Source organism: Nicotiana tabacum, chromosome 17 (genome assembly GCF_000715075.1).
Source record: "Nicotiana tabacum cultivar K326 chromosome 17, ASM71507v2, whole genome shotgun sequence".
Lineage (NCBI taxonomy): Eukaryota > Viridiplantae > Streptophyta > Magnoliopsida > Solanales > Solanaceae > Nicotiana > Nicotiana tabacum.
In genome coordinates, this window is record NC_134096.1 from 101,812,048 (window position 1) to 101,879,439 (window position 67,392).

Sequence of the window (67,392 nt, forward strand, 5' to 3'; positions counted from 1 at the left end):
TATATATTTCTACTAGTGTGACTTGCCGGGATGATTGGTTTTGTGTTTCGGAGAGTTTTGGGACACTTAGTCCCTAAATGAGAGCTTAAGCCTTAGGATTTGGGCCGTAGTCAGAACTGTGTAAAGACGACTCCGAAATAGAATTCCGTCGGTTCCGTTAGCTCTGTTAGGTGATTTTGGGTTTAGGGGCGTGTCCGGATTGTATTTTGGAGGTCCGTAGCTCATTTTAGGCTTGAAATGGCGAAAGTCAAATTTTTGGAGTTTTGGGCCGATAGTGGAATTTTTAATATCGGGGTCGAAATCCGATTCCGGAAGTTGGAGTAGGACTGTAGTATTGAACGTGGTTTGGTTGGTTTCGGCATTGGTTGTCGAATTTGGAAGTTTCAAGTTCTTTAAGTTTGAATCGAAGGATGATTTGTGATTTTAGCATTTTTTTTTATGTGGTTTGATTTGACTAAGTTTGTATGGTGTTTTATGACTTGTTGGTATGTTTGGTTGAGGTCCCGGGGGTCTCGGGTGTGTTTCGGATGCTCAACGAGTCATTTTTGGACTTAGAGAAGTAGCAGATTTTTCTGGTTTTTGTTGCAGAAGTTTGCTCTTCGCGTTCGCTAAGCACAGCTCGCGTTCGCGAAAGTATGGTCAGTGGAAGAATCGCGAACGCAAGGAGTAGGACACGTTCGCAAAGAGTGTTTTCTGAGTGCGAGTTTTTGTTCTTCGCGTTCGCGAAGGGGAGGACACGAACGCGAAAGTATGGTCTGTGTGTGCATCGCGAACGGGTGAGTGGTGTCACATTCGCGAAGAGGAGTGAGGCTATTGGGGACCCCGGGTCCTTGTTCTACGCGTTCACGAGGTGGTGGTCACATTCGCGAAGGTCTGAGCTGGTAAAGCTTCATGTTCGCGAAGCCGTGGTCGCGTTCGCGAAGGGTTAAATTTGTGGGCAGACGAGTTGTGCTTCGCGAACGCGAGAGACCTGTCACGTTCGCGAAGAAAAGAGGTCTGGACAGAAAGTTTAAGTTCAGAAAATGGGACATTTTCAACGATTTGGAGCTGGGATTGAGGCGTTTGTTGGGAGATTTTCAGAGTAAACAACGGGGTAAGTGTTCTTAACTCAATATTGATTAAATTACCCGAATCCATGGTTGTTTTTATCATTAATTGGTGAATTAAGTTGGAAAAGTTTGAAAACCCTCTTGGATAAATTTGATGATTTGAGGGCCGAATTGTTATCGGAATTTAGTAATTTTGGTATGGTTAGACTCGTGGTGGAATGGGCGTTCATATTTTGTAACTTTTACCTGATTTCGAGATGTAGGTCCCACGAGCAATTCTTTTTTGTTAATTTTGGAATTTTTGTTAAAATCTTGATTTCATTAATTAGATGAGTCTATTATGGTTGTATTTATGTTATGTAATTGCTTTTGGCTAGATTTTTTCCATTCGGAGCCGAATATTCGTGGGAAAGGCATTGTGACCGATTGATTGAGCTTGGTTCGAGGTAAGTGGCTTGCCTAACTTTGTGTGGGGAAAATCCCTTTAAGATTTGAAACTATTGTGCTACGTGAGCGCCGTGTACGCGAGGTGACGAGTACGTACACTGGCTAGTTGTGGAAAACCCGATTTTCTTACTGAGCAGCAACATGTTTTCCTGTTATTTTGAGTTATACCATTTTAATAAGTACTAATCTATTTTCAGCTCTTAATTGAGTTATTCCAATATGTGTAGCTATCATGTTTAGTCTAATACAACATGCCTACGTGTTTTAATTGTTTATGTGAATTATGTGCATCATGCTTAATAAATTTCCTGCTTCTTCCCTGACTAGTACTTAGTCTAAATTGCAAGAATTTCGTGATGTAGTTGTATTTCTATCATTCGCGCTGCATATTTATTTTGGGACTACGGAACGGTATTCCGGGAGATCCCCCTATACTGCATATCTACTTTGGGACTACGGAACTGTATTCCGGGAGATCCCCCTGCACATTTACTTTGGGACTACGGAACCGTATTCCGGGAGATCCCCTTCCATATTTATTTTGGGACTACGGAACGGTATTCCGGGAGATCCCCCTGCACATTTACGTTTGGGACTACGGGACGGTATCTCGAGAGATCCCCTGTTGTGTTTTTGTATACTAAGTTGTTACCTTCTATGATTTCATTGTTGTTAAATTTCAGTTTTTATTTTATTGCGGTATTACACTCTATATTATTTTATTATATATTTGCCAAAGGGACCTTGACCTGACCTCGTCACTACTCGACCGAGGTTAGGCTTGGCACTTACTGGATACCGATTGTGGTGTACTCATGCTACTCTCTACACATATTTCTTTCGTGTGCAGATCCAGGTGTACTTTATCAGCCACACTATCAGTGAGCCAGGACAGCTTTGGAGACTTCAAGGTATATCTGCCCCGTCCGTAGACCTCGGAGTCCCCTTCTACTCTTTCTCATTTCTATTATCTTCAGTATTTCTTTTTCTTTGTTAGATTCTGATGTATAGAGACACTAGATTTTTCCTTCTATAGTTTGTGATTCACGATGTTCCAGGTTTTGGGATTTGTTGTGTATTTTTGAATAGTTGGTTAAATTTTTATTTTTATTTCATTATTGTGCAAATGTTAGGCTTACCTAGTTGTAGAGACTAGGTGCCGTCACGACGTCACACGGAGGGAAAATTGGGTCGTGACAATGCCCAAACTAGTGGGAAGTTGAAGTGGCTAACCGTGAACTTAAATGAATTCTTGAAAAGACGAGTAGTGCTTCTCGTAAGGATTGGTCTATAAAGTTGGATGAAGCTCTATGGGCATACAAAACTGCATTCAAAACAACCATAGGGACTTCATTGTTCAAATTACTGTATAGAAAATCGTGTCATCTACCTGTTGAGATAGAACATAAAGCTTATTGGGCAATTAAGATGCTTAATCTTGATCTTAGTCTTGTAGGTGAACACATGTTGGCGCAGATGGACGAATTGGAGGAATTTAGACTGGACGCATATGAAAATGCATGAATCTTTAAGGAGAATACAAAGATATAGCATGATCATCTGATTAAGCCAAAGGAGTTTCATGAAGGGGACAAAGTCTTACTGTACAATAGTAGACTTAGGTTGTTCCCCGGAAAATTCAAGTCAAGATGGACAGGTCTGTATGTGGTGAAACACGTCTCACAGTATGGCGCCATTGAAATATAGGATGAAAAAAGGAATAAAAGCTTTAAGGTGAATGGGCACAGGTTGAAACTGTACCTTGTTGGAGGATTTGACAAGCAATCCTCTAGCATCATGATCAAATGAGCGTAAGTGATGGAGTCAAGCGGACGACTATAACTCAGAACTATTTCTAACCCTTTTTCTTGATTTTGTAGAATAGTTTAGATAATTGTAGTTTAGGATTATTAGAGTTTAAGAGTTGTGGTACTTGTTTGAACAGGTATAAGCATGAATTGAACACAAAATAAGTACATAATAAAGTCGGGGTGCAACCCGTGGACTAAAAAGCAAAAATCGCCGGAACTCTGAGAAAATTGTGCTAGTGCACCGCATGGGGAGCTGTGCTAGGCCATTGGATTGTTTATGACAGAAAGTGTAGCTCTTTGAACTTCCCCACTGCCGCGCCACACCCCGTGACGCGGCTGTATAATTTTCTCTACCAGATTTTAAAAATAAAATCTGAAAAATTTAATAAAAAAAAATGCCTAGACCCCCCCCCCCTAAAAAGACCTGTTTTCTCCCCTTCTTCTATATCTCTCACTCTCTCTCACAAATCTTCTCTCCCAAATCCCCCATTGTTCTTCTTCTTCAAATTTCCTCCACTCATATTCTCCCCATTCATCACTCATCAAGGTAATTTCTCTCTCATCTTATTCTCCCTTTCTTTTAGTATTTATTTGTAATATGTAGCTAGTTTTTAGATTAATTTAACCTAACCCTAGATAGTTAAAGTTTTGACCATTTTTCTAGTAATTTCATCTAGTCGGGCCGAAATTGTGCTTGAAGTTGTTGGGATTTTTGTTATTATTATCATTGTGGATGATTTTAGGTTTTTTCTGATGGTGTTGGAATAATTTTATGATGAAGTATGTTGGAGGTGCCTATGGGGCCGAAAATAGGAGGAAAGTTTGTGCAAATTTGGAGCACTTTGTGCCATTGTTACATTGTGGTTGTGGTTGGGTGATTGGTTGGTATGTTTGTGTAATGATTTTAGACAATTGAAGTTGAAATTATGAATTGAACATCGTGATTACAATGTGTTTGATAAAATGCCTCAATGACATAGAAGGTGTAGTTGTTGTTTAATTGGAAGATAATTATTAAGAGATAATGTGATGCTTGATGATAAGTGTGGGGTGGAAGGTCATGTTCGTATATTTTGAAACTTTAACGTGTTAGCCCCGAGTGCTAATCGATTGACCACCCCATGCTAATGTGTTGCTAGGTGCTAATTAGGGTGTCCGATTCATGCTAAGTACTTGTTAGTGTTGTATGGTAACTTCTTAATTTTGTTAGTAGTGAATGAGTATAGCTTCTTATTTTTCCTTTCTTAGCTACTAGTTTAGCTTCTTAGTTTTGTACTTTACATGAGTATAGTCTGTGGTTGTGTTGTTGTAATATCGTGTTGGTGGTTGGGTGGTTTGTTGAATGCTTATGGCATGCTTTAAATGGGGTAGTCTAAGCCTTTGATATACATTGTACTTGTGAACATGCCAATAACATAAGTGTGGGGTTGTTAACCCGTTTGGTTTTGTTTTTGTTGTAAGTGTTGTGGCTAATGTTATTTGTCTCGTGCAGGTACAATGTCTCGCCATATTAGCAAATGTTCTAACACAAGTTCCTCCGAGGTTGCCTCTAGTAGCCGTCAAGGAGGTAGACGGGCACCTCTACCGCTCCAGTGGAGGAGGAAGAGGAGTGCATTGATCTAGATGAGGATGTAGTACCGCGCTGCAAATATGGCATTCGGGCTGTGCCAACTCATGCTAGGATATGGTACCGGAACTTTGTGCCGGCGGTGAGTCCCGAACCGGAAGTTGGTATTGATGATGGTAAACTAGTCAGGAAGTACTCGGGGATTTACAACACTATCAGATACCTGGGTTTTGAAAGCTTGTTCCGTCCCGGTGAGTCGGTGAACATGAACATGGTCAAGGAAATCTATGCTAACTGGCAACCTGAGGCCAGTTTAGATGCGGTGTATGAAGTAGAGGTGAGAGGCAAGATGATTCTTTTTTCTTCCCGGGTAATAAATCAAATCATGGGGTTCACGGAACACTCGAATAAGTTATTCCTGAGGTTGCTGCGTCGGCCCCCCTATCCTGATATTAGATGCCGACTGTGTGGCACAGGGTCTCTTGACACACGGACGCGAGATGCTAATGAGTTCCACAAAGACATGAAGAAGTGAAATTTCCAGTGTCCCGCCAAAGTCATTCTCCGATTGATTAATGCAAAGATCATGCCTATCTAGAACGACATTGACGTCTCCTGGTTGAAGGTGTGTCTCATTTATGCTATCTTAACTCGAATGGAGTTTGATCTAGGTAAGATTATGCTTGAACACATGGCTCGAGTACGACCACTTGGGGCCCGCCGCCTGTATTTCCTGAGCATGATCATGCGGTTTCTGAGGACACACCATGTGGAGGAGGAGTTCCATTATGATCGAACGATTCCGGTTCTGCGGCCTCTTAAGCTTTTGATGTCACAGTTGTGACAGACCCCTCTGCTGATGTTGTTCCTGTAGATCAGAGATTTATTGTGTTGAGGAGACACTGCAACTACTATTTGCTGATATGCGCATTCGTGGTCACTCAGCAATGGTTGGGCTTGGCCGATGGAGCACCGATGCCACCGGATGAGGATGTAAACTCTATTCCCTCCGATGATGAGGAGAACCTGTGCACCTTTGAGGGTGTTGATGAGGAGTAGGCCACGGGCCTCAGGGAGTTACCTTTTCACTCTTGTTTTACTATTTTTCATTGGGGTCAAAGCAATTTCTTAAGTGTGGGGTGAGGTACTAAGTCACGACCCCGATTCACCCTCGGTAGGATGTCGTGATAGCACCTAGTCTCTAAGACTAGGTAAGCCTAAAAATTTACGGAATATCATAATATAAAACTAGAAATCAATAATTACAACTCCCAAAACCTGGTGGAAATAAGTCACAAAGCTTCGAAGAGCAAATACTAAGTGTCTCTATACATCAGTGTCTAAAGAGAATAAGGAATGCAATATAGTAAGGATAGAGGGAGACTCCAAGGTCTGCGGACGCTGGCAGATATACCTTGAAGTCTCCATGTGCGGTCCAACTCACTAGTATCTGGTCTGGTGGGAAGAACCTGGATCTGCATAAAAGGATATGCATAAGTGTAGTATGAGTACACCACAATGGTGCCAAGTATGTTCCAAGCCTAACCTCGGTAGAATAGTGACGATGTCAGGTTAGGGCCCTACTTGTTTAAAAGAAAAGTAAGGCAGAAGATATAATAATATTTGAAATGACTGAGAATTTAAACAACGAGAAGTTTCAGAAAATAACAGCACAGCAAATAGAGGTAAACAATAGGGGCACTCCCGAGGTACCGCCTCGTAGTCCCAAATGTAAATATGCAAGACAGGGGGGTCTCCTGAGGTACCGCCTCATAGTCCCAAAGTAAATATGCAATACAGGGGGATCTCTAGAGTAAACGCCTCGTAGTCCCAAAGTAAATATGCAGTATATGGGGATCTCCCGAATAAATGCCTCGTAGTCCCAAAGTAAATATGCAGTACATAGGGATCTCCCGAAGAACTGCCTCGTAGTCCCAAAGTAAATATGCAGTACAGGGGGATCTCCCGAGGAACTGCCTCGTAGTCCCAAAGTAAATATGCAGTAGATACCGAAGGAAAAATGAATTTACAGCAAGAAATCTTACAGTTAAGATTTAATTCAAATCAAGGGAAGCAGGTAATTCAACTAAGCATGTTGCACAAATTGTAATTAAGAGTTAAGGCATGTAGACATGCGATACTAGGCTAAACATGATCATTACATATGCTAAGGCAACTCAGCTAAGGAATTTAAAAGAAGACAACTAAGCAAGAACTGAACATTTCCGCAATTAGCCCGGGTACGCACTCGTCACCTCGCGTACACGGCGCTCACGCATCACATATTGTTACAACAGTACCAAATCCTAAGGGGATTTCCCCCACACAAGGTTAGACAAGTCACTTACCTCAAATCTCGCTCAATCAATTGGTAAGAATGCCTTTCCCTCGACTTTCCAACTCTGAATGGCCCAAATCTAGCCAAAAGCAATTATATATCATGAATACAACTATAAGAAACTAATTTAAATCATAAATCTACGACTTTAGCAAAGAATCAAAAAATCGCCCCAAAAACTTGAACCGGGCCCATGTCACGGAATCGGGTAAAATTCACAAAATACGAACACCCATTCGATATCGAGTTCACCCATACCAAAATTATCAAAATCCGACACCAAGTCGTCACGCAAATCCCCAAATTAAACTCTCCAAATCCCTAGCCCCAAACTCCCAAATTCCACCTTAAACATACATAATCTAGGTGGAAAAATCAATGGGGAAAAAAGATTATTGATAAAAAATAAATACAAGAGACTTACCTCAAGAAATCCCTCAAAAATGCTCTCAAAAATCGCCAAACCCGAGCTCAAAAAGTCCAATAATGATAAAAATATCGGAACTCTCTGTTTTTGTACACTGCCTAGAGGTTCCACACCTGCGAAAATTTTAGCCGCTTTTACGCAACCGCTTCGACGGTTTTTCTTCTGCTTCTGCGCCCTTTTCGCTTCTCCGGACAAGAGTCCACTTTTGCGGACTCGCTTCTGCGAAGAAGTTGTCAGCTTCTGCGGTTTTGCCCAGCTTCCCCTTCCTCCGCACCTGCGACCTTGGTGTCACTTTTGTGGACTCACTTCTGCGAGGTTCTGTTCGCTTCTGCAAGCCAATTTTCGCATGTGCGATTGCATCAGAAGGCAAGAAATTTCCAGCTTTGTTCTAAGTCCAAATTTGATCTGTTAACCATCTGAAACTCAACCGAGGCCCCCGGGACCTCAACCAAACTTACGAACAAGTCCTAATACACCATACGTACTTAGTCGAGCCTTTAGATCACATCAAAGAATGCTAAAAACACGAATTGCACATCGATTGAGGCCTAATGAACTTTAAAACTTCAAACTTCTACATCCGAAGCTGAAACCTATCAAATCAAGTCCGCTTGACCTCAAATTTTGCACACAAGTCAAAATAGACATTATGGACCTACTCCAACTTTCGGAATCGGAATCCGACCCTGATATCAAAAAGTCCACTCCTGGTCAAATTTTCCAACTTTCGCCAATTGATGCTAAAATGACCTACGTACCTCCAATTTAACATCCGAACATGCTCCTAAGACCAACATCACCCTACGGAGCTATTAAAACCGACAAAACTCCATTCTGGAGCCGTCTTCACACAATTCAAACTAAGGTCAATTCCTACGACTTAAACTTCAATATTTTTAGGGATTATGTATCCCATTTCACTCCGAAGCCAAAAACAAATTCTCCCGGCAAGTTATGTAACTACAACATGAAATAGAGGGAGCAATAATTAGGGGTTTGAGACTAATACTATCAAAATGACCGGTCGGGTCGTTACAATATAGTTAGTTTTTTGTTTTATAGGAATAAAAGTTCTTGAGTCATAGTGCTAATTTGAAGAATTTTTTCTTGACTCCATATGCCTTGAGATTGGTGAGTGCCTTAGTTGTGACGCCTATGCTCAGTTTTTGACTCTTAGATAAGTGCCTTAACTTAGTTGATTGTGACTTTGCATAACTGCTTTGACTAAAGAGTCGGAATAGATCCGATCCTGAGTGAGTTATGTGCCAAGGTATGTGTGAGGTTGTTGTTGTTATTCTGTGCATGTCAGTTAATGTCTAGAACTTGCCATGTGTATTTGCAAAGCGAAATAGTGGTCTTGTTCAGTCTAGGAAGTGATATAGTCATTTTCTTGTTGAGTCAATTATATGTTTATGACCCGCCTAATTGTTGTGTATCCTATTTAGCCCCTTTAAGCCTGTAATCCTATTTTTTTGGCAACCACACTACAAGCCTGATCCCTTTGTTTTGAATTGACTATCTATTTGAACCTTTTACCTCTTTATGAGCACTTGATATCTTTATGAGCTCTTTAAAAGCTAAGTAGAGGTATGGTTGGGTTTTTGAGTGGAACTATAGAAAAGGAGAAAGGTTCACTGTTTGGAAAAAAATTGTGAGAGCCACTTGTAGGGAATTGAAAAAAAAAGGGAAGAGAAAATCAGAATCTAGAAAAATAAAAAAATATTGGTATGTGTATATATTAAAAATAAATTTATTCCTTGCTAGTGATAAATCTTGTTGTGTCTGTGTTTAAAGAAATTGGGAGCTTGGTGTTAGTATGATGTGAAGGTTGTGGGGTTTAATTGTTAATGTATATATGTATTAAAGTGCTCAGGGAGGTGTAGCCACTAATATTTATATGTATCCTACCCGTCCCGCAGCCTACATTACAACCAAATTAAATTCCTACTTGATCTTTGACTGAATGAGCTCAATTAGTAGAGTATTATACTACGGAAAAGCCTATGGTACGTCTTCTGTGGCACATGAATTTTAATTCTGAGAGTGAGTGAATTCATTCAATCTTGATTTCCTATTTGTTCTTGAATTTTATTGTGTGTGGAACTACTCTCTATCTGTGGTGTGAGGGCACATGATTTGCAAAGTAGAAGTCACATCTTTGACCTCTATATTAGAGTAAGTGAGCAGTTTGTGAAAAATGTGTGGTGCTTTTGAGTTGAGTCTTGAGGTTAGGATGTTATGATATTGTGCTTAGTCTATTTTAAATATTCTTGGCATAATGTGTTAGGGAAGTTGTTTAATGAATAGGTCGTCCCTATGTGAATTGTAGTTTGATTGTTCGAGGACGAGCAATGGTCTAAGTGTAAGGTGTTGATGGTAGGCTAGAAACCCATGTTTTAGCCGTAGTATTACACTCTAATTACTGCATTTTACGTGTATTTGAGTTTAAATGATAGTGAATTATAGTTATTACGTGTTTTTTTGTCTTGTAGGAAATGATTTCGAGCTATAAAGGTAAATTTGTTACAACCCATATTCACATACTTTAGATCATGCCGTAAGTTAGTTGACGTAAATCCGAGAAGAGATTATCTTTGAAATGATAAGAAGTTAATCCTATTGGTCTTAAACGATGCAAGGGTGTATAAAAGTGGTTAACAAGTATTAGAAGTTAAACGAATCAAGGATGTTGTAACCCGTATTTTCGGGTAAAACTAGAGGTGCTTATTATTCCCAAGAGGTCGTGTTTTAAGGTATTTGAATCATATAATATCCGCATCATAATTCTTGAAGTCAAAAGAGTTATGAAACAAAAGTCGACAAAAGTTGTCGCAACTTACATTCATAATTTTACTTAAACTTTAGGTCAAATGTTACTAAGCTTTTCTCCCAATTTACTTGGAATTATGGTGTGCTATACTCACCAAATTGAATATCTATGAGTCTAGTTTCCAATGCATTAAACCGTGCATCGATACAATCTCAGAGTAGAGAGATATTTGCGTTTTCGCGAGACTACGACAAGCAGCTCTCTATGGGGGCCACAAAGGCGGTTGAGACATATGGATATATATAACACGCCTCAACCCCGTTTAAAGTCATTATTTTTCAGTATATTCAGACCTTAGAACCCTAAAAACACTATCTCAAGTTTCTCTCATGATCCAACACCAAAACAAAAGGCAAACAACACAAATCAAGTGTCGGGAATCCCGTGGCGCTAGTAAGTTTCTTATTTTTCTTATTGTTGCTGATTTTTGTGTTGTTCTAGCTCGTGTGGGAGTTTGTTTTAAGTGGTTTATGTTCTGTAAAATACTCCCTCAAGTTTTTAATATCAACCCTAGGTGATTTCAAGTCTTCTAAAGTAATTCTAGTGCCGAAAAACCCTAATTGATTGCTAGTTTCGCTTCCTTGTACTTGTGGTAGCATTGGAGGGATATTTCGTGGCCAATTAAGGTCAAATTGGAGTTGTTCTTTCTGTTTAAATGTAAGTAACCTTTACCCTACATGTATTTAATATTATCCAAGTTACGGCTAAGTCGTTGAAGCTAGAACTTGTGAGATATATATATCGAAAGGCTTGTTAGTAATGTTGTTGGTTGGTGGACTATTTTGGGAGGCTCAATATGATTATTATTGATGTTGTTTGGGCTGTTTGGTGATTGTTTTAACTTGTGGGAAGTCATATAAATAGGGGAGGTGCTGTCCGTTTCATCGTAAAATAGGTTGCGGTCGATACATAATAGTTACGACGCTTAAACGATAACGATAGTGTCATTTCTCTTATTGTAGACTAAGGAGTCGTGACATTTGCATAGCTTGAGGTTGGGCAGTATATACAAGGTATGTGAGGCTATCCCTTTCCTTCTTTTGCACGACTCCGATTGTACATAATGTAATGAACGATCTTCCAAAGATACTCCACTCTTAGAAGCTAGCAGTACTTACATTGTTTCCCTTCTTATGAAATGATTGATGTTGATGTTACTTCTCTTATTCTTATGTTATCAATGTTTTTGGTACTTCCTGATTCTTATAAGATTCTTGATGAAGAGTTAATCCTAATAATGTTTGTGGAGGATACCGACCTTACGTCACTCTGAAAGGTTCAAAATGTGATTCCAATGAGTCCAGCACGCATCATATATATGTATCTATTTTACTTTACCGAGCCGCGCTATAGTTGGCCGGGTACAACACCTATTATGCAACCATTGATTAGTTGGGTTTTACCGAGCTCCACGTGGCTGGGTACGATTCTACCGAGCCTTATGATGGCCGGGTACGTTTTTACCGAGCCTATTATGGCTGGGTACGATATGATGATGATGATGCCCACAGAGGCGTATGTTTTAAAAGTTTATGTATACATACATATGTATCATGCATTTCATGTCAGTAGCCCTCAGATGTTCCAGGTTGTATATTCTCTATCCCTACTTATATTACTGTTCATATTTATGGTTCCCTGCCTTACATACTCAGTACTTTATTCATACTGACGTCCTTTTGTTTGTTATGCTTTCTGCCATACATACTCAGTACTTTATTCGTACTGACGTTCTTTTTATTTGTGGACGCTACATGTCGTTCTGCAGGTCCTAATAGACAGGTAGGTGAAGCTCTCCCACCATAGTAGGCTGCCCAGTTCAGCGGTTATTGGCGAGATCCCTTCTCCGGACTTGCCGTGGTCTTGGTATGCATTTTTGTTATAGACATTATGGGTATGTCAGGGCCCTGTTCCGGCAATGTTGCAGCATTTATGTTCCTTTAGAGGCTCATAGACAGGTGTCGACTCATGTATAGTTTGGATTGCCTTGTTGACTGATTTGTTGTATAGTTTCTCATGGCAGCTTGTCAGCTCGTACCATATACATAGCTTCATGACAATCTTGTCGACCTATGTTATATATGTTCATGCCATTATATGTCATTGTTGGTTGTTTAGGATTCATGTCTACCATTTATATTGATCTCATCGGCCCTTATAGATAATAAGAAAAGTTAGATAAAATGTGCGTTGGTGCTCGGTAGGTATGGCCCGGATGCCAGTCATGGCCCTTCAGTTTGGGTCGTGACAAATTTGGTATCAGAGCAAGTCTTTCCTAGGGGTTGTCTATGCGCCGTGTCTAGTAGAGTCTTGATTATGGATGTGTAGCGCGCCACATTTATAATCAGGAGGCTACATGACATTTATGGTTGTTACCTTCTTTCTGAATCTAGATCGTGCGTACAGTTGAGTCATAAGTGTTCGTCTCTAATATTCACCTTGTTTTCTTTCAGCGATGCCTTTGACTAGGAATCAAGCGATTAGTAGACGGCTTGATATAGCTGTGGGAGAGGGTACCAGTCAGGTGCCTCCAGCCAGAGCAGGCCAAAGTGAGGCTCAGAGTGAGATGTCGTCTCATACCTCATCTACTCCATCTCCTCATCTACCCAGCACCTCCAGTTCCTCCGTATGGCAATACAGACCAGGATATGCGGAGTGCGGTGCAGTTGTTGACTAGCTTGGTAGTTGCTTAGGCTCAGAGGCAGAATACCGATTCTTCTGATAAACCGGTTAGTGCGAGAGTTCATGATTTTATTAATCTAGACCCCCCAGTGTTTACTGGATCAGACCCCAAGGAGGACCCACAGACTTTTATTGATTAGGTTCATCGTACACTGCGGGTTATGCATGCTAGTGATACGGAGGCAGTAGAATTGGCTTCTTATCGGTTACGTGATTTAATGATTTTCTGGTATGATAGTTAGGAGAGATCCAGGGATCCGAGCACTACTCCAACTGTGTGGAAGGAATTTTCTAAGGCTTTTCTTCGTCACTACTTGCCAGCTGAGATACGACAAGCTAGAGCTGATAAGTTCTTGAACCTTCAACAAGGTAATATGAGTGTGCAAGAGTATAGTATGCAGTTTGATTCTTCAGCAAGGTATGCTCCCCATATGGTGGCCGAGATGAGCGATAGGGTACACCTGTTCGTGAACGGGTTGGTACCATATTTGATAAATGAGTGCACGACAACCTCCTTGGTAGAGGGCATGGATATTTCCCTTATTCAGGCTTATGCCCAGACACTAGAGGATCATAAGCGCCAGCAAAGGGAAGATAGGGAGCAGGATAGGGGCCAGCATAAGAGGGCGAGGTTTGAAGGGTATCCTGATGACTTCAGAGGTAGTATCAGGCCCCAGTCTTCGAGGAGTTCGGCGCCACCTGTAGCTAGTGCTCTTCCATAGTTTTAGAGGCCTCGGTATGATCGATTTACCTATTTTGGTTCAGGTCAGAGTTCGCGGGCATCAGGCTCACAATATCATAGGGATACTAGTCAAACGAGATCCCCAACTCCTCGTTGTGATTAGTGCGGCAAGGCCCACTTTAAACTGTGTCGTCGAGGTTCCGATGCATGCTATTCTTGCGGACAGCCTGGCCATATGATGCAGGATTGTCCTAAAAGAGGAGGTGGTGGAATGGCTCAGCCGACTGGATCTGTGTCTGGTTCTTCCTCATCAGTTCGACCTCCAACACGAGGTTTTCAGCAGTCGACAGGTCGTGGTAGAGGTAGAGGTGCAGTGCTGAGTTCGAGTGGTACTCAAAATCTAACCTATGCTCTAGTTGGTCGACAAGATCTCGAGTCATCTCTGGATGTTGTTACAGGTATATTGTCTGCATTTTCTTATGATGTATATGTGTTAATTGATCCGGGATCTACATTATCATATGTTACACCCTTTGTGGCTAATAAGTTTGGCGTTGAACCTGAATTGACAAGTAAACCACTTGCAGTATCTACTCCGATAAGAGATTCTGTGATTGCTATAAGGGTATATAGAGGTTGCACAATGATGATTTGTAGTCATCAAACCTAGGAAAATTTATTTGAGTTAGAAATGGTTGATTTAGATGTGATAATAAGAATAGACTGGTTGGCCTCATTCTATGCAAATGTTGATTGTCGTACGAAGATGGTTAGGTTTTAGTTTCCTGGTGAACCCGTCATCGAATGGAAGGGGAACATTGCTAAGCCGAAAGGTAGGTTTATTTCCTATCTTAAGGCAAGGAAGATGATCTAAAAAGGTTACATTTATCATCTCGTTCGTGTTTGGGATGCGGAGGCGAAGCCGCCTACTCTACAATAAATCCCCGTAGTCAATGAATTTCTAGATGTTTTCCCAGATGAACTCCCAGGCCTTCCTCCTGAAAGGGAGATTGAGTTTAGCATTGATGTGTTGCCTAACACTCAACCGATCTTTATCCCTCCATACATGATGGCCCCGACAGAGTTGTGAGAGTTGAAAGCGCAGTTGAAGGACTTGTTGGATAATGGCTTCATTAGGCCTAGAACTTCACATTGGATGCGCCAGTCTTGTTCGTGCAGAAGAAATACGGGTCGTTAAGGATGTGTATCGATTATCGACAGTTGAATAAGTTTACTATAAAGAACAAATATCCACTTCCAAGGATTGACAACCCGTTTGACCAACTCCAGGGTGACAAGTATTTCTCCAAGATTGACTTACGTTCAGGGTATCATCAGGTGAGGGTTAAGGAGAAGGATATTCCAAAGACGGCCTTCCGGACAAGATATGGGCACTTTGAGTTCTTATTGATGTCATTCGGTCTAACAAATGCCCAACCAGTTTTTATGGATCTCATGAATAGTGTATTTAAGCCCTATCTTGATGTGTTCATGATCATATTCATTGATGACATTCTGGTGTATTCTCGTTCGGAGGCGGAACATGCGGGCCACTTGCGGATAGTATTACAGACCCTTCAGGATCATAAGTTATATGCTAAGCTCTCTAAATATGAATTCTGGCTGAACTCAGTAGCATTCCTTGGCCATGTGATATCTGATGAGGGTATTAGTGTCGACACTCAGAAGATCGATGCAGTGAAGAATTGGCCGAGACCTACAACACCGTCAGAAGTCCGCAGCTTCTTGGGGCTAGCAGGATATTATAGGCGGTTTGTAGAAGGGTTTTCCTCTATATCAGCACCATTGACTAAGTTAACACAGAAAGCTACCAAGTTCCAGTGGTCTGATGCTTGTGAACATAGTTTTCAGGAGCTAAAGAATTGATTGACATCCGCGCCAGTGCTCACTCTCCCAGAAGGAACAGAAGGTTATGTGGTATATTGTGATGCCTCAGGTATAGGTTTGGGGTGCGTATTGATGCAACGTGGGAAGGTGATTGCTTATGCATCAAGACAATTGAAGAAGCATGAAAAGAATTACCCGACTCATGATTTGGAATTGGCTGTAGTAATATATGCTTTGAAGATATGGCGGCACTACTTATACGGCGTCCATGTTGACATCTACACAGATCACAAGAGTTTACAATACATCTTCAAGCAGAAGGAGTTGAATTTGAGGCAGCGTAGGTGGCTTGAATTACTGAAAGACTATGACGTCGAGATATTGTACCATCCCGGTAAAGCCAATATTGTGGCAGACGCTCTCAGCCGTAAGTCAATGGGAAGCTTAATACATATTGAGGCAGGTAGACAAGGGTTGACCAAAGAGCTTCACCAGCTGGCCAATATGAGAATCAGATTGTTGGACTCTGATGACGGAGGTGTTACTGTACAGAATACAGCAGAATCATCTTTGGTAGCCGAGGTAAAAGCACGGCAATATGAAGATCCTACCTTAGTAAGATTGAGAGAGGGAATTCAGTAGTGTAAGATTACAGCTTTCAAGATCGGAGGAGATAGGGCACTGAGATACCAGGGTCGATTATATGTGCCTAATGTGGTAGGGTTGCGAGAGAAGATTATGATTGAGATTCATCAGTCCCAATATTCCATCCATCCCGGCTCGAAAAGATGTATCATGATGTTAAGGAGCAGTATTGGTGGGATAACATGAAGAAGTCTATTGTAGAATTTGTAGCCCAGTGTCCTAATTGTCAACAAGTAAAGATCGAGCATCAGAAACCCGGTGGATTGATTCAGAATATAGAGATTCCGACCTGGAAATGGGAGGTTATTAATAAGGACTTCATTATTGGATTACCTCGCTCTTATATAAGTTTGACTCCATCTGGTTGATAGTTGATCGACTTATAAAATGTGCCTATTTTCTTCCAGTTAAGACAACTTACACGGCTAAAGATTATGCGAAGTTGTATATCAAAGATATTGTTAGGCTTCATAGTATGCCAGTATCTATTATATCAGACCGAGGAGCTCAATTTATGGCTAAATTTTGGAGGTCTTTTCAGAAGGGTTTAGGCACACAAGTGAATCTCAGCATTGCATTCCATCCGCAAACTGACGGACAGGCTGAACGTACCATTCAGACACTTGAAGATATGCTATAATCATGTGTTCTAGATTTCAAGGGGAATTGGGATGACCATCTGGCACTCATAGAATTTCCCTACAATAATAGCTACCATTCCAGAATTAAAATGGCCCCATACGAGGCACTGTATGGGAGGAAATGTATATCACTAGTTGGATGGTTCGAAGTCAATGAGACAGAATTATATGTGCTAGATTTGATTCACCAAGCCATTGAGAAGGTGAAAGTGATACAAGACCGACTGAGGACGGCACAAAGCAGGCAAAAGTCTTACTCCAATGTCCGACGTCGTGATATGAAATTTGAGGTTGGTGATTGGGTTTTCCTGAGGATCTCATCGATGAAGGGTGGTATGCATTTTGGGAACAAGGGTAAGCTGAGTCCACGGTATATCGAGCCGTACAAAATTCTTCGACGAATTGGACAGGTTGATTATGAGTTAGAATTGCCATCCGAATTGGAATTTGTCCACCCGGTATTCCATGTATCTATGTTGAGGAAATGTATTGGAGACCCTTCTCAGGTCATCCCTATCAAAGATGTACAAGTTACAGAGGATCTATCATATGAAGAAGTGCCAGTGGCTATATTAGATTGACAAGTCTGCAAGCTGAGAACAAAGGATGTAGCTTCCGTTAAAGTATTGTGGAGGAACAAGAATACGGAAGAAATGACATGGGAAGCAGAAGAGGAGATGAAGTCTAAATACCCTTACCTATTCCAGATTGAAGATAACGAGGATGTCGGGGGAACGCTGGACGCATTAGAAGGTGAAACGGCTCTATGAGGTAAGCAATAGCTTGAGAATACTCTTTCTTAATACAAAATGGTGATATGCAGATAATGTACATATCCATAATGCTTTATATAGCCTGGTAAGGCCATAAGTTGGGTTTAACTACTTGCAAGTTTGGCTAGAGTCCATTTTATAGGGGAAACTCAGTCGGAAATTTCCGTCGGAATCCACGATGAGTTAGACTCCCCATAAACCCTTACATTCGAGGACGAATGTTCCTAAGGGGGAGGGTGTTACAACCCATATTCGCGTACATTAGATCACGCCGTAAGTTAATCGACGTAAATTCGAGAAGAAATTATCTTTGAGATGATAAGAAGTTAACATATTGGTCATAAACGATACAAGGGTGTATCTGGTCTTAAACGATACAAGGGTGTATAAGAGTGGTTAACAAGTATTAGAAGTTAAACGAATCAAGGATGTTGTAACCCGTTTTTTCGGGTAAATCTAGAGGTGCTTAATATTCCCAAGAGGTCATGTTTTAAGGTATTTGAATCATATAATATCTGTATCATAAGTCTTGAAGTTAAACGAGTTATGAAATAAAAGTCGAGAAAATTGAAGATATATGAGTCTAGTTTTTATCCCAATTTACTTGGAATTACGGGGTGATCTACCACCAAATTGAAGATCTATGAGTCTAGTTTTCAATGCATTAAACCATGCGTCGATACAATCTCAGAGTAGAGAGATATTCGCGTTTTTGCGAGACTGCGACAAGCAGCTCTCTATGGGGCCCACATAGGCGGTTGAGACATATGGATATATATAACACGCCTAAACCCCGTTTTAAGTGATTCGTTTTCAGTATATTCAGAAATTAGAACCCTAAAAACACTCTCTCAAGGTTCTCTCATGATCCAAGACCAAAACAAAGTGCAAACAACATAAATCAAGTGTCGGAAATCCCGTGGCGCTAGTAAGTTTCTTGTTCTTCTTATTGTTGCTAATTTTTGTGTTGTTCCAGCTCGTGTGGGAGGTTGTTTTAAGTGGTTTATGTTCTGTAAAATGCTCCCTCAAGTTTTTAATATCAACCCTAGGTGATTTCAAGTCTTCTAAAGTAATTCTAGTGCCGAAAAACCCTAATGGATTGCTAATTTTGCTTCCTTGTTCTTATGACAGCATTGGAGGGATACTTCGTGGTCAATTAAGGTCAAATTGGAGTTGTTATTTCTGTTTAAAGGTAAGGAACCTCTTAACCTACATGTATTTAAGATTATCCAAGTTACGGCTAAGTCGTTGAAGCTAGAACTTGTGGGATATATATCGAAAGGCTTGTTAGTAATGTTGTTGGTTTGTGGACTATTTTGGGAGGCTCAATATGATTATTATTGATGTTGGTTGGGCTGTTTGGTGATTGTTTTAACTTGTGTTAAGTCATATAAATAGGGGAGGTGTTGTCTGTTTTATCGTAAAATAGGTTGCGGTTGATACATAATAGTTACGACGCTTAAACGATAACGATAGTGCCATTTCTCTTTTTATAGACTAAATAGTCGTGACATTTGCATAGCTTGAGGTTGGGCAGTATATACAAGGTATGTGAGGCTATCCCTATCCTTCGTTTGCACGACTCCAATTGTACATAATGTAATGAACGAGCTTTCAAAGATACTCCACTCTTAGAAGCTAGCAGTACATACATTGTTTCCCTTCTTATGGAACGATTGATGTTGATGTTACTTCTCTTATTCTTATGTCATCAATGTTGTTGGTACTTCCTGATTCTTATAAGATTCTTGATGAAGAGTAAATCCTAATAACGTGTACGGAGGATACCGACCTTACGTCACTCTGAAAGGTTCAAAATGTGATTCCAATGAGTCCAGCACGCATCATATATATGTATCTATTTTACTCTACCGAGCCGCGCTATATCGGCCGGGTATGGCACCAATTGTGCAACCACTGATCGGTTGGGATTTACCGAGCTCCACATAACCGCTAGGTAAGCCAACTAATAACTATCAAATTTCAATAATACTAATAAGACAATTAGACAAAAGAAAATTATCTAAATCTTATACATTTCCCAAGGACTGGTAGTACAGATCATGGTACGATATGATGATGGTGATGCCCACAAAGGCGTATGTTTTAAAAGTTTATGTATATATATGTATGTATCATGTATTTCATGTCAGTAGCCCTCAGAGGTACCCAGATGTCACAGGTTGTATATTCTCTATCCCTGTTTACATTACTGTTCTTACTTATGCTTTCCTGCCTTACATACTTAGTACTTTATTCGTACTGACATCCTTTTTATTTGTGGACACTGCATGTCGTGCTGCAGGTCCTGATAGACAGGTAGACGCAGCTCCCCCACCACAGTAGGTTGCCCAGTTCAGCGGTTATTAGCAAGATCCCTTCTCCAGACTTGTCATGGTCTTGGTATGCATTTTTGTTATAGACATTATGGGTATGTCGGGGCCCTTTTCCAACAATGTTGCATCACTTATGTTCCTTTAGAGGCTCATAGACAGGTGTCGACTCATGAATAGTTTGGATTTCCTTATCGACTGATTTTTGTTGTATAGTTTCTCATGGCAGCTAGTCAGCTCGTACCTTACACATACATAGCTTCATGACAGCCTTGTCGGCCCATGTTATATATGTTCATGCCATAATCTGTCATGGTTGGTTGTTTAGGATTCATGTCTACCATTTATATTGATCTCGTCGTCCCTTATAGATAATAAGAAAGGTTAGATAAAATGTGTGTTGGTGCTCGGCAGGTATGACACCGGTGCCAGTCATGGCCCTCCAGTTTGGGTCGTGACAAAATTAGAGCTAAATTGAACAAGTTGGAGTTTTAAAGTCTGAGTAAAAGCCCAGAAAATTAAGCCGGGATCATGTTCAGAGGTCGAGGACCAAGGCCGAATGTCAAAAAGTGAACAAAACTATTTACTCTGAGAAAACCTCACATTTGCGCTGCATGGGGCGCCGCGAGGCGGTTGTGTAATTGATGTTGCCTGACAAAGTCTCACCTCTCTGAACTTCCTCACAAGCGCGCCGCATGGCATGCACGGAGCGCATGTACAAGTTTGTCAAAGTAGTCTCATGTTTTGGCTAGGAAAGGGTAGTTTCGTTCGGGCTTATTTTTACATGGTATAAATATGCCAAAAACACAAATTTTAGAGGACTTTTGACCTATGAAAGATTGGAGAACCAACCAAGGCAAGAAGACTCAAGAATTCATCAAGATTTCAACCAACAATCGATGCAATACAGAAGTTTGTATCGAATCATTAGTATTGATGTTTTCTTTGTTTCTAAACATTATTGAGATGACTTATTCCATTGAGATGACTTATTCCATTGATATGGAGTAAATTCCATTAGGGTGTTGACAGATACGGTGTTTTGATAACGTGATTAGGGATTCGATTCTTGATAATTGTTAGAATTAATTGATGGAGTTTAATTTCGCATTGTAGAGTTATTTACTATTTTGCTTAATCGAAAGAGAAGCTTGATATTGAATTTCTTTAAATCTTATGCTCTAGTTTAAATTCGTGATTCAAATAGGTAATCGAAAGAGCCTATTGAATTGTTAATCAAACTAGAAAATAGGAAAATATTCGTGAGAAGTTACCCTTTAGATTATAACCATTATTTTATTATTGCAATTGTTAACCGTGCTTTAATTGGATTAATTAGCGAAATTAACGTTTAATCGAAAGAGGAACATTAACTTCAAGTTAATCTGATTTTTGGTTGAATTCGTGAGAATCAACCGTATTATAAAGTGAATTAACTCAAGAATTGGACCCCGAATCAATTATCTTGCACCTATCTAGTCAATTACCCTTATTTCTCCCATTGATATTTCTTCGTTGTTCATCTGCTGTCTTTTGTGATTAAGTGTTAATTGCTTAATTTTTAGTAGTTAATCGTAGTAATAGTCATCAAATCAAGTATTAATTTTCCTGGATAGTAATCAACTGAAGATTATTCGAACATTGTTTAAATCTAATCCCTGTGGAGACGATAATTAAACTATACTATCTTTGACTAGCGAGCAATAATTTTTTGTTGTGTTTTACGCTCGTCAGGACGCCGGCAGGTTCGTAGAGCAGCCGTACAGCGATGACGCAGCCCACTTGGGACGAAATCCATAATGCCTATTATGCCGACAGATGAAATGTCCTCCAACCATTTGGGACGAAATCCATAATGCCTATTGTGCCAAGGTTCGAGCAGATGAAGACGACCTCAACGGACCAACTCACCGACTAACCTCGGTACAAACCGAATCTAGATAAGAACGAAGAGACAACATCAGGAGGGATCACCCGGTTTCACGACCCAATAGGGAACGACACCAACCATATGTCAGGGCGGTCGCCGCACCTTCCCCCCGTTATGAAGAAGGCCCATCCAGGCCAATAACAGGGACTCACCGGAACGAAAGAGGTATGCCCCTTTATTATCTGTGCATAATTTTTGTGTGTCACCTACAGAAATAGTCTACGCTCTTGAGAACCTTGGAGCAAAAGTGAAGTGGCCGCCGAAGATGAGATTAGACCCGAACACTAGAAAATCCGACGCCCTCTGTGAGTTCCACCAGGAATGTGGGGCACAAAATAGAAGATTGCATTGCCCTCAGACAAGAAGTCGTAAATATGTTGCGCCAGGGACACCTCAAAGAGTTGTTAAGCGACAAGGGGAGAAACAACTTCGTTAGAGGACGCAAATACCAAGGCCCGCTGAAGCCGCCATCACCAGCTCGTACTATTAACATGATCATCAGCAGCAGCGACAATGCCTCTATCAATAGCATGAAGTTCACCACCACTCACAAGCTCAAGCGGTCTATCACCCACGAATGGTACGTCAGACTTGAAGAAAGTATCATCTTCTATGAGTTGGATGCCGACGATTTGACTTTCCTCATAATGATACCCTTGTTATTACTTTACGCATTTTAGATACCGATGTCAAATGTATCATGGTGTACGATGGAAGCGACACATGCATTATCCATCCCCGAGTCCTTACCCAAATGAGACTCGAGGATAAGATAGTGTTGCGCTGCATCACGCTAACCGGTTTTAATAATGCAGTTGAGCAGACATCAGGGGAAATTACACTCCTCGTCTTGGCCGGCGGCGTAATAGTGGAGACGATATTCCACATCATGGATCAGGCCACCGCATACAACGCCATAGTGGGATGACCATGGATATATCACATGAGAGTTATCCCCTCCAGCCTATACCAAATAATTAAATTCCCAACACCATGGGGAATATTTAGCATACGTGGAGAGCAGTGCATGCCCTGGTAATGCTACCGTATTGCCTTAGACAACACGGTAACCCAACAGAAAAAAGACAAGGAAAAAGAGGCAAAGCAATCAACAGGGTCGAGGTAGACGCAAGGAAAAAGCGGAGACGTCATCATGTATCCCGAAATGGTCGAGGCTGCGGATTCGAACATAGAAGACCTCAACCCCGTTTATTTGGACCTCAACGACCATAGCAAAAAGGCCTATATCGGCTACAAACTCTGGGAATTAGGTAAATTCAGTGAATTCTTAATAACTAATGCATATTTATTTGCCATAAGCCATGCAGATATGCCGGGTGTCCTAAGGGAAATCGCCACACACAAATTAAATGTCGACCCGTTCCACCCCCCCTCCCCAGTTAGTAGGTCAGGCATAAATTCAACCCCGCCATCAACGATACAGTCCGTGAGGAAGTGGGAAAACTGTTAGAGAATGGCTCCATCAGGGAGTCAAAGTACCCTAAGTGGATCGCCAACGTAGTGATAGTCAAAAAGAAAAATAGGAAATGGCGGATGTGTGTGGACTTCACAAACTTGAACAAAGAATGTCCGAAGGATTCGTTCCCATTACCCCATATCGACCAACTCATTGACGCAATAGCTGGGCACGAGCTATTGAGTTTCTTGGATGCTTACTCAGGCTATAACCAAATTCTTTTGGAGGAAGAATACCAGGAGAAGACCACGTTCATCACCCACCAAGGAATATATTATTATAGGGTCATGCCGTTTGAGCTAAAGAACGCGGGGGCTACATATCAAAGATTAGTGACAAAGATGTTCAAAGACCAGCTCGGCAAGACCATGGAAGTATATATAGATGACATTTTGGTCAAGTCCGTAAAGGCAGAGGACCATATGGATCATTTGAAGGAAGTTTTTGACATACTAAGACCGTACGGGATGAAACTAAACCTGGAGAAATGCGCGTTTGGCATAGCCTCGGGAAAGTTCTTAGGTTTTTCGGTGTCCCAACGGGGGATCGAGGTCAACCCGGACTAAATCAAAGCTATCGAGGGGATACCCGAGCTCTTGACTACCAAGAAGCAACTACAAAGGTTGACTGGTCGAATCGCCGCCCTATCGATATTCATCTCGCGGTCATCTAATAGATGTCACAAGTTTTTTGGCGTGCTCAAAAAGGACGACGGCCTCAAATGGACTCCCGAGTACGTCCGGGCTCTGCGAGAACAGAAGATATACCTATCATCACCACCCCTACTTTCAAAACACAAACCCGGGGAGCATCTCCTCGTCGATCTAGGCATCTCCGAAGTAGTGGTAAGTGCAGTCCTGATCCGCAAAAACAAAGGTATGTAATCTCCTATCTATTACGTTAGCAAAACACTTGTCGACGCCAAGACGAGGTACCCGCACCTCGAAAAATTGGCTCTGGCATTTGTTGTAGCTTCATGAAAGCTTAGACCCTATTTCCAATGCCACCCCATCTCGATCGTTACCCTAAGGGCATTTTACATAAACCCAAGCTATCGGAGAGGCTGGCCAAGTGGGCTATCGAGCTAAGCGAGCACGATATCACATACCAGCCGAGAATAACGATAACGTCACAGGAGTTCGCCGACTTCATCGGTGACTTCAGTGCAAAAATAATGCCTGAAGTCGAAAGGGAAGTCATCCAAGCTTCCCTCCAAGCACAAGACCTCTGGGTCCTACGCATCAGGGTCCGGACAGGGACTCGTACTCGAGGTCCCTACAGGCAAAGTAATCTGCCAGTCCATAAGGTGCCCGGATATGACTAACAATGAGGCCGAGTACGAGATTGTAATTGTAGGATTGAGGCTAGCACTCAAATACGGGACGAAGTGGTTGAAACTTCAATGTGATTCCAACCTTGTAGTCAACCAAGTCATAGGGACTTACCAAATCAAGGAACAAAGGTTGCAAAAATACCAGACTGGGATCCGCAAGCTACTGCCTGAGTTCGACGAATGCCAGCTCGACCAGATCCTACGGGCGCAGAACACCGAAGCGGACGGCCTTGCCAAATTAGCCTCAGCTACCAAAAGCATCACGACCGAGGACAAAAGCGTAGTCCACCTTCTCAACTCATCACTAGACCAAATCGAGGTAAGAACCATAAACTTAACTTGGGATTGGCACAATCGTATTATCTCATATTTGCAAGACGGTGCACTCCCAAACGACAAGAAAGAAGCAAGGAAACTAAGAATGCAAGTGGACAGATACAGTCTCCTCCATAGAGACCTATTCAAGAGGACTTACGACGGCCCCCTAGCGAAATATCTGGGCCCAAACCAGACCCAACGCGTCCTCGAAGAATTCCATGAAGGCCATTGTGGTGCTCACTCCGGCAATCGAGCGCTAGTCAGATGCCTCATATGGGCGGGATACTACTGGCCCACTATGAAGAAAGACGCCGCAGACTTCGTGAGAAAATGCGAACAATGCCAAATGTACGCCCCAATGATTCACCAAGCAGGAAAACACCTCCACTTAATTACCTCCCTGTGGTCGTTCATCAAAAGGGGAATGGACATCGTGGGCCCCCTCCCAGCAGGGCGAGGTAATGTACAATTCCTTTTGGTTTTAACTGCCTATTTCTCTAAATGGGTGGAAGTAGGAGCATTCGCCCAAATACAAGAACAAAAGGTAATCACCTTTATATGGATAAACATCATTTGTCGATTCAACTTACCCAAGGAAATCAGTTGTGACAACGGACCCCAGTTCACGGGAAAGAAAACCGCCAATTTGTTTTTGAAATGGCATATCAAGAGGATACTCTCACCCCCATATCACCCAGTGGGTAACGGGCAAACAGAGTCCTCCAACAAGTCCATACTAAACATCATGAAGAAAAAAAAGCTCGATGACGCCAAGGGACTGTGGCCGAAAATACTACCAGAAGTATTATGGGCCTACCGAACAACTCTGAAGACGAGCACATGAGAGGCGCCCTACTCTTTGGTCTATGGGATCGAGGCAGTAATATCGGTCGAAGTCGAAGAACCCAGCCTAAGGTACTCCCACGAAAGCGGTATGAGTAACGATGAGAGCAGAAGGCAGGAACTCGATGAGATCGACGAACAAAGAGATATGGCGTACATAAGAATGGTCGCCCAAAAATAACAAGCAGAACGCTATTACAACAAGAAAGAAAAGGTTCGGCCACTTAAAGTCGGGGACTACGTGCTGAAAGCCAAAACTCATACGAGCAAAGACCCCCAGGAAGGCAAGCTGAGAACAAACTGGGATGGTCCATAGAAAATCACAGCCAAAGCAAACAAGGGTTCATTCTAACTAGAAACAATGGAAGTAAACCAACTACCAAACAATTGGAACATCAGCCACCTCAAATACTTCAACTTCTGAGAGAAAGTGTCACCCAAGTTGTACTCTTTTTCCCTTTCTTTATTTTTGTCTCATTTGGGTTTTCTCAAGGAGGTTTTAATGAGGCGGAAAAGGGAACACAACGACTCGAAGTACGCGAGGGAGGGACTCGTTATTTTCATTATTCAACTTCTCAATACTCTCCAAGTCCAACAATGAAAGGACTAGGTAGACTGGACTGGGAACGCCAGCCAACACCCAAAATCTGTAACTCTACGTATGTAACCAAAGTAATAAGAAACTTACATTTATCACCTTTTTTGCTTTTTTTGTATCAAGGTTATGTTTGATCTCGCTCGAACAAACACCTACCGGCCCTCGGCCGCGATTTAACAAAAAGGTTCTGTTCGACCTCTGCTCGAACAAACACTTATATCGGCCCTCGGCCGCGATTTAATGAAAAGGTTATGTTCGACCTTGCTCAAACAAATTTCTACCGACCCTCGGCCTCAATTTAATGAGAAGGTTATGTTCGACCTCGCTCGAACAAATACCTACCGGCCATCAACTACGATTTAATGAAAAGGTTATGTTCGACCTCGCTCGAACAAACACCTATCGGCCCTCGGCCTCGATTTAACAAAAAGGTTATGTTCAACCCCGCTAAAATAAACACCTACCGGCCCTCGGCCGCAATTTAATGAGAAGGTTATATTTGACCTCGCTCGAACAAACACCTATCGGCCCTCGGCCGCGATTTAACGAAAAGGTTATGTTTGACCTCGCTCGAACAAACATCTACTGGCCCTCGATCGCAACTTAACAAAAAGTCAAAATCGACTAAGTCCAAACAACACATATCGGCCCTCGGCCAGAACTCAATGAAGTAACACACTCGACCTATATAAACAAAGGGCTGATATAACCCATGCATATTCGACTCCAAGGCCACGACCAGCTAAAAGATAACAACAATGAGACAAAAAGCGAAACAAGCAAACAAAAAAAGCAAAAAATACACAAGTACATAAAAGAACCACGGGAACATAAGAAGATGCGAGAAACGACTTTGATATTTCATACTTTTAATTTTTTTTTACTAAAGGCTCTTGAAGACGCCGGCAAAAATACACAAGTTAAAAGAAAACTACTGGCCATCGTCATTGCGGCCTTTAGTACCCTCTCCATCTCGGTCTCTAACAGCATCACCCCCTGACCACCGATACCCTCACCGTCTCGGCCCCCAGCGCCCTATCCATTCTCGCCCGAAGGGTATATAGAATCATATCACGCCTCGTCCTCAAGGCGATCTATAGCAATTATCCCCCTCTTCCTCACCAGGACGAGGAGTAGTCGGATCACAATCACAAGCAACCCAAGCCTTGACACGAGGTGCTCGAAGTCCGCAGCAGAAACGGAGCCCGCAACATGCAACTCGTAAAGCAAATCTAGTCGGGCTTCGGCGTGAATCCACTCTTCGTACAAGTGACAAGGAATGTTGGGAAAGCCAGAAGCCGCAGATGAAGAAGGTCGTTCAAGTAGTTTAGCCTTCTCGGCCTATATAGTAGTAACCCGACCATAAATAGCAGAGGTCTCTTTCTCCAACTCCCTAATCCTTTCATCGAGCCGCTCTTCTTTAAGCCTTGTTGTTGACAAGTCATTTTCTCGCTCGGAACGAAGAGTTCGAACCACCACCTCAAGGGTCTCTGTCTTCCTTAAAGCCTCCGACCGGGTGGACTCCACCTTCTCTAGCTCCTCCGTCTTTTCGGCGACCTCGCCACTAAGAGCCTCCGCCGTGAATTGACACTCCTCAAGTTGGCCTCGCAGTGAGACTACCTGAGCTTGGAGATCACTGCACTAGGCTTCTACCCCCTGCTAAGCTCAAGCTCTTTTTCCTTACTACTCAACATCCCCTCAAGGACGCTACATTTCCCAACTACTTGCATCAGATTCTCATCTCTTTCCTTTAAATTCTCCCTCAGTTGGCACACATCGCCGCCTTCACAAAGCCGATACCAGAGATCTCGGTACTTCTCGAGGCATTTGAAGTAATTATCCTTCAATTTCACATAAATATCTTTATGCCTCTGCTCCCTATGAGCACTTTCGATCTCTAGGACAACCGTCTGCAAAACAAACAAAGAGAGTTAGAGCCTACGAAAAGGAGAAACATAAAGAAAATAACGGACAAAAATTGTACTCACCCGAAGGGCAAGACCGGCAATGTTATTTGACATGTCACTATCACTCATAGTGTCGAGGGTCGTACCCTCAATTTCAGAATGAAGAGGGCCGAGGGAGGGGACTATCTCCTCGGTATTCACAAGAAGGTTACGATACATCGGGATCACAATGGTCCTTGAAGCCCCTTCTAACCTCACTTCGAGTTGAGTTAACCCCTCATCGATCATCCTAAACTCGTCTACATCGGAATTAGATCCAACATCCTCCTCAGCAACGGCCTTCCTTCTATCATCAGTCAAAGGCACGCCTGCCGTAACCCCTGAAGAAGAGGCATCCTCGTTCCCCTGAAGAGCAGGGCTGTCATTTCGCACCACGCTCTCGACCGCATCCCCGGCAGGACGCATGCTCGTTTCCTCCAAGTGAGGGGCCTCGAGACTTGCCTCAAGGATCTCTCCAATATGTACTATGTTCATTTCTCGAAGGACAAAGCCACAACCTCCCACATCAACGGCCGCCAGCCCCTTTCCCCCCGTATCTACGACTCTCATCTTACGAGGCATTAGACCACTGTCATCAGGGGAGATGTCGTCCTCATTAACTAATGAGTAGAGTTGGGAAGCAGGAGTAGCAGAAGGAATGGAGATAGGCTCTTGAGCTACGGTAGCTGAGGTCGAGGTCGTACGGAAGATGCAGTAGCCACAATAGGAGCCGAAGTCGAGGAGGAAACAACCGTCCTTTGGAAAGAAGGTACTGGTGCCCGCCTCCTCCGAGAATCCCTGCTTGAGAAAAAGACAGCATTAAGTCAGCAAAACAAATCTGTACATAATAGGAAACGGAGCGGCCACGATTACAAAAAGGAAATTACCAGTCGAGGGGGGGGGCATGCCCAAATTTTTCTTGAAAAAACTTGGCCAATCACGGATCCTTATGATGTGAGGGAGGATCCACTCGACAATCAGAAATATGAGCGTCCAAAGGAGGAGGCGAGGTCTTAGCTGCAAAAGAAGAAGACGAGAAGTCAGAATTCAGGACCGAATACGGGAAAGAAATCAGGCACTTACGAGTATAGTTCCAAGCCTCGGGAAAGCCGTCGACATTGGCCACAACGTCTTCGGTTCCCACTAAAAAGAAGTTGAACTAGAATTGACGATTAGCCTTGTCGTCCATCTTCACCGCCAAGCATTTTCCTCCTCGGTGGCGAATGCTTAGCATCGTCTCCCTGTAAAACCTAGGGGCGAATAGATGTATTAAGTGTCGTAGCGTCAACTCGACCTCGGCCAGTTTGGCAAACTTTGTGAGCATATTTATAATCTTATAAACATACAGTGCGAGCTGAGTAGGACAAACGCTGTAGTGGCGACAGAACTCTTCCACCAGTGGAAAGAGAGGGAAAGAATAACCGACTTGGAAGGGGTAGATGTAGAGGGCACAATACCCAGGACGGTAGACATGTACCCTCTCCCCTCCGGCCAGGATCAACTCGACATGATTGGGAAGACTGAATTTGGCCTTAAGCTCCGCTAATTCTTTTATCGTCATCACTGATCGAAAAACACCAGGCGCGGCCTCTGAAGATTTGGTTAAATCGGATCTAGTGTCAGGGTTGCGTGGAATTATTTCCCCCACCGACGGAAAAGTGTCATCCTCAACGATGGCAGAAATGCTCTCCCCATGGGAGGAAAACACCACCGCTAAGGTAGCAACACGACTCCCCTTACCAGCCTCAGAAGGTGTGTTGGACATGATTCAACGTAAAGAAGGAGAGTAACAAACGAGAGGGAATGAAGAACAATGTGTTACTAAAACAGAGAAGAGAAATTCGGAGAAGAAGAGAGCAAGAGAAAGGTATGGGATTTCGAAGTGTTAGAAGATTTAAACTCCAAATCGTGTCCAAAGACCTCTATTTATAAAGGTCATGACACCGAAATCGAAAGCGGCTCATCATGATTGGCACCAGAACCGAAGCGGCAGGTCTAACCAAAGGTCACATGCGAAACAAATCGACGCATAGGGAATATGCATCATAATGACGCATGACATCATGACGTCATCCTAACCCGTGGACAGCATAACTCCAACAAATCACCCGGGAAATTTGAAGCATTTGAAATGTGCGGCCCACAGAGGGCCACGTTGCCTTCTCGCCGCAACAACCACGACATGCGTAGTCCGCTTGATTAGCTCGACCACCAACAATGTGATCCGCTCATCGAACCTGTCCGCGAGGCCGGCCTCAATAAGCGGAGGGACTAACTGTATGGGTCAAAAATCTATCCTTAGAATACTTAAGTCAAAATAGTATTGGTAAAATGTTCCTAGGTTGTCGCATGTCGAAGTAATCTAATTGACAATAAAGGCCATGGTCGAAGAGTCATCAAAGATCGAAGTCGAGGAGTTGCCAAAGATCGAGGCCGAGGTCGAGTACCCTTGACATAGTTATAACGACTAGTTTCAAGACAGGACATTAAAAAAGAATATTCTAGTGGATATTCTCTGTATTTGTACTATTAGGATTTTTAGGAACATGTTCCCTATAAATAGAAAGAGGCACAATGATAGAAGACATGTAATATTCATTTGTAAAATATTTTTTGACTTTGAGAAGAGAATCGGATCTTATTGCAAGCATACAATAGCAACCTTTTCACTAAGATTCCTGTCCACATTTTTTCACCAGATCCAAAAATAACTCGGATATTCAAAGGCTTGTCCATCATTCATCATTGTCAGAAAGAACATATGTTAAATTCATCCTTTTTCGGGTGATTCATTCGTTCTATTTACATAAAGTCATTTATTGCTATTCCTCACTATTTAATGCTATACTACTACCTTTGACTTCTTAAATATTGTTTATGTGTCGTCGTTGCTATTTGCATATTATTTATTGCACCTCCGAGAATTTCATCTTTAGAATATTATTATTAACTAAGATTAACTTTTATTTGTATAAATTTAATTAATCGAACCAAGATCTATATTTTTTAGTCAAAGAGATAATACACTACATTCACTAGTAGATGTCATCAATGATGAACTTGAAAAAGGTTTATTGAAAACTATTACTATACAATTTCTAATGTAGATTGAAGCAAGTTACTAATTTTTTCATGTTACTGTACACGTTTAATTACTGTAACTTTTAAGAAACATGTAAAATAATTTGCTATTCTCGGAAAAAAAATTGGCGTCTGATTCTTGCTTTCTTTGCTTCCTAATAACATGTAATTAGCAAGAGATCCCACATCCCAAATCCCCAATTTCATCTTAATCCCTTTCGTAAGTTGCAAAGTGGTTAGCTTACAGCAAGAGGTATCTAGTGACTAATTCCCTACTCCATACTTAACTTCACTTGCAGTCAAACTCTTTACTATTTTCAAAAAAATTGTCATTTCCACTGTCTCTCCTCTCTTGCAATATTGAAATCCCGTTAAAACTTGGTCAACTTTGCATTCTTTCTTCCTTATTTCCTCTCATCTGGCGGCTATTCGAACGCGCATGTTTCCCAACTACTACAATAATCTGACGTACCAAAATTGACAGGTATGTTGTGCACTTGACATAATTAATAAAATTTTGTATTCCTCCCAAAAATTTTCAGATCAGATTAACGCGCTTAAGATTTTGATATCTGAAGTCATGTTGTTGAAGATAATCAAAAGACAAGTCAAAGCCATCATCACAAAACCCTTCAAAAATCCATATAAAACCCCTCCACAGCCTGAACCACCACAACCTTCATCTTCCTCACAATCTCTTGCCATGTCATCATCACAGCCTTTCCTCTTCCCAAGTACTCAATCCACTGTTCTCCCTGATCCTTCTTCCTTTTTTGCCCCTCATCTCCTCTCAAATCCATTACCCACAAATTCTTTTTTCCAAAATTTTGTCCTCAAGAATGGTGATCAGCCTGAATTCATACACCCTTATCTTGTAAAATCCTCACTTTCGTCCCTCACTCTTTGTTACCCATCTCAGTTCCACAATCCTGCTTTTATTTACCAAAATTTCATTGCTGATTTGACTATCACTGGTTTGAATAATTCCAATCCAAATACACCCCATGTAATTTCATCCTTTGATGATCTTAGTGTCACATTAGACCTTCCTTCTAGTAATCTCAGGTTCTTTCTTGTTAAAGGTTCCCCCTTTATTACATGTAACGTTCTTGGAAATGTAGCGCTTTCGATTTCAACAATTCATGCCATTCTTGAATGTAATTCGAATAGTAATCGTACCAAATATACTATTAAGCTCAACAATGGGCAAACTTGGGTTTTGTATGCTTCTTCTCCCATTGATTTGAGTCATGATTTGTCCACTATCAAGTCTGGTGTGTTTTCGGGTGTTATTCGGATTGCTTGTTTGCCAAATTCTGACCCAACGTGTGAAGCAGTACTTGATCGTTTTAGTTCTTGTTATCCTACAAGTGGTAATGCGGTTTTTAGTCAGCCATTTTGCTTGGAGTACAAGTGGGAAAAGAATGGATGGGGTGACTTGCTTATGTTGGCTCACCCTCTCCATCTCCAGCTGCTTTCTGCTGCCGATTGTGCTGTAACTGTGTTGGATGGATTTAAGTATAATAGTATTGATGGTGAGCTTGTTGGTGTTGTTGGAGACTCATGGATATTGAAGAGCGATCCAGTTTCTGTAACGTGGCATTCGATTAAAGGTGTTAAGGAAGAGGCTTGTTTAGAAATAATTGATGCTTTGAATAAGGATGTTGCTTCGTTGGATTCGAAGGGAATATCAACAACATCGTCTTATTTTTATGGTAAATTGATTGCGAGAGCAGCAAGGCTGGCATTGATAGCTGAAGAGGTTTGTTACCTTGATGTTATCCCGGTTATCCGCAAATTCTTGAAGGATACAGTTGAACCATGGTTGGAGGGGACTTTTGAAGCAAATGGTTTCTTTTATGAATCGAAATGGGGTGGAATTGTGACTAAACAAGGGGCGCTGGATTCGGGAGCTGACTTTGGATTTGGGGTATATAATGATCACCATTTTCATATTGGCCATTTCCTTTATGCTATTGCAGTGCTAGCCAAGATAGACCCAATCTGGGGGAGAAAGTATAGGCCACAAGCTTATGCACTTATGGCAGATTTTATGAATTTAAGCAGGCGAACAAATTCGAAGTATGCCCGCTTGAGGTGTTTTGACTTGTGGAAGCTGCATTCTTGGGCTGGGGGATTGACAGAATTTGCAGATGGACGGAACCAGGAGAGCACAAGTGAAGCAGTAAATGCATACTATTCAGCAGCTTTAATGGGTTTGGCCTATGGGGATACCAATCTTGTTGCCATTGGATCCACCCTTTCGGCTTTTGAGATTCATTCTGCACAGACTTGGTGGCATGTGAAAGAGGGAAGCACTTTGTATGGGGAAGAATTTACAAAGGATAACAGGGTGGTGGGTGTTTTATGGTCTAACAAAAGGGACAGCAGCCTTTGGTTTGCTCCAGCTGAATGGAGAGAGTGTAGACTTGGAATTCAGGTCTTACCAATATTGCCCATTACTGAAGTTCTGTTTTCAGACGTTCAGTTTGTGAAGCAGTTGGTCGAATGGACGCAGCCAGCTCTGGCAAGGGAAGGTGGGGTTGGAGAAGGGTGGAAAGGGTTTGTGTATACATTGGAAGCAATATATGATAAAGTGGGTGCTTTGGACAAAACTAGGAGCTTAACTGGCTTTGATGATGGAAACTCCCTTTCAAATCTACTGTGGTGGATTCATACTAGGGATGATAAAGTGGAGGAAAGTGATAATGGAAGCAAGTTCTGCTGGTTCCGACACTACTCTCATTAAGTTTTCTGGAGTGTTACATTTGGAATGTCCTTTTAAGGCTTTAATTGAGCATACTCAAAATATGACATGATCAGAACAAAAAAAAGGTTATTTTGTTTCGTAATTTGGTACCTGTCGTTTCTTTTGTTTGTATATAAATTGGATCACTTGTCTGCAGCTCAATGCTTTGCGATATGATTGCTGTAAGTTCTTCCCCGATCTTAGTTGTTTTAAATAAAAGCTCAATTTATATAAATGTCTAACCAAAGTTTCGGTTCCTTAGGATGAAAAACAAAAATGTTAAATACCATGTATAAATAATTTGCTGAATCGATCATTGGTGTACCCGCAATCTCCTAATTTAGTAGGTAAAGCCATGTATATTGTTACTGAGTTGATCTTTGTGTGTCTGAGGTTGGTTCCAGACATTTCCAATAGTAGATGTGAAGTTATGAAATCACATCTGGTGAAGGATATTAATGTTCACAGACATAAATACTTAATTTGGATTTCTGGTGAGTTATACATTAAAAAGGAAGTAAAATATCTGGTTGTTGTGAATGGAGACTTAATCTAATCAACCAAATCCCTTGTAGCGCTGAAAAAATAAAACACTTGTTTGCAAATCAAAACTTATTGATCATCCAGTGATCTGAAAATTCCAAGCCGAAAGCTTTCTGTGCAATGCTGCTTGAAAGTCTTTGTTCTTCGATCTCTGTTCTTGTTTTGGACATCTCTGTCTCGCAGTTGCCCAATTCTTTGACCCTTTTTCAGCTTTTCATCTAGCAGGTAGCCATTAGTCCAAATTTGTCTTGAAATCTGGGCACTGTTCGGTTTTGTCTCCTTTCTGTTCTCCTTTTTCTTTTTAAATCAAATTTGCTGCTTCTGGTGAAATTTTTTGAAGTGCAACAATTGCCACTTCCAATGTTCTTTACTTTTTAGGCAAGTAAGAGGGTAGAAAAGGAACATTATAACATCGTTTAAGATGAGGTTTTGGTGTCCCAAGACTTAAAAGGAAAAGAGTAGGCTGTGCTGAAGTCTTGCTTTTACTGGAATGTTTGAACTTTGAAGGAGTACTCTGCATCTGATCTTACTTGGTATTGGAGTTATAGGTCTCGGTTGTTTACTAAGTATTCAGAAAGTTTTCGAATTCTTTGCTGATTGTTCATTCATAATTGTTTCTGGAAGTGCAATAAGAGTTCAGTAAGATGGGAAAATGCCATAAAGGGGAAATGAAGTTAAGGTCAGCTGTAAAGAGGGATACAAAGATGTAACGGCGCTTGTTAAGTATATTCATGCACCAGATATTTGATATTTCAAGTGAAAAACTAGATCAATCATTCAGGTGCATATTCTACTAAGGTCACACCGTGTCATTGCTTTTTAATTAGCGTAACTGTTGAACGTGTACGAGTTTGAAATGTCTGATAGGAAAACTTCGAAACTTGTGATGTGTTGCATTTTGCGTGTCCTGTGTGTCTCACTGTTGGGAGTTGATATACCAATACTTCTGATGACAAAGGAGTAATTTCTGTTGAGTTTGTATCTGATAATGTAACTTCTTGCCTGTCTCTCCTTTCTCTGCTTAAGGCGTGTGAATTGACCAGTGTATTAGATGTTGGCTCTATAGAGTCGCAAGATGCTGTAACCTCTTTTCATATTCTGGGAGATCAACCTCAGATAGTTTCATGTACTTAATTGCGTGTACATTCTTCTCTATCAGAGTAAATGTGTATGGTTGATCTAATTGATTTTTGTTTTAGTGTGCCGTGTGACCCATAGGTCACGAGTTCGAAGGGTAGGCTGCCTACATCACACCCCTTGTGGTGCGGCCCTTCCCCGGACCCTGCGTGAATACGGAATGCTTTGTGCATCGGGCTGCCCTTTATTATATGTTTCTGATCATGTTGAAGCCATAAGAAAGGGTGTTATGTTGCAAAATGTTTCCGCAAAAATGTTTTATGTTGCTGCTTAAATCTCTAGTAGAAAAGACCTCTTCGATGTATATATGGGTATGTTTTTCTGAACAGAAGTTTCACTTGGTTGCTTGCCGAGCACAGTAAAATTTATTTGTTTTGCCTGGTGCAAGATTGAGGTTTTGAGAATGTGTCAATCTGGAAAGCCTTTTGTAAAGGCTACCAATCTGACCAGCTAGTTATGGATATGGCCTCAAAGGTGAAGAGTCATATTTGGAGCTTAGTTTGAAATTCTTCTTGAATCATACTCAGCACAGTATTTGTTGGGGCCAGAAACATATATTGCTTCTGAATATCGGATGTTTGGCTCTTTATCGGCCATTCCATATGGCATATGCATGAAGGAGGAGCCGTAGAACCATGACAAACAACAACCTGGATTCAAGAGTTAACTTCACATTAGGCGTAGGCATGTCAAATAGTTCTAGAGGCATTCTCATTCAAGTGACGCACTGGATTACCATTTTCAACAAGTGTGAATCATCTGATGTGACATCTTGTTAGTTTATCATGGCTCATGCCTATGTCAAATCATGATACAGTTTTTTCATGACCAGCATTAGGTGACTTCTTATGAATTGTTCCGTCAACAATTAGCTGATTCTCATCTGAACTTTCTGAAGGAATATGTGCTTTATTTGGTTGCTTCATATATCTTCTATCTATTCAGTTAGCGAAAAGAAGTGGTTCTAACCTGCGATGACAAGAGAAAGCAGATACCTTTTCTTTTTGCTTTTCCTTTCCTCCCCTCTGCCTTTTGGTGTGGGGTAAATTATTCTTCGCTGATGAACAAGCTACAGGCTTTTGGTGATTTCTTCCATCAGTATGTCTGACACCAAAGTATCTTATGTTGTTTGTCCAATAGATATGGTGTCTTGGTGTCCAATACGTGATGTGACACTTCAAACACGTTGACCTCAGCCTTCACGATGTGGCTAGTGGTGACGCTCTGATATTCTTGCTCTACTTCTACAAAAATCTTTCTTATGACACACCAAGAATCCGGAAAATATAATTCGCCGCATTTATTATTTACTCTTAAATTAAAGTTAGAATATGGAGTATATTTTTAAACAAGATGCACACCAGAAAGGGACAGTTTTGTCTGTTTTCGCCTGCAACTTTGAACTTACCGTTTCTTAAAGCACTTTCTTCAACTACACATTGCTATGCTCTTTGGTTTTCTTTCTTTCCCGTTGCCCTAGAATCTACATCTTAATCTTTCTGATCATGACGTGGTAACAAAATATGGCTTCTCCTTTTGAATTATTGTCCCATAATATGTAAATTGCGAGAATCATCATACATTAATCTATTTCAACGAGAGCTACGTAATGGGTTATTGTCATAGGCGTATATAACGTAGAAGTTATGAGTTCAATTTCGCTCATACCCTGTATTTTTGTCCAAAAAATCATTAAATATGTACAAAATTTAAAATTACGACTCTTAACCCATAAAATTTAAAACCTTGTCCCTCCTGTTATTGACTTCACCAACCAAAGGGGCAGCAAATATTCGTTAGTAACGTTCACCGTATTTTGTTTTATATTCTATCTCAGTTGAATGGGTCCTATTTAACTGATAGTTTATGCCAAGTACAGACTGCAGTCCTCATATAATAAGTCTTTGCAACGTTATTTTTTCCCTTCCGTCAAGTTCTGTAACGTTACACCATTATGCAGTACATTCAACTTTAATTAAAAGAAAGCAATTACCAGTATACTTTCCCTGTCTGTCTCTTAGATCTCTTATTTTTCCTCATTTCTTTTCCTTGTTAATCACAATGCCATTAATTTTGCAGGAAATCTTGGACTTTTAGCCACTTGTTAAGCACAAGATGATGCTAGCCAGCTGTTAATGACAACTACGAAAAAGGAAAGAAATGTAAACTATGAAACACGATTGTGTCACGTTCTGAATTAAATCCTTCTTCTGAGTCAACTTGGTACAACTATTTCTTTTAAAGTGGAATATCAGACAAGGAGAATCTTTTTACATTTTCTAACCAATCCTCATCCATCCTCTTTTAAAGTAAACTCAGTAGCCAAAAATTAAAGGGCCTTCCAAAATCTGTTCAACAATCATCTAAAATGGGAGCTGTAACCCAAAGTTCTCTGCACAGTGAGTATGCAATGTTGCTTATTTTACTGTTCTATTCATTTTCTGTTTTTGTTAATGGTTATAATGCTCAGTTAACCTCAAATTCAAACCATAGACCAAACCATCATTTTCTCTTCACAAAAGCAAAATCTAAAGTCTTGCCTAATCCATCTGATTACTTTTCTAGCCAACTTCTTTCCACCCCTTTGCCCACTAATTCATTTTTCCAAAATTTTGTGCTCAAGAATGGTGACACACCTGAATACATCCAACCTTATCTAATTCGCTCTGCTAACTCCTCTGTTTCTCTTTGTTACCCATCTCAGAACATAACCTCTGCTTTAATAGAACAGATTTTTCGCCCGGATTTGACTATATCCGGTTTCAAGAATCCTAACCCAACGCAGCACCACATAATCTCATCATATAGTGATCTTAGTGTTACTTTAGACTTACCATCAAGTAACCTTAGATTCTTTCTGGTCAGAGGTAGTCCTTATTTAACCTTTGCCGTTAGTGGAAACACTTCCATTTCAATCTCAACCGTTGATCCCATACGCAAACTCTCTTGTGATAGTTCTTTCACTAAGTACACAATTAGACTCCGCAATCGTCAAACATGGATCCTATATGCATCTTCTCCTATTCATTTGACTCACAATGTATCCTCCATTATTTCTGGTGGATTCTCGGGTGTAATACGGATTGCTCTCTTGACTATTTCTGATCGCCAATGTGAGAAAATTCTTGATCAGTACAGCTCGGCTTATCCCGTGTCTGGAAGTGCAACTTTGAGGTCTTTTGGTCTTAGTTACAAATGGGATGTGAACGGTAAAGGCAAGTTGCTTATGCTTGCTCACCCTCTACATCGTCGACTTCTTTCAACAGCAGATTCTTCAGTAACTGTTTTGGATGATTTCCAGTATAGAAGCATTGATGGTGAGCTTGTTGGCGTTGTTGGAGATTCGTGGGAGCTTGAAACAAATTCAATTCCAATATCATGGCATTCGGTTAAAGGTTTGAATAAAAAATCAGTCCCTGAAATTATTCGTGCACTTGGTAAAGATGTCAAGACTTTGAATGCATCAAACATATCTACTACATCGTCGTATTTTTATGGGAAATTGGTTGCTAGAGCAGCAAGATTGGCATTGATTGCAGAAGAGGTTTCTTATCCTAAGATAACCCTGGCTGTTGTTCAATACTTGAAGGATACAATAGAGCCTTGGTTAAATGGAACATTTGGTGCCAATGGTTTCTTATATGACAGGAAATGGGGTGGCCTTGTAACTAAACAAGGGATAAATGACACAACAGCTGATTTTGGTTTTGGAATTTATAATGACCACCATTTTCATTTGGGATACTTTGTGTATGGGATTTCTGTGCTTACTAAATTTGATCCTGCTTGGGGAAATCAGTACAAAAAGCAAGCCTATGCTTTAGTTGAAGATTACACGAACTTGGGACTTAAGCAGAACCGGCATTATACTCGTGTTAGGTGTTTTGACTTCTGGAAGTTACATTCTTGGGCTGCAGGGCTGAATGAATTTCCATTTGGGAGAAATCAAGAGAGTACAAGTGAAGCTATTAATGCGTATTATTCAGCAGCATTGATGGGATTCGCGTATGGAGATACAGACCTTGTTTCCATCGGATCAACTCTTACTGCCTTTGAAATGCTGTCAGCACAGACTTGGTGGCATGTAAAAGGAGACAACAAAATCTATGCACCAAGTTTTGTCAAGAAAAATAAGGTGGTTGGTATTTTATGGTCTAGAAAAAGAGACAGCATTCTTTGGTTTGCTCCAGCTGAGAGGAAAGACATTAGGCTGGGGATTCAAGTTCTACCACTTTTGCCAATTACTGAGGTTGTGTTTTCTGATGTGGATTATGTGAAGGAGCTTGTTAAATGGGCACTCACTAGTGTACCTAAAAATAGAACTGAGGAAGGTTGGAAAGGATTTGTTTATGCCTTGGAAGCTATTTATAGAATGAAGCAAGCTCTAAAGAAAGTGAGGGACCTGAGCAATCATGATGATGGAAATTCACTCTCAAATCTCTTGTGGTGGATTCATAGCAGAAAATGATGAGCATTAAATTTGAGAGGTTTGCTAATTATGCTTTTTAGATTGTTATTCTTGATAGGTTGATCATTTCCATTTGTCTGAGGAAACTTCAATAAATATGGCATGAGTAACACAGTGAGAATAACAATGTGTTTATTATTGACCAATGTCACAATGCTCATGCTTTTTACACTGGGCCATTTCTTGAGGCTTTTTAACATGAAATATGCATCATTATTAATAGAGTTTCTAATTAGAATTTTCTTGCTGCTACATTCTGTTATGTTACATGTCTTGAACCTATAGATGCTTATGCAATTGGCACTTATCCACTAAGCCAAATGCCATTTGAACGACCACCTATGGAGCCAAGTGGTCTGATTGACTAGGTTACACAGTTTGTTCGTGCAAACAGTAGCACACACAAAATTTATTTTATACAAGCAGCGTCGACCTATTATCACAAGTCGATTTGTATGTGAGTTTTGAGTCCGAAAATGTAGAGGTTCTAAGGCTTTACCATTTTGGCCCAAATTGATGTTTATTTTGCATTGGTTTACATGTATATTTAGTGAATGTTTGTCTGCAAAGTGGTGTTGGATGAGACTCCTTGTAGAAGGATGTCCCTGCTATTGCGAGCAAATATGCTGCCTCCTCTATTATGAACAACAACAAACCAAGTGTGTTTCCACAAGTGGGGTCTGGGAGGGTAGTGTGTACGCAGACCTTACCCCTACCTTTAAAAATATAGAGAAGCTGTCCCGGTAGACCTTCGGCTCAGGAGAGATAAAAGGGAAGGGGCAGTGACAAACAAACCAATCAGAAAATCAAGCGAAAACACAAAACTAAATAAAGACAAAGCTCGTCTACTCTATTAAGAAGACGAGTACAAACTTCTCCTCTTCTCTCTTTATAGTAGTAGGTTCCAACAATATAAGTGTAATTGCAACCTTCTGATGCAAGAAAAATTAGGCCTTCAGGGGGCCAACCTAAAATGTTAGCTGGTGCCTATGTTTGCCTAGTTGTAACTGGACATAATATAATATATGACAAGATGGAGAAAGAGGGCAGGATTCTGGTGTAACTGCCAACGGTTGCTGCATTATAAATCATTATTTTTTTTCCTGGTGAGATCTTTTGATATTGATGTGCTTTTGCAAAAATTTCTTATTTATTTTTAGAAATGTTTGCATTTCAATTTCTTTAATTCATGGTTTGGTGGACAGCACGTACTCCCTCCAGCGAAGTGACAACAAATAAAAGAGAGGTGCCCTCTGAATTTTTTGCATTAACTCAAACTTCATACCACACGTCATGAAAAAACTATTGGCTATTAGAGATGCTTAGAGAGAATTGATTTTACAATTTTTTTTTTCCCAAATGATTGTAAAATATACAAATAGAATGAAATGTCGTGCACACTTTGATACATTTGCATACACACGTAATTTTTTTGGGTTATAAGTTTCTATATTACATATGAGATCTTGGAAAGGGAAGGAAGAAGTGGGATAGTGAGAATTGCTCAATTATGCAATAACAATTTTATTTTTTCTTCTTTTTTTAATAAGCAAATCGAAAAATATTGATGTGACAACATTTAAATATATTGGGCAACAAACATGAAGTAATCTAAAATCATTTACATTTTCTAATGTTTGAACTTTTTATGTTACCCAAATTTACTTGGGACTTTTCTCTTTTTAATGAAAGACAGTAAAAGACTAAAAGTTGCCTGGTTTTATTGAAAAGGAAAAAGGGAAAAATAATCAGAGGGTGACTTGAGACTTGTCCGATGCTTTAATGACGATGTAAAGGAAAATGGAATAACTCAAACTGCAAACAAGAAGACCATCTAGATAATATGTCATTTTTCCAATGTGGATAGAAAGCAATTGGGGTTGGACATAGGTGTTTGAAATATAGTACTAGTAATTTTTTGTTTACCATTGAAAAGCAATTTTTTTCAGCATAAAGATCTCTTCACGACAACCACCTACTCCGATAAAAACAAACGGAAGAATATGATGATTTTTCGTAGTACAAAATAGTACTATTCATTAGACTGCTACAGTATAATTTTATCACTAGTTCTGGCAAAAGAAAAGAATTTACATTCTGCATCTACTTCAATTGTTGGATTATGATAATAATGCCATAGATGGAGATTATATATATCATATCAAAATGGAGCTTTCACTTGATTATTTTGTTTAATCAGAAAAGAACATGTCACTAAGAAAACGAGGGAATATGAAAAACGTTATACGGAAAGGGTTTGCGCCACAACTTGGTTGAATAATTATGGCCTTTTATTTTTAAAAAAATAGAAAATAAATTGTAAGTGGTTAGTGAAAGAAGATTGTTTGATTGAAAAAGTGTCTCAAATATAACTTCTTTACCCGAAATTTTGTTTGAAAATTTTGTAAGCAAATAACTTTTCTCAAATTAGTTTTCAAGCTCAAAAGTAGAAACTTAATCTTCAGGAGGAGGAAGAAGTCATTGTAAAGTCCAGTATGACAGATGTCACAAAAAAAATAAATATATTTTACATTTGATCCTTTTTTAACTATTATTTTAAAAAATAGCATCATTTATTATTTATTCTATAAATAGCACTTTTGTTTTTCATTATTAGCATACTACAAAAATTAAGCCCAACATTCATCTTCTTCACTCCATTTTTTAAAATCTAATGCATATGTGAATGCCACCTAAATTCAAGATGTATTGATTTATACGTCTTTTATATTTTGTATATATCAAGTATCACTTTAATTCAAAATATATTTTTATGTATATAATTTTTGTATATTTATTTGTGAAGTGCCATCTTATTTTAAAATATATTTTTAATGTATATTTCAAATATATTTTATATGTCAAGTGTCATTTTAATTCAGGATGTATTTTTTATATATATATTTTTTGTATATTTATATGCCATCTTAATTAAATTTAAGCTATATTTTTTATGTATATTTCACATGTCTAAGTGTCATCTTAATTAAAGATGGATTTTTATGTATATTTTATATGTGTTAATTCAATATATATTTTTATATATATACGTTTTGTATATATTAACGTATATTATTATCGAAGTAAGATCTTTATGTTAAGAAAGGAAGAAAGAAGGAAGAGAAAAACTTAAGAAAGATAATTAAAAAGAAAACGAATGGAACAAATTTAGAAAATATATTGGCTTCGGCAGAAAATAAAATTAAGAAGATGAAAAAAAAGAAGGAAAACTAATAGATAAAGAGAAAAAAATACATGATTTTTGTACAAAGAATTATTGACTTTCCATTCAAATTGCTTATATTTAAAGATTAATAATTAATATTCCTATTTTAATGGAACTGTGTGCTACAAATATAAATATTTTTCTGAGAAGGAGGAAGAAATCATTTTAAAGTCTAGTATGACAGAGGTCACAAAAAAAGAAATCAACTTTGCTTTCAACATCAACGTGCAAAATTCACCGCATCTACTCTTGCCCTTGTTAAAGCAAAAGCATTATTCTCTCGTTAGTTCAACAAACTTTATGGTATTCTAACAAGTTAGTATATACTTCATATTCAAAATAAAGAGAAAAGAGGAGATATTCGAAGCCAGAATTAACTTACATACATTTGTAATGTAAATAAAATTTATTATTTTACAGCATGTAACTTCTTTTATTTTATGATTATAATCTCATTTATGATGGAAAGTCTCATATTTATTTTTAGTGATATGATAATGTAAACTTCTTATTTTCTCGTATTTACACACAAAAATTAAGCTCAAAAGCGAAAAAGGAAAAAGAAAGAGTAAAAAATGAGAAGATGAAAGACAGTAAAAAAGGAAACCTAAGCACAACACCGCCATTGTTTACGCGTAGCCGGTAATTAAGGGAGTAATTTAGTGAGTCATAAATTACTGCTAATAGCAACGTATATTTGTTTTTCCATAGACAATGACAGTTATAAACTGACAAAAGAATAAGGTCGGAGAAGACAACTAAGTAGTAAATTACTAAAATATTCTAAACGTAGTGTTGGGTCTATGACTAATGATTGTCTGTTTACAATTGTTGTGCAGAGACCACAAAACCGAAAAAAAAACTCATCCTTGAACATGGGCTTCATGATGTTTTCTTTGACTTAGCTTCTCGATAACGTTCTTTCACAGTTCACACACAGAAGAATGTTTATTTATCTTTATTCCGCACAATAATTAATTTGTTTGACGTAAATGCTGAGTCCATCACTATTCACAAAGTCTTTTTCCCTAGGCCTCCCTCACCATGTTATGTCTTTCTTGTTCAAGATTCTGATTTACCAAACGAAATCAAGAAACGACTATTTCGAAGTCGCACCCACGTTCCCCATTTGCCCACATTTCATTTGTTTAGTACAGCTTCACCATTTCTCATGTTCTAAGGCTCCTACCTGTAATTGAGCAAGACCCAGAAGTCTAAGAGAAAGCAGTGGGTTAAGAGGTAAGTCGAGTTTTGAACTACTAACATTGTATTATGCTTTTTCCTAATGACAATTTGAGGGATCTGGGTCTGTCAAGTTTTCCTTTACTACTGAATCTAGGCGCTGCTGACTTCAGTTTTGGTGCATTCTCATTTTCTCTTTCGAATCTGTTAATCTGGGTTAACTTTGTTTAATTATAGGGTTTATAGGACTAGTTTTGGCTTGAAAGGTTGATTCTTGGCCAGTAGTGCGACTTCAATTTGAGGCTTTCATATGACACAGTAGTTAAGATCTGGGAAAAAGGGTTTGCATTCTTGGATATTTGACTATTTGTGTGCAAATGAGGGGTTTTGGGAAATTCCAATGTGGATTTTAGAGGATTACTGCATAATTCATGATTAAAGTTGAGACCTTTATTGAAAATGGCCTCTCCAGATTCTTCCCCTTCTGTTGTTCCACTCCCAGTTTTCCCTGCAGCTTCACCTTCAAATTCTAGTTCTAGTACATCTCCTCCTCCACCTCCAGACTCTTCAGCTCCACCTCCTCAATCCTCTTCTCCACCAGCTCCGCCTTCTCCTCCTCCATCAGAGTCAAAATCACCACCTCCTGCAGAATCTCCTCCACCACCACCTCCGACAGAAGCAGCACCACCACCGTCAGTATCACCGCCGCCACCGCCCTCACCACCACCACCTTCTCCTAAGGCTCCTCCACCTGCCAGTGCCCCACCTCCAGTTTCATCTCCACCCCCACCATCACGAGAATCTCCTCCTCCAGCCCCTCCTCCTTCCCCACCTTCTCCCCCTCCGGCAGTTTCACCTTCCCCTCCACCACCAGTGAAAAATCCATCACCACCCCCTGATTCTCCACCACCACCACCACCTGTTGTAAACCCGCCACAAAACTCCCCTCCACCTGCTGCATCAACCCCCCCTCCAGCTTCACTGCCATCTGCTCCTCCACCTGTCCCCTTAACATCTCCACCCCCTTCTATTTCTCCTCCTGCTCCCCCTAATAATGCATCTCTAGCTGGAGCTCCCCCTCCATTACCTGTGCCTCGCCTTCCTACAGAGAAGCCCACAGCTAAATCAACTACCCCTAACCCTGCTATCACTGCAGATTCAAGTCCCAGAAATGGTGGGGGAAATAAGACTGGAGGTGTAGTGGCAATTGGTGTTGTTGCTGGGTTTTTGGCCCTTAGCCTGGTGATTCTTGCTGTCTGGTTTACACGGAAGCGAAAGAAAAGAGAGAGTGCATTTAATCTCAATTACTTGGGACCCTCTCCATTTGCTGCTTCCTCACCAAATTCAGGTATTGCTTTGCATAGGTTCTTGAATTTCCTTATGGATTTTGTTGTGTGGAATTTGTTTATTGGCTAAATCATTCTACTTTGCCGGAGTAACTAAATGCATCCATCCTTTACCGAACTCTTCCTTGCATGGATTACTGTAGTGGTGACAAAGAACTATTGCATTTGAACCATAATGATCATTCTAAATAAAAGGAATTTGCTTTAAAGAACTACTGCCCTTCTACATCCTACTATCCCCAGACGCCACTTGTGGGATTACACCGGTGTGTTGTTGTTGTTGTTGTTGTTGCTTTAAAATGGTATATAAGCTCCTTATCAAAAAATGGTGTATAAGCTCTGTTTTTCGAAATTACAGACGGCCCATCTGTATTACTGAACATCGGAGGAATACTTTTGCTTCTTTGCATGAAAATTTACTCTATGCTTTTTCCTTTTGCTACAGAGTTGAGTGCAGGTGCACTCAGTAAAATTACTTTCTCAAGAAAACTAGAGTTTTGAACTTTTGTGTAACTTGGATATCTGTGTTCTCTTTTCACTTTCCATTTATTGATCAGCTTTGAAGTATAAAGTACGGGTCAGAAAAATTGATTTTCGCTGTGCCAATTGTGCAAATTTGTTTTCAAGTATTGTTTACAGTTTATTTTAAAAGTGTAACAACCCACCCTCTTCGCAGCTTTTGGAGCCATAATAAAATACTTATTTTTCCAGATACATCCTTCCTAAGATCAAGATCCCAACATTCTGCTTATCTAGCTGCAAGCGGCTCGCAAAGCACTTTTATGTACTCTCCAGAGCATGGCGGTATTGGAAATTCAAGATCGTGGTTCACTTATGAAGAATTAGCTGAGGCAACAAATGGTTTTTCCTCTGATAGTGTTTTGGGTGAAGGTGGGTTTGGATGTGTTTACAAAGGTGTTCTTAGTGATGGAAGGGAAGTCGCTGTCAAACAGCTGAAAAGTGGAAGTGGACAAGGGGAACGTGAGTTCAGAGCAGAAGTTGAGATTATCAGCCGTGTACACCATCGTCATTTGGTTTCGCTCGTTGGTTATTGTATCTCAGAGCAACAAAGGTTACTTGTCTACGACTATGTGCCAAACGACACGCTTGACTATCATCTTCATGGTAAGACCGGTGTGAAATAAGGAACTGATGAATTAAAGTACTTGGATTACTGTACTATAGATTCTCTTTTCTATGATTGAGATCTCCAATTCCACAATTTCAAGATGAGTTGCTTATTTCGTTACCATGGCTAATAATGTCCAAAGACATGACTAGCTGCTAACATTGGCTACAGCCAATTGGCCTTCTGTTGTGCCACATTTCAGTGAACATAAACATTCTCTATTCTCAGATGTGATTGCAACTTAACTTCTATCACTTGATTAAATGCTGCAGGTAAAGGCGGGACTATGGATTGGGCTACCCGAGTTAAAGTAGCTGCTGGTGCAGCACGTGGACTTGCTTATCTGCATGAAGACTGTAATTTCCCTCTTTCCCCCGTATCAAAAGAATTTCCTTCTTTCCTTTTATATTTATATTTCCACTTGTTCCATTAAAGCCTAGGGCTTCAGGATACTTAATAAAAGGAATAATTGATACAAAGTGGTTAGAGGAGCGGTTTTAGATTTCTGCAAAGAAGTTCAGATGCAAAATACCAAATGCTCTTCACTTAGCATTTGTTTTCCATCAAAATAGCCTGATTTTGTCATCCTTCGGTATAGAAATGTAAAACCTTGACTAGTCAGCATTGTTTATTGATGAAAACTAATATAGTCAGACCTCTCTATAACAACATCCCCATATAACAACACTTTACCATAAAAGCCAAGCTTTTCCGGAACCAATTTTTATGTTATGTTATAATATATGTTCTATATAACAACACTTCGCTATAACATCGAAAAATATTCGGAACAAACGAGGTCGTTATAGAGAGGTTTGACTGTACTAAAATTGACCAATCTTTTAAGTTGTAATTCGCCATGGGCTTTCTTTGGTGATAGAGCATATTGTTGTTTTATGCAATTTTTCTTTACTGATTTATCCTCTAAAATTTTGCTAATTATGTCATTCTCAGGCCATCCCCGCATTATCCATAGGGATATCAAATCATCAAACATTCTCTTGGATATCAACTTTGAAGCACAGGTATGCCAATTTATCCAAGTTTGTGACTTGGTATTGTCATTGTTTGTTGAATTTAGGCTACTGAACCAAAATATCTTGTGTTCCATGCTGTAATTGTGTATAGCAAATCGTATGCGTTATGCCTCATAGTTCATGCATTTTATGCAGTTTTTCAATGCATTTTCTCCTTGCAGGTTGCAGATTTTGGGCTTGCAAGGTTAGCAGGTGATGTCAATACACATGTGTCAACTCGTGTGATGGGAACCTTTGGGTAGGTCATACATGTGCTAAGTCTTAAATTTGAAGAAATCTATTTTGGCCTCATATTCTGTTACAATCTTGTATCAACTGGCAATATCCTCAATACCTTTGGCAGTTACCACAAGTGATCTCCATAAACTGTGATCCTAAACCTGCTTTTGCTTATAAAAAACTTTTATTACTCTATGTCACATCCGTTTCACTTTGAACCTCAGCGGAGTCCATAAATTGACCTTAATAATGACATAAACTGATTTCCCACTTGTAAGAACAGCCTAAAGTTGGTTTCATGCTCCAAATTGTAACTTTGTGCTCTTGTGTGAGGGCAGGATTTAGTCTTCAGTCAAACAGTTGCTTTATGCAGCATCTTACAACCATTATGCAACTGTCGGCCACCTAAATTTTCCAATTGGCCCTGTTATCCTACACAAAGAAGTGGGCTAAACTGATATTAATCGAAATGACTTATTTTGTAGCTGTATATGATGCCTTGAGCTGATTACTTGATATTAACATGAATGATTCCAGATACTTGGCACCAGAGTATGCATCTAGTGGAAAATTAACGGAGAAATCTGATGTTTATTCATTTGGCGTTGTACTTTTGGAGCTTATTACTGGGCGGAAACCTGTTGACCAATCTCAGCCCTTAGGCGATGAAAGCCTGGTTGAATGGGTAAGTTCACATTTTATTTGTTGTTAATTTCCTGCAATGATTAAATGTTGATGCTTAACCAAAATTTGTGGCCAAGCATCCCTTGTATGCTGAATTAAAGAGAAACTAAATATTGAAACCTAGGCCCAGCATGTAGAGTCAAAGGTAATCTTTTTTTTTCTTTTTTTTGGTTGTGGGGGGGGGGGGTGGGTGTGACTATTATGGAGAATCAAAGGAGAGATATTAATTTCATTTGAGTTTTTTGTGTAAACATAATATTTCGTGTTTCATAGATATGCTGGCTGTAGTGATATATAATTTGTATTTGATCTATTAAAAAGATGTAGAGGAGTGATTTAGGAATAGCACAACTAGGACTGTAAAAAAACAAAATGCTAAAGCACTAACATAATTGAGACTAGTATAAACTGAGTAGAAAATGATATCTAGCTCAAGTGGCAAGGTTAAGATCACTTAACTTCAAGCTTGGCATTTCACCTTTTCTTGGAAGCGAAGCAGGTAGCATCGGAATATTCTTACTTCTTTCCAATCAGTTAGATTACTAGGTTTATCTGGCAGTGGATTACGCTCAATATTTATATTGATTTTTCTATTAGTACTGCACTGAGTAGCTGTGAGGTCTAATTGTCATTTCTACTTAATTTACTTTCTAAGTTCCATCACCCTGGCAGAGGATGACAATGCAATCCTCACTTGTCGTTAATAAAAACAAAACATAAAGTTCAACCTATGTGATTGGGTCAAGTACTATTTACCTTTTTAGTTTAGAAAGATACGACCTCCTCTACTTTCGTGCTACGCTTGTCGCTTCTTGTTAATTTTAGATCATCACAAGAAGGTAATTTAAAGGTAATTTAAACTAACAAGTTCATAACAAAACCTGCTGCAGTTTATAAAAGAAAAGGACATGGTAGCTCTTTATCAACAAATAAAAGAAAAGATGAGGCACCCACTCCCATGCCGCGCACCCATTCCTTGATCACTTGCCAACTTTACTTGACCATTCTCTTTGATCCCTTAATTTAAACTAACCGGGTAAAATGTAGTAACCCATGCTTTTTTTAAATTCTCTGTACCTAAATACCCTTAGACAGAATATCAGGAAGGGGTGATACTGCTTTTATCCGTGTCTGACTAATAATATCACTATTCACACCTATTTGATTGGGCCTGTTGAAGTTTGTCCTATTTGCTTATACATTATTCTCGTAGTCACTTGGGTATTATATTCGTTAAGTGAAAATTGAGAATTTACCTTCTATCTTGTAGGCTCGACCTTTGCTTGCTCAAGCACTTGAGACTGAAAATTTTGAAGATATAGTAGATCCTAGGCTTGAAAAGAACTTTGTTGCGAGTGAGATGTTCCGGATGATTGAAGCAGCTGCAGCTTGTGTACGTCATTCAGGCCCAAAAAGGCCTCGTATGAGCCAGGTGATTAGTCTTATTTGCAGAGGCAGTTTATTATTCGTTTTGCTGCAATCCTAAATTTTTTGCATTGTCTGTCTGTCTTCCTGTTCCAGGTGGTTAGAGCTCTAGATTCCATGGATGAGCTGTCAGATCTGTCCAATGGAATGAAACCTGGACAAAGTGAAATTTTTGATTCAAGGGAACAATCTGCACAGATAAGAATGTTTCAAAGAATGGCCTTTGGAAGTCAAGAGTACAGTTCAGATTTCTTCAATTACTCCCAAAGCAGCTATAGAAGTTGAGTTTTCAATGGCGTATTATCAAATATTTCCCTTGTGTTCCCACCTGGTGCAAAATCCTAGCAATTCGCGCCGACAAATGGTGGTTTCTCACAATCTTCGAATGAATATACCATAACTCACTGAGAGATCTGACCTGTAATTACATTGTGTAAATCACTGTGCTATTCCTTTTTTGGTTAGCGTTGAAATCTGCTTTCTTTTTTTATTCCTTTTTGTTGTCTTTACTAGATCACACGGCAAACAATTGGTTTTGTAGCATTCTGAAATTCAACATTCTATTCATACAATGTAGATATGTTAGTCAAAAGTTCGTTTGACTTAAAATACATGCCTAACTAATCGTTGTTTGTTCTGTTCACGAGGTAGTATGGTACCAAATGCAGATAAATTCTCAAGGACGACCAATTGTTCGGTGTAGCTATTTTGACCAACCAAAGTTTGTCCCTAGAGATATTACTCAATATACAAGGCACTGACTCTTTATTATGTTAATTAATCATGTGAATGTCATTAACCTGACTTATAAAAAAAAGAGTATGATGACTTATAAAATGTTGAGCAGTCTTCTCATTAGAGAGAAATGGAGTCGGCGGAGTCACCTATGAAGAAATAAAGAAGAAGAAGAATAAGGGCTTCAGACAAGAGACTTAGGTTTGTTTGGAATTAGACTATGTTGTCTCTATTATTGACTAACGGACTTGACACGTGGAGGAATCTCGGCATTCAAGAACTTCTAATTTGAGCCGTTGGATCCTACAGAGCACATGCTGAGCATAGAAGAGAATATTTTTGGTTACACAGTTGTATTTACAAGCAATGAAATTTAGACAAGTGTACAAAATAATTTAGTTACACAGTTATAGACATAGGCAATAAGAATTAGACAACTGTATAGAGTAATTTTATTTTACAGTTTCTTTTTACAACAAATACATGTATAAATATTTGTACAGTGAGTGAAAGAAGATATAGAAAATTCTGCAAATTCCCTTCTTCAATCTTTCATGGTATCAGAGAGTAGCTCGATTCCAAGGGAATTCATCTTTCAACTTTTCTTTGTTCTTCATTTTTTGTGTTCTTCACTCTATTCCACCGTGGCACCTGAAACACCTCTCATTCCTGCACCTCAAACTTCAACTAGAAATGGAGTGACTCTTGATGATAATCACCCCTACTTCCTTCATTCATTATATGCACCTGGAATGAGCTTAGTCAATGCAGTCTTTGATGGTAGAGGGTACCAAGGATGGAAGAGATCTGTGTTGATAGCCCTTTCAGCAAAAAGCAAACTGGGCTTCATTGATGGTACATGTCCAGCTCCTGCTATTGCTTCCAAAGATTATCAACCATGGAGCAGATGCAATGACATGGTAATATCATGGTTGTTGAACTCACTGTCTAAGGACATTGGAGACAGTGTTATATACTCCAAAACTACAAAAGAACTCTGGACTGGACTGGAGCACAGATTTGGGCAGTCTAATGAAGCAAAATTGTATTACCTGCAGAAAGAGTTAGCTGGTTTAGTTCAAGGTACAAGTGACATAGCAACCTATTTCATAAAGCTTAAATGTCTATGGGATGAGTTGGATTCTCTCAACACCAATATCAAGTGCACTTGCACTTGTATCTGTGAGGGTAAGAAAGTGGTGGAAAAATCACAAGAGGATCAGAGACTTATTCAATTTCTAATGGGCTGGAATGAGGCCTATGGTCAAGCTAGGGGAACCATACTCATAATGAATCCATTACCCAACATCAACCATGCCTACTCCTTGATTCTACAAGATGAGAATCAGAAAGAGGTATATGCTTACCCTCTCATTTCAACTGATGCTTCATCCTTCATGGTAGGAAATTAGAACAATTTCCAAAATCAAGGGAACTTTTCACAAAGAAATAGGAAGTAGAAACTTCTTGGGCAGTTTCAGAAACCTGCTAATGGTTTTCAAAAATCTGGAAGTCCACCACAAATGAAATCAGTTCCCAAGGCAAGGAAAGGAAAATTCAACCCTAATGTTTCTTGTACCTACTGCAAGAAAATAGATCACTCAGTAGCAGATTGCTACAGAATCATAGGGTTTCCATATGGGTTTGAATTCACAAATGGAAAACAAGGTCAAGGACCTATCAGAGGTAATGGAGCTTTCTCAGGAGACCAAGGAGATGATCTGACCAGCAATGAAGTTATGAATCAACACCTTTCAAGGGAACAATTCTCACAGTTGGTACAACTCATTAAGCAAGTTAAGGTGACAGATGCAGTAAGCTCAAACTCAGAAATCAATGCAAATGCTGTGGCTGGTACAATTATCAAATATTCTGGTTCTTGTTTTCAGTTTACAATTCAAGCACCTGGATTATAGATTCAGGAGCTTCTGAACATATGTGTTTTGACTCAAGTGCTTTTATATCTTTATCACCTCTTCCTATTCCTCTAGACATCAACCTACCTAATTCTTTCAAAGTAACAGTTACTCATGTAGGAAGAGTTTCCATTCATTCTGATTATATTCTGGAAAATGTATTGCATGTTCCTAATTTCAGATATAATCTTATGTCTGTTAATAGGTTTTGTTTGCAATTTCATTGCATTATCTCATTCTACTCTACTCAATGTAAGTTGCATGCCCCTTTAATGAAAAGGGCTCAAGTTTTTTGTGAAGCAAAAGAGGGACTATACCTATTGGAGCCTAATCATGCTAGTTCTAGAAATAAATGTGAAGAAAATGTAGTTTCATCTTCAAAGCAGAATGTTTTCATTCATGTTTCAGTTTCTTTTCCCTTTTCTGCAAGTACAATCTCTGATGTAAATCTTTGGCATGTCAGATTAGGGCATTTGCCCTTTTCATCAATGAAACATCTCAATTTTATTTCCATTCCTTCTAATCTTGAATGTTTCTGTGATATTTGTCCTAAATCCAGACAAACTAGAAATTCTTTCCCTTTAAGTCAAATCAAATCAAAAAGTGCATTTGAATTAATTCATGTTGATACATGGGGATCTTACAAGGTTACAACTTATAATAGTTTCAGATATTTTTTAACTATTGTGGATGATTATAGCAGAGGGACATGGACCTTTCTTGTTAGCAGCAAGAGTAATGCTTTTGATGTACTAAAGAATTTTTTGACTATGGTAGAAAGGCAGTTTGGTGTTAAAATATAGAAGCTAAGGACAGACAATGCCTTTGAGCTAGGTAAAGGAACCCAACAGTCTGCTTTTCTTTCCTCTCAAGGAATTCTGCACCAAACATCTTGTGTAAACACCCCTCAACAAAATGAGATTGTTGAGAGGAAGCACAAACATCTTTTAAAAATTGCAAGAGCTCTACTTTTCCAATCAAAAGTTCCTATTGGGGAGAGTGCCTATTGACTGCTACCCATTTGATCAATCGACTGCCTTCTAAGGTTCTTAAAGGAAAGATACATTTTTCCATTTTGTTCAAACAGTCATCCTCTTATAATTCTCTCAAAAGTTTTGGATGTTTATGTTATGTATCTACTTTATCAAATAGGAGAAGTAAATTTGACCCTAGAACTAAGGCTTGTGTATTTTTGGGTTATCCTTTGGGACAAAAGGGATACAAGTTATTGGAAATAGATATAAAGAAAATTGTAGTTTCCAGAGATGTTCATTTTTATGAGGACAAATTTCCTTTTGCTTCTGCCCATGTGCCTTCAGACCTATATTTCCAATTCCTCCATCTCCAGATAGTACATATACCTCCCCTCTATTATAATCTTCTTCTATTCATGAACCAATCATGCCTCCTTCACCACTTCGTAATAGGGTCAATTCACCTTACACTTCTTCTTCACCCAGCACTCATTCACCTCACATTTATCCTTCACCTAGAGATCAGTCACCTCACACCCAGTTTTCTCCTAGCACCAGTACACCTCCACACATTGATACACCACTTCAGCCTAGGAAATAAACTAGAGAGTTAAAATGGCCAAGATATCTAAATGACTTCATCTGCAACAATGTTCATCTTATCAACCTAACTGCAAGCTGTTTTACAGAACCAGCACAACCCAGTGTTTACTCTTTTGCAGCCATATCATCTCACAATCAACATGTTATGCAATCTATTTCAGAAATCTTAGAACCCACTAGTTTTTCTCAGGCCTCTATGCATCCTGGATGGCAAAGAGCCATGAACTCAGAAATTGAGGCCTTAAAGGAAAACCACACTTGGGATGTGGTTCCCTTACCAAATGGAAAAAGGTCCTTACCTTGTAAGTAGGTATACAAGGTGAAGCACAATTCTGATGGAAGCATAGAGAGACTAAAGGCCAGGTTGGTGGTGAGGTAAGACATACAAAGAGAAGGGATAGATTATACTAAAACTTTTTCTCTCGTGGTCAAAATGACCACCATACGTTGCTTACTGGCAGTGGCAGCTAAGAAAGCTTGGCCAATTTATCAACTAGATGTAAGTAATGCATTCTTACATGGTGATTTACAGGAAGAAGTCTATATGAGATTTCCAGCTGGTTTATCTCCTCCCAGTCCCAACCATATTTGTTTACTAAGGAAGTTTTTATATGGTTTAAAGCAAGCTTCGCGGCAGTAGTATGCTCGGCTTGCTGGTGCTCTAAGTTTCAAAGGTTATTCTTCTTCAATGAATGACTATTCATTATTTTTAAAAGACAAGCATGTTTGGTTTCTATTGTTGCCGTCTATGTCGATGACATTCTTATTAGTGGAGATGATTCAGATGAAATTTCAACACTCAAATTGTTTCTTAATACACAGTTTAAGGTAAAAGACCTAGGAAATTTGCATTACTTCCTAGGAATAGAAATACTGAGGGGAAAGTAGGGGATAATTATGTGTCAAAAAAAATTTACCTTGGACCTGATCAAAGAGTTTGATATCCCTGAATACTCTTGTGTTTCTTCTCCACTTGAACCTTCTTCAAAATTACGAGCAGATGAAGGGGAACTTCTCCTCAATTCAACCATATATCGTCACCTAGTTGGGAAGCTCAATTACTTAACACACACAAGGCCTGACCTGTCTTTTACAGTTTTGAAGCTCAGCCAATTTATGCAAAACCAAAGAACTTCCCATTTTATTGCAGCTCTTCGAGTATTGTGTTACTTGCGTTCTGATCCAGGACAAGGGATCATTCTAAATACTACTCCGTCCCTCAAATTGGTTGATTTTTGCGATGCAGACTGGGCCTTTTGTCCTGAAACTCGTAGGTCTGTTAGCGAATTTTACATCGTACTTGGTGGTTCACCCATATATTGGAAATCCAAGAAACATGCATCTGTTTCTCTGTCTTCAGCTGAGGCGGAATATCGATCTATGCGACGAGTCATCGCCAAGTTGACCTGGCTCACTCGTTTGCTCGAAGATCTGTTAGTACCACCTTCACTACCAGTCCTAGTGCTCTCTGATAGCAAATTGGCGATTCACATAGCACGTAACCCTATTTTCCATGAGCGGATGAAGCACATAGAATTGGACTGCCACTTTGTCCGACAACAGTTTCTCTCCGGTCTCATTACTCTGTCATATGTTCCCTCATCTTCACAATTAGCAGATCTTTTCACCAAAACCCTATCAGGGCCATCTCACAAGTCAGTTCTTCGTAAGTTGGGGGTAACTTCTTTACCGCCCATGTAGCACCCCGGAAAATTTCGAAGTACTTAAGCGCTATTAAGAAAGTTGATGTGCGCTAATTATATTATTTTATGTACAGACGAGGACTATTAATTTGATGGATATTAATTAGATATGATAATAAGTGTACAAGGCATATTATAAGTGATGTGGGCTCTATGGAGAGCCCTAAGTCTAAGTCAAGTTGGAAATTACATGATGGACTAAAGTTTCAAATGAGTACGCACAAGACCAAAATTTGGACGATTATATCTACATATATATAAGGATTTATGCGATGTAAAATATATCAAATGAAATATCATAGAGTCTAGTTTCTAACGCTTCAAACCGTTTGTCATTTGGACATTCCTACAAGAAGTTATGACCAAATTACCAAAGGCTGACGGAGGAGCCTGCGAATGCGAAACATCTGAGGCCGTGTCTGAAAGAGAGGCTGGCAGTGAAGTGCTGCCATAGCGTCCAGGTCCGCATCCGAGCTTCAAAGAGGAGTGAAGTGGGGATGCGAAGCATCCAGGTCCACATCTGAAACCCAGAAATCTGGGCCTATAAATACAAGGTCGGGGGAGGGGAGTATTTTGAGTATTTGGGGGTTAGGGTTCTTGAGGTGAATGGGCGATTTTGAGCTCAAATCAAGTCCAATCAACCAAGGTAAGTTGTTAATGATATTTTGGGTTGATTATTACTCAATATACATGAGTTCTAACATCATTCTTACATCCAAATACTAGATTTCTTCATCATATCCTCAAGAACACAAAAATCACCAAAGTTCTGATTTTTCAAGATTGATCTACTAGAGGTAATTCCAATGCTTCAAACTCGTTTATTATGAGTATTTAGAAGTATTTGACGCAATTGTTACAAGTTTTAATGGTTGAAAGATTGGATTATAAAACTCGAATTTATGGCATGAATAGTACTTTTGAGAAAATAAGAGAGAAGATGAATGGTAATCTTGACGATGAAATTTATGAATACAATGAACCTATAGAATTATTCGTTATCAAAAGATGAAAGTGATCAACTAAGTAATCACCCGAATTATATATTTTGCAAGTGTTGATTATGGAAGACGATAAATAGTAACTTGGTGGCAATGGACAATTGATGTAGTATCATTAATGACTCTGAATGGGTATTAAAACATAAGAATGAAGTTGAATGGTCTAGCATGTAAAACTATTTGGTGATTTGAGTTGTTGGAGGCTTGTAGACAACTTGTGAGCCATATATGGATATTGATCAATATCTTAGGTCATATTCTGATGTAATTAGGATATCTAATTGTAGATATCGACTTGTTGGTGATGTCGGGAATTTTAATCAACATTGGAATGATGGAGGAGGATTGAAAGCTTGTGAATGTTAATAAAGTGAAAGCGAGGTAAGTTGATTAAAACTTACTCTTCTTGAGGGACTTTCTCTAAAAGCATGTTTCGAGTTAAAACTTAAGTTGTTTGCAAATGTGTTTTCGTGCTTGTGGGGACAAACAAGTACGGATGTCTCCATGTACTAGAATATTATGTTGCATATGTAGTGTCATGCCGTTTTATAAAATTTTACTTTAAATCTTGTTAGCAAAGTAACACTCAAGGTAAATGTTATAAGTTTTTATCAAAACTTACGTATTGACAAGATATATATATTTGAGTGCTAAAGATAAGTTTTTATGGAAAGTATTTCTTTTGGAAATTGACGAACAAAATAGCACTTGTGGTATCTTTTAAAGATTGATATTAAATTGCTAAAGGCTTTAGCATGTAAAAGGTTATTTATTTAAATATTGTTCAAAGGATTTAGATTTTCTATAAATTCTATGATTTGATAAAAATAGATCATTTGAGGCTACTATACTATGAATCTATTTTGAAGTATCAAATGTTTTGGGAGTTACTTGTGTTCACCGAGATTGACTTCGGATATATCGTGTTCGTTGTCATGAAACTACACGTGCCGGTGTAAGCGTAGATGGCCACTTTGTGGTATAGACTACGGTAGAGTGCTCTCCCTCGAGAGAGTACTATTTTGTGCTATTATTAGCATGGCTGAGTCGATTCGTACGGCACTACGATGAGACGACCTGAGCAAGTAGGATATATGATACTTGCCGCTAGGTACATAACCTAGTTGACCTTCTTGTGTCGGTGGTGGTATAGTACTCCCAGTGAAAGGTAAGGATGATTTTCTTATGTTTAGGACTACCAAAAGTTATTTCGATGACTTAAAGCAAATGGAATAATTTTGTACGATTTTATCCAAAATCTTGGATTGATGTAAATATTTTAAAAGTTTAAATTGTGGGTTATATTTCACTTGGTTCTTATTTAAAATAACAAGAGTCATGAATTGATAGAATTTCTTATCGTTTTATATCAAATATTGGTGCATTATTTTTATAAAGTTTATCCAAAGAACTTGAGTTAGAGAGAGTCTATGACACTTATTGATTACCGATGTGGTGTACTCAGCCCTTAGGGTCTCCCCTCTAGGGCCCTGCTTACTTTACATGTTTCAGGATGATGTATGATATGTGGTATGTGGTCAGGCCAGGATAACTCTCTTTTCGAGGTATTATGAAGCACCACTTTTATTTCGTGGTAGCTATCATGTTCTTCCTTATTTTATTTTGTTAGAACTACTCTAACCGTTGGTTCTATTCTTTGGTATAGAGGCTCCATAGATAGTTGTGAAAGGTTGTAATAACGGGGTTGTATACGACATACATAAAAGTATATTTATTTTACTTAGTCTCATAGTTATTGTCATGAAAGACATCATGTGTTATTTTGAATTGAAAAATATTTTATCATTTAACTTGAAAATGTATATGATTTTCAAGGAGCTTCTGCAGTTAAATTGGTTTTCATGCATATGATTTGGGTGCATCACATGGTTTGGTTCACTCGAGTTGGGTAGTGTACCAAGTGCCGGTCACGTGGATTTTGGGTCGTGACAAACTTGGTATCAGAGCACTAGGTTCTAAGTCAAGTCCTAGGAAGTCTATGGAGCCATGTCAAGTAGAGTCCCTCTTATCGGTGTGTTGCTGGCCACACTTATATCGGGGAAGCTACAATGACATCTAGGGAGTTTCATTTTTTCATACTCTATATCGTGCGTTTGTTCCTGAAATGAGAGTACTGATTCTCGATCGTATTGATTTCTTGTTGAGGAGGATATTGAAGTGACGAGAATGAAGCTTAATGTTCAAGTTATAATACGAGATGTTTTGGCTAATAGCCAGAAAGTTTCAGATTTGTTCAAAATGGAAGGATAAGTTGAGAATAGATTGGGGCTGATACAGTTAACACGTATGACTTTGGTGAATAAGAATTATCAGTCGAATACTGAGAAATCATGGAGAAAATAAGGTGATGATGTCAACTAGTATTGTCAGGATGGTGTCCTCACTTATAAAGAATTTTACTAAAGGATGCGAATAAGGGCACATATGTTAGGCCCTAGATTTCAATTCAAGATTGTTGGTCAAGATGTTGGAGGGACTGTTTACTATGGTAATCACCATTAACGAGTTTAGCAAAGGTACAAAAAATAATATTGTAAATGAAGATGTTGCATCTTAAATTATCATGACAAGATATAGAGAGGTGATATGGATCTAATTGATAAGTGAATGTGAATCAGTCAAGTTTGTGGTAAACATAGTATGACTCATAAGAAGTTTGACAATGTCAATAATTTCCAAAGACACATTCCCAAAAGAAAAAGAAAAAGAATTTCTTGATCATTCAAAAAGAGAATGTTACAGGATGAGGGACATGAACCTTAATTATACTAGACACCGGATTTTCTCTGAGCATGATAGGTTATCTTCATGATTGTGTCATACTGTCACGACCCAAACTAACCCCTGTCGTGATGGCGCCTATTGTGGAACTAGGCAAGCCGACTCATTTCCATACAAACCGATATTTTTATTTCAAAGATAATTTCAATGCTATTTAACATAAAAATCTTCGTAAGGGAGTTCAAATCAAAACAAAAGTGCGGAAAAGAAAAGCCCGACATCGGGGTGTCACTAGTCATGAGCATCTACTATTATTTGTCTGACAATATCAAGACTAACATAGTCTGAAAAATAGCTAAATACAACTAAAGGAAGATAAGAGGGAGAAGAGCAGGGGTTGCGACTGCCAAGCAGCTACCTTGCTATCCCCGAGAAAATCTACAACCAGAAAAATCAACAACCGCTACCTGCCCAGTTACACTTGGATCTGCACACAAGGTGCAAGGAGTAACGTGAGTACGCCAACTCAGTAAGTAACAACAATAAATAAAGACCGAGCAGTAGTGACAAGAAATAAAGTATATCAAGTTCATATCACACAAATTCAGTAAATTACAACATGCTTTAAAAATCAGTGTTTGAATCAAATCATTTAAAGATATTTTTCAACAGTTTTTCAAACAAAGTCTCAATGCAAAGGTGAGCAAAAATGATGAGATCATAAACAGCCCCTCAGGCAAAACATCACTCATATACAGCCCCTGCCTCTCGGGCATACCTCACAGTCACTCATGCCACTCGGGCATACCTCACAATCACTCATGCCACTCGGGCATACCTTACAATCACTCATGCCTCCCAGTCACTCAGCACTCGGCACTCGCACTCAGTAGGTACCTGCGCTCACTAGGGGTGTGTACAGACTCCGGAGGGGCTCCTTCAGCCCAAGTGCTATATCAAGCCAAATCATGGCATAAATCACTCAGGCCCTCGGCCTATATCGAACATGCTGCGGCGTGCAACCCGATCCCATAATTATCCTCACAAATCAGGCTCTCGGCCTCACTCAGTCATAAACCTCTCAAGCCACTCGGGCATTTCAGTAAAAACAGGGCATTCAGCCCAAAACAACATTTATATGCATCAAAATAGAGTCATAAAACTGAGTTATGCAGTAAACAATTATAACCATGACTGAGTATAGATTTTCAATCGAAAACAGTGAGAGGATAGTAAGAAAAGGCCCCTAAGGGTCCAAACAGCACTGGCACAAGGCCCAAAACATGGCATTCAGCCCAATTTATAGAAACACTTTCTAAAACATATAAGTATAATATAGTTTTAACAAAATATGCAACTTTACAGTTGCTACGGGACGGACCAAGTCACAATCCCTAACAGTGCACGCCCACACGCCCGTCACCTAGAAAACGCGTCACCTCAAAATAGTAGAATGATACGAAATTCGGGGTTTCATACCCTCAGGACTAGATTTACAATCGTTACTTACCTCAAACCGGTCAAATCTCTACCCGCAATGCTCTTGCCTCTCGACTCGGCCTCCAAATGCTCCGAATCTATTCATAATCAGTACAATACCATCAATATACGCTAATGGAATGAATTCCACAAGAAAAACTATCAAATTATCTCAAAACCCGAAATTGGCTCAACCCGCCCCCAGACCCACGTCTTAAAATCCGACAAAATTTACAAAACTAAGAAGCTCATCCACTCACGAGTCCATACATATGAAATCTATCAAAATCCGACATCGTTTAGTCCCTAAATCCTTAAATTAAACTCTCCAAAATCCCAAGCCCTAACCCCTCATTTTCACTAATTACATGATTAACAACGGGAAATCACCATACATACGAGTATTAGGGCTCAAGCAACTTACCTCACTGATAGCCCTTGAATCACCCTTCAAAAATCACTCCAAAAGCTCCAACAATCGACTTGAAAATGGTGGAAATGAACTAAATTCACGAAGGGTTCTATTTATGGTTTCTACCCAGGCTTTTTCGCACCTGCGGGCAATTTCTCGCTTCTGTGCCACCGCACCTGCGGTCCAAACAACCGCACCTGCGTAAGTCACTTAAACACCCAGGCTCCGCACCTGCGCTCCCTTTCTGCATCTGCGACCACGCAGGTGCGAAAAATACCTCGCATCTGCGGCCACTGCCTGACTTCCTCACTTCTGCTTCTGCGTCACCTATCCGCATCTGCGTACTCGCAGATGCGACCTATCCTATGCACCTGCGAACCCAGCCTACCTCGACATTGTCCGTACCTGCGACCTCTTGTGCGCTTCTGCGGCCTAGTAGGTGCGGGAACTTCATCGCACCTGTGCCTTCTGCCCAGCTCCTCCAACCTCGCATCTGCGACATCCTGCTCGCTTCTGTGGGCTCGCACCTGCGATGAGACATCCGCAGGTGCTATTATGACAGCTGAGTTCCAACTTCAGCAATCTTCCAATATCCACACTTGTTCCGTTAATCACCCGAAATCACCCCGAGGCCCTCGGGACCTCAACCAAAAATACCAACAAGTCATATATCAACATACAAACTTAGTCGAACCTTTGAATCACTCAAAACAACATCAAATAACCAAATTACCCTCGGATTCAAGCCTAAGAACTTCTAAACTTCCAAATTCGACATCCGATGTTGAAACCAACTAAACCATGTCCGAATGACCTCATATTTTACACACACGTCACAAATGACACTACAAACCTACTCCAACTTCCGAAATTCCATTCCGACCCCGATATCAAATTTTCCACTGCCGATCAAAAATCGCCGAATCTCCAATTTCACCAATTCAAGCCTAATTTTACCACGGACCTCCAAATCACATTCTGAATGCACTCCTAAATCCAAAATCACCTAATGGAGCTAACGGAACCATCAAAATTCAAATCCGAGATCGTTTACACATATGTCAACATCCGATTGACTTTTCCAACTTAAGGTTCTAAATAAGAGACTAAGTGTCTCATTCCACTCCGAAATCACTCCGGACCCGAACCAACTAACCCGATATATCATAATATAGCTTAAGAGCATAAAGGAAACAGAAATAGGGGAAATGGGACTATAACTCCCGAAACGACCGGTCGGGTCGTTACATCATCCCCCTCTTAAACAACCGTTCATCCTCGAACGGCTCTAGAAACATATCTGGAGTCTCGAATAGGCGTGGATATATGCTCCGCATCTCCCGCTCGGTCTCCCAGGTGGCCTCCTCCACAAGATGACCTCTCCACTGCACCTTCACTAAAGCTATATTCTTTGACCTCAACCTTCGAACCTGCCGATCCAAAATAGCCACCGGCTCCACATCATAAGTCATATCACCCTCCAACTGAACTGTGTTGAAATCCAAAACATGGGACAGATCTCCAATATACTTCTGGAGCATGGAAACATGAAACACTAGGTGCACACTTGACAAGCTAGGTGGTAAGTCAAGCTTATAAGCCACCTCCCCAATCCTCTGTAGCACCTCAAAAGGCCCAATGATCCGGGGGCTCAACTTGACCCTCTTCCCAAACCTCATAACACCCTTTATGGGTGATACCTTCGGCAAAACCTTCTCCCCAATCATGAAAGATACATCACAGACCTTCCTATCCGTATAACTCTTCTGCATAGACTGTGTCGTGCGAAGCCGTTCCTGAATCAATTTCACCTTATATAATGCATCATGGACTAAGTATGTACCCAAGAGCCTAGCCTCACCCGACTCAAACCATCCAATCGGAGATCTACACCTTATCCCATATAAAGCCTCGTACGGAGCCATCTGAATACTCGACTGATAACTGTTGTTATATGCAAACTCTGCGAGTGGCAGAAACTGGTCCCATGAACCCCCAAAGTCAATGACACAAGCGCGTAACATGTCCTCCAATATCTGAATAGTGCGCTCGGACTGCCCGTCCGTCTAAGGGTAAAAAGTTGTGCTCAACTCAACCTGAGTACCCAACTCTCGCTGCACTACCCTCCAAAACTGCGATGTAAACTGAGTGCCTCTATCTGAAATGATAGAAACTGGGACACCATGCAGGCGAACAATCTCTCGGATGTAAATCTCAGCCAAACACACTGAAGTGTAAGTAGTACCAATTAGAATGAAGTGAGCGGACTTGGTCAGACGATCCACAATAACCCAAATAGCATCGAACTTCCTCGAAGTCTGTGGGAGCCCAACTACAAAGTCCATGGTGATCCGCTCCCACTTCCACTCCGGAATGTCTAATCTCTGAATCAAGCCACCCGCTCTCTGATGCTCATACTTAACTTGCTGACAATTGAGATACCGAGCTACAAACCCAACTATATCCTTCTTCATCCGCCTCCATCAATAGTGCTGTCTCAAATCCTGGTATATCTTTGCGGCACCCGGATGGATAGAATACCGCGAGCTGTGGGTCTCCCCAAGAATCAACTCCCGAAGCCTATCTACATTAGGCACATATATCCGGCCCTGCATCCTCAACACGCCGTCATCACCAATAGTCACATCCCTAGCATCACCTCTCCAAACCCTATCCTAAAGAACGAGTAAGTGGGGGTCATCATACTGACGCTCGCTGATACGGTCACAAAGAGAAGACCTGGAGGTCATGCAAGCCAATACCCAACTAGGCTCCAAAATGTCCAATCTCACAGGCTGGCCCGCTAAGGCCTGAACATCCAATGCCAAAGGTCTCTCTGCTGCTAGAAGATATGCTAAACTCCCCAAACTCTTTGCTCGGTGACTCAAAGCATCGGTCACCACATTGGCCTTCCCCGGATGGTATAAAATAGTGATATCATAGTCCTTAAGAAGCTCCAACCATCTCCGGTGATGCAAATTAAGATCCTTATGCTTAAATAGATACTGCAGACTCCGATGATCAGTATAGATCTCACAATGAACCCCATACAAATAATGACGCCAAATCTTCAAGGCGTGAACAATGGCTGCCAACTCAAGATCATGGACAGGATAGTTCTTCTCATGGGTTTTCAACTGGCGTGAGGCATAGGCAATCACCCTACCCTCCTGCATCTAAACACAACCAATGCCTATCCTCGAGGCATCACAATACATGGTGTAAGAACTTGAAGCTGATGGCAGAACTAACACTGGAGCTGTGGTCAAAGCAGTCTTGAGCTTCTGAAAGCTCTCCTCACATTCATCCGACCACCTGAATGGAGCACCCTTTTGGGTCAATTTGGTCAAGGGCGATGCAATAGATGAAAATCCCTCCATAGAGCGACGGCAATAACCTGCCAAACCAAGGAAGCTCCTAATCTCCGTGGCTGAGGACGGTCTAGGCCAACTCTGCACCACCTCTATCTTCTTCGGATCCACCTGAATACCCTCACTGGACACCACGTGCCCCAAGAATGCTACTGAACTGAGCCAAAACTCGCATTTGGAGAAATTTGCATAAAGCTTCTTCTCCCTCAATCTCTGTAATACAATCTTCAAATGTTGAGCGTGCTCCTCCTGGCTACGAGAGTACACCAGGATGTCATCAATGAATACAACAATGAATGAGTCCATATAGGGCTAAAATACACTGTTCATTAAATGCATGAACGATGTTGGGGCATTGGTCAGCCCAAAATACATTACTAAGAACTCATAATGGCCATATCGTGTCCTAAAAGCTATCTTAAGAATATCTGAATCCCGAATTTTCAGCTGGTGATAACCGGACCTCAAATCAATCTTGGAGAACACCCTCGCTCCCTGAAGCTGGTCAAATAAATCATCAATACGAGGCAAAGGATACTTGTTCTTGACTGTGACCTTGTTCAACTGACTGTAATCAATACACATTCTCATGGAACCATCCTTCTTCTTCACAAATAGAACCGGTGTACCCCAAGGTGACACACTAGGCTGAATAAACCCCTTATCAAGGAGTTCCTAAAGTTGTTCTTTCAATTTCTTCAACTCCGATGGTGCCATACGATACGGTGGAATAGAAATGGGCTGAGTGCCCGACACCAAATCGATACCGAGGTCAATATCCCTGTTAGGCGGCATGCCCGGCAGGTCTATAGGAAACACATCTGGAAAATCATGTACCACCGGAACATAATCAATGACAGGAGTCTCTGCACTAACATCCCTCACAAAAGCCAAATAAGATAGGCAACCTTTCTCAACCATACGCTGAGCCTTCAAATATGAAATCACCCTACTTGGTACATAATCTATAAAACTGCTCCACTCAACCCTCGGAAGTTCCGGCATAGCCAACGTCACCATCTTAGCGTGACAATCTAGAACAGGATGACATGGAGATAACCAATCCATACCCAATATCACATCAAAGTCAACCATACTGAGCAGCAAAAGGTCCACTTGGGTCTCTAAATCCCCAATAGTCACCACACGTGACCGATATACGCGGTGCACAATAATAGTGTCGCTCACAGGATTAGATACATGAATGGATGAAACTAAAGACTCACGAGGCATATCCAGAAAATGGGCAAAATATAAGGAAACATATGAATACGTGGAACCAGGGTTGAATAATACTGGGCATCTCTGTGACAAACTGAGACAATACTTGTAATAACAACATCTGAAGCAATAGCATCTTGTCTGGAAGGGAGGGCAAAGAAACAGGCCTAGACACCCCCTGATTTGCCTCCCTCTCCAGGGCGACCCCTAGCTGACTGACCTCCACCCCGAACTGGCTGGGCGGGTGGTGAAGTAACTGGTGCTGAAGTCGAAGGCTGACTCCTCTGCTGAGATAGACCTCCATGACGACGAGGATACTGCCTCCACATATGCCCAAACTCCCCACACTCAAAACAACTCCCTGCTTTTGGTGGCAGGAACTGAAGGGAGCCCCGAGCACCGGGATAACCAGTAGAAGAACCTGGCATAGAGGAGCCCTGAACTGGTGGAGCACGGGACGAACTCTGAGCTGGAAGGGCACTAAGTGATGA

The 67,392-nt window shown here is 40.2% G+C and overlaps 4 protein-coding genes across 4 annotated transcripts; all 4 read left to right on the plus strand.

Annotated features, from left to right (window-relative positions):
• The first annotated feature begins 32,108 nt into the window (after positions 1–32,108).
• Positions 32,109–34,583, plus strand: LOC107777521 (glucan endo-1,3-beta-D-glucosidase). The gene has a single exon (XM_075234753.1). It carries the CDS (start codon positions 32,180–32,182, stop codon positions 34,346–34,348), a length of 2,169 nt encoding a protein of 722 aa, XP_075090854.1. The 5' UTR covers positions 32,109–32,179; the 3' UTR covers positions 34,349–34,583.
• A 3,078-nt stretch (positions 34,584–37,661) lies between these two features.
• Positions 37,662–40,731, plus strand: LOC107777520 (glucan endo-1,3-beta-D-glucosidase-like). The gene has a single exon (XM_016597564.2). It carries the CDS (start codon positions 38,397–38,399, stop codon positions 40,494–40,496), a length of 2,100 nt encoding a protein of 699 aa, XP_016453050.1. The 5' UTR covers positions 37,662–38,396; the 3' UTR covers positions 40,497–40,731.
• Positions 40,732–44,494: 3,763 nt separating this feature from the next.
• On the plus strand, positions 44,495–51,336 carry LOC107777522 (proline-rich receptor-like protein kinase PERK8). Its single transcript, XM_075234752.1, has 9 exons — positions 44,495–44,961; positions 45,142–46,252; positions 46,962–47,375; positions 47,652–47,735; positions 48,334–48,404; positions 48,578–48,654; positions 49,173–49,320; positions 50,590–50,751; positions 50,841–51,336. Exons 2-9 carry the CDS (start codon positions 45,364–45,366, stop codon positions 51,027–51,029), a joined length of 2,034 nt encoding a protein of 677 aa, XP_075090853.1. The 5' UTR covers positions 44,495–44,961; positions 45,142–45,363; the 3' UTR covers positions 51,030–51,336.
• Positions 51,337–52,033: 697 nt separating this feature from the next.
• Positions 52,034–53,395, plus strand: LOC142172009 (uncharacterized). Its single transcript, XM_075235758.1, has 2 exons — positions 52,034–52,834; positions 52,955–53,395. The coding sequence occupies exons 1-2, from the start codon at positions 52,034–52,036 to the stop codon at positions 53,393–53,395; spliced, it is 1,242 nt and encodes a 413-aa protein (XP_075091859.1).
• The last annotated feature ends 13,997 nt before the right edge of the window (positions 53,396–67,392 follow it).

Bases quoted from the DNA above. Each gene is read 5' to 3' on its own strand.
- LOC107777522 (XM_075234752.1), top strand. From the start codon at position 45,364: ATGGCCTCTCCAGATTCTTCCCCTTCTGTTGTTCCACTCCCAGTTTTC. The intron at 49,321-50,589 runs GTAAGTTCACAT...TCTATCTTGTAG, and splicing joins ATGAAAGCCTGGTTGAATGG to GCTCGACCTTTGCTTGCTCA. The intron at 50,752-50,840 runs GTGATTAGTCTT...TTCCTGTTCCAG, and splicing joins AAAGGCCTCGTATGAGCCAG to GTGGTTAGAGCTCTAGATTC.
- LOC107777520 (XM_016597564.2), top strand. From the start codon at position 38,397: ATGGGAGCTGTAACCCAAAGTTCTCTGCACAGTGAGTATGCAATGTTG.
- LOC142172009 (XM_075235758.1), top strand. From the start codon at position 52,034: ATGGTATCAGAGAGTAGCTCGATTCCAAGGGAATTCATCTTTCAACTT. The intron at 52,835-52,954 runs GTATATGCTTAC...CTTCTTGGGCAG, and splicing joins AAGATGAGAATCAGAAAGAG to TTTCAGAAACCTGCTAATGG.
- LOC107777521 (XM_075234753.1), top strand. From the start codon at position 32,180: ATGTTGTTGAAGATAATCAAAAGACAAGTCAAAGCCATCATCACAAAA.